Source organism: Helianthus annuus, chromosome 11 (assembly GCF_002127325.2).
Source record: "Helianthus annuus cultivar XRQ/B chromosome 11, HanXRQr2.0-SUNRISE, whole genome shotgun sequence".
Classification (NCBI taxonomy): domain Eukaryota; kingdom Viridiplantae; phylum Streptophyta; class Magnoliopsida; order Asterales; family Asteraceae; genus Helianthus; species Helianthus annuus.
This window is the reverse complement of record NC_035443.2, coordinates 21200022-21272110: the sequence shown is the minus strand read 5'-3', so window position 1 is coordinate 21272110 and position 72089 is coordinate 21200022. Positions and strand designations below refer to the sequence as shown.

At 37.2% G+C, this 72089-nt stretch overlaps 3 protein-coding genes and 1 long non-coding RNA gene across 4 annotated transcripts; all 4 read right to left on the bottom strand.

Moving 5' to 3' along the window:
* Positions 1 to 41255: 41255 nt before the first annotated feature.
* LOC110922672 lies at positions 41256 to 47177 on the bottom strand. The gene is made up of 3 exons (XM_022166918.2): positions 46046 to 47177; positions 41748 to 41801; positions 41256 to 41444 (listed from the first exon to the last, which is right to left on the bottom strand). Exons 1-3 carry the CDS (start codon positions 47175 to 47177, stop codon positions 41428 to 41430), a joined length of 1203 nt encoding a protein of 400 aa, XP_022022610.2. The 3' UTR covers positions 41256 to 41427.
* Positions 47178 to 47970: 793 nt separating this feature from the next.
* Positions 47971 to 49147, bottom strand: LOC118479226. The gene is made up of 3 exons (XR_002583361.1): positions 49059 to 49147; positions 48463 to 48516; positions 47971 to 48159 (listed from the first exon to the last, which is right to left on the bottom strand). It is a non-coding gene; the product is annotated as an uncharacterized LOC118479226 (long non-coding RNA).
* A 561-nt stretch (positions 49148 to 49708) lies between these two features.
* Positions 49709 to 57886, bottom strand: LOC110921768 (epidermis-specific secreted glycoprotein EP1). The gene is made up of 2 exons (XM_022166117.2): positions 56416 to 57886; positions 49709 to 49734 (listed from the first exon to the last, which is right to left on the bottom strand). The coding sequence occupies exon 1, from the start codon at positions 57861 to 57863 to the stop codon at positions 56511 to 56513; it is 1353 nt and encodes a 450-aa protein (XP_022021809.1). The 5' UTR covers positions 57864 to 57886; the 3' UTR covers positions 49709 to 49734; positions 56416 to 56510.
* Positions 57887 to 66530: 8644 nt separating this feature from the next.
* Positions 66531 to 67649, bottom strand: LOC110924787. The gene is made up of 2 exons (XM_022168780.2): positions 67157 to 67649; positions 66531 to 66865 (listed from the first exon to the last, which is right to left on the bottom strand). Exons 1-2 carry the CDS (start codon positions 67632 to 67634, stop codon positions 66531 to 66533), a joined length of 813 nt encoding a protein of 270 aa, XP_022024472.1. The 5' UTR covers positions 67635 to 67649.
* Between the last annotated feature and the right edge of the window lie 4440 nt (positions 67650 to 72089).

Below are 72089 nucleotides of genomic sequence, written 5' to 3'. Positions count from 1 at the left end.
TTTATAAGTATTAAAATGACCAAAATGCCCCTGCGGGACTTAAAATGGTTTTAAATACTTTTTGGGCATATATGTTGACATCCTACTTATGTATCGACATATTTTAAGCATAATAACATATGGAACTTTTATATGATTCATTTGGTTACCCGTTACGCATTTACGCGTTTGGATCAGTTTATGTAACTAGTTTACGTATGTTTGCCGAAACGGGTTTAACCTTATCATTTTTGTCTCAAAATCCGGAATGTATTTAGTTTACCCATATTATACAAGTATCCAAACTTGTTGGGTCTAAATAACATTCTATTCCGGTCATCGCTTAATCTAACGTGTCGTACCGCTTTAGATACTTCAAGCTAGCCGGTCTAAGTCTATGACTAAATAAAGACCATTAGCATTCTGAATTGGTTATATATTACCATCACTCCAGACTAGAGCCACCCGGTAAAAGCTACCTGCATTTAGCTAGATTGGATAAGACTGAGTTATTTTGCTGTGAATCAAGTATTAGCTCAGGTAAATACTTTTAACTTATTTTCCCTATACGGGCTTGGGATACGGTATATTAATACCGCTTGGTCGGGTATGGGATTATTTTGTCGGATTGTGATTTAATAAATCCGCATAACCCGTTTTAATCTGTTTTGTTTGATAACATAAGCATTGGGGGTTAATACGACCGTGTCCTGGATATCCTCGGCTCATTTCATTTGAAAATGGCCACGACCTATGCACGGGGTGTAGGCATACACCCGACAGATGCAAATGCTAAATAACCCACATGTTGGGGATAACTCCTTTGTAGGTTTTAAAGTGGTGAGTCTATTAATCATGTCCGGCTTCTATACCGGCCCCATATGTATGACAAACATGTAAAACTGTATACAGGATCTTAATAAAGATTGTCCCAAGTTGTAAAAGGTTTTGTGCCTTGTGCACTTAAATCAATTTTATAAACTCTTTTCAAATGAATCAGTTAAATTGTATTTACCAGTGAAAACTGACGTATTTTCAAAAGGCTAAGTGGCAGGTACTACTCGTAATAGGCTGGGAGTTGCTCGGTGTCGAAAAAGAGGATTTTGCAAATCCTTAAAGATGCCATAAAGTCTGCTAAGCTTCATTTTATACATTCTGTAATGATCCTCCTGTGGATTTGATATTACAAACTCGTCTTTAATAAATACTTTGATATTTTCAGACATTGAGTTGTAATAATATTTTTATTCCTAGACTTCCGCTGTGCTATTCTGTGTATGTTTGACTATGATGATATCAACTACGTCACGATACCCCACCGGGCCCACCGGTGATACGTGGAATATTGGGGTGTGACAGATTAGTTGAGATATTTGCAAAAAGAAGCTCAATTAATCATGTATTAGTAGACTTTTGTTGGGATTGAACCCTATCAGAGGAACAGATAATTAAAGCCAAAACTGGATCAGAGCAGTGGATTCTGAATAAGCAGATGCTGATATACAAATCTCTCCCCTTGAAAGTGATTACAACTACTGATGACCTCCTATCTGCTGATCTTGCTAAACTACTGACCCATAACTGCTGCTCAACTAAAGATTTGATGGAAGACTAAAGTCCTGCTGATTCAATCTACTGCCTTGAGTCAAGCACTGCTGATCCGGACAAGTGCTGCTGGGTTCACAGCAGTAGAAGGTTGCAGCAGCTGTTCTAAAGTCTGTTTTGTAATAGAATGTATTAGCAGTAGTTAACATAAGTAGTGTCTGTATAGATCAGAGGTTAGAGTTTGTTAGGAGGTTAGATGTCACTTTCATGGTGACGTCAGCAAAGATACTCAGTAGTTTGCAAGTGCCTATAAATAGTTCAGTACTTGGTACTGTTCTATTAGCTCTTTGCATCATTCGTCTTCTTTGCACGAACAAACTACTGAGCTCTGGCTGAGGGGGAGTTTGCATTCTTACATCAATCATTGTAATCGTAGTTGAAATAAATTCAATCTTTCGGTTCTTTGTGTAAAGATGTTTGATAAAAGTATTACTCTCGTTTGATTGTATGCAAAGTTTGTTTTCATTATAATTTCCGCTGCACACTCATCCATCTTCATCTTATTTTCAAACATAAAATACAATCAAAATCAAACTCAGATCCAACAATTGGTATCAGAGCCTGGACAGTCAAATTTGATTTAACAATCATTTTGACGTAAATAGTTCAGCTCAAAACAGTTGATACTGATCGTTTGTTCGTCGTTGAAAAAACAGAGTAAGGATTAATCACCATTAAAGTTGATTTCTCAGTACCTGTAAAACAACAAGAATGACGTCACAATCTCAAGACGATAAAAACAACATTGGTTCTCTTTTTAAACCACCTATGCTAAAAAGAAATGAGTACAACATCTGGCAGAGGAGGATGGGTCACATCCTTGCTCAACAAAGCACAGGTTGTTGGAAGTCTGTCATCTTTGGTCCTCATGTTTCTACAGTGCCAAGCGCTGAAGATGCTACAAAACAAGTTCCAAAACCTGTTGAAAATTATACTGAAACGGATTATCAAAAATTTGAACTAGATGCTAAAGCGTTTAGTATCATAGCATCAGCGCTGCCCAACGAAATATATGCTGGATTGTTACATTGTGACAATGCCAAAGAGTTGTGGGACGCGCTTAAGGAACAGTTTGGAGGTACCGAAGAAGTCATAGAAAACAATAGGGAAATCCTGAACCAACAGTATGAAACATTTTGTCATGTTAAAGGTGAATCACTGGCGCAACAATTTGAGCGTTTCAGTTGTCTCATCAGTGAACTGAGGCTTGTTAAAACCACTTTTACAAACTCAACTCAAAACAGCAGGTTCCTTAGGTCACTGCCAGAAAAATGGGACACAATAGCTTTTGTCACCCGAAATTCACCTGAGTTCAAGGATCTGACCTTGACCCAACTCCATGGTCGACTCCTGACCTACGAAAGGGAGTTGAACCAGAAAAGGAAGTTACAAGAGTCAGGGAAAACCGTTGATGATTATTCATTCGGTAACACTGCTCTTCTGGGTCAAGAAGAATCTGGTGGTAGTAGTAAGGATCAGGGTTATGATCACTTCATTGACATAACTGCTGGTGCAAACTTTAACAACCCTGATCCTCACTCTACAGGTTATGCATTCACTGCAAATGCAAACCAGATGTCAGACAATTTAAGCTTTGAACTCAATGATCTACAACATTTTGACCCCACTGATCTAGAGGAAATGGACATCCTGCACCAACTGGCCTTACTAAGTGTTAGGACTAGCAAGTTTTATAAAAGAACAGGGCGAAAATTCCCAGGGTTGCATGGGAATCTAAGGGTTGGGTTGGATAAATCGAAAATCAAGTGTTATAAGTGTAACAGGTTAGGACATTTTGCTAGAGAGTGTAGGACTCAAACAACTGGTCCCATAATCACTCACCCTAGTTCAAATCCTAGACCTCAAAGTCAAAACACTGTGCACTATGCCCAATATGCCCCAGCAGCACATGTGAACACTGCTCACTATGCTGTTGCTCCTGTGCCAGTGCATTATGTCCAAACAGCTGCTCCACAGAGTCAATATGTTCAAACCCCTGCTCCCCAGGCACAAGTGCAACCTGCACCACAAACCACTGCTCCAGTAGCAAAACAACCAGATCAACAAAGTTTCTTTACTCAAGAATTTGTTGACTGGAGCAGTATGCCTGAAGACCTCAGTGATGAAAATTTTGCACTCTATGCTTCTAATGTTTCTTCTCATGATGAATTTTGTTTAATGGCATTAGAGTCAATACAGGAGGGGGTTGAATCTGAAGAGGAACAGCTGGCCTCTGAAACAGTGGATGAGGTGATTGAAGAAGTGGTCACTGCTGTGGCAAATGAAGTACTGTTGGAAGAAAGTTCAGGCACTCTGATTGAACCACTGACAGATCCATGGTCCGAAGAAGAAAAGACAGGTGAGGTAGAAGAGAGAGCTGAAGATGAGGAAAATCCTAAATGTGATTGTGCAATGATGGCTGCTGCAAAGGTATCACCTCAAGTTCTTGAAAAACTGTGTTCTGACAATTGCATTATTGCTTTTGCTAACATCAAAGAGGTGAATGAAAACCTTCGTTATAAAATCTTATCTGATGAAGTCATATTTGAAAGGTCTCTAAAAGAACTTAAAAACAAATTGGCTGAAAAAGAGAAAGAAATTTGCAGCATGAAAGAAGAGCAAAGCATAACCAAAACCCAACTCCAAACCTTGATAGAAAAATACCAAGGTTGCAAAAAGGAGTTAGAGTCCACCCAGATCACATGTGAGAGATGGGTGGAATCATGCAAAGGGTATGAGGTTATGCTTGAGAAACAGATAAAAAGCAATGTGAAATTTGGGGTTGGTTATAGAAAACATGATGATGAAAACACTGCTTTTGAAAAATCTGTTTCAACCACTGATGTAACTACTGAGTTCATCCCCACAAACAAGAATGGCCAAGAAGTGAAAATCACTGACAAACTTGGTAACAAAATCACACTTGACAGACCAATGGGTCCCTCTGCTTTTGAGGAGATTGAAAATCATCAATTTAAACCAAAATGGTCTGATGAGTGTGATATTCTCGAAAACTTCAAGCCAATGGACTTTACATCAACTGATGGTGTTAAAGCTCCAAAAGCTAAAGTCATTCCTCTTAAGGACATTCCAGCAGTGGTTAAAACCTCTGCTGCAAAGGAGTCTGAAAAGAGGAAGAAGAAAGAAAAAATTGATAACTTGTTTTGTGAATTCTGTGAGAAAAGGAACCATCTAACAAAAGATTGTTTCCACTTAAAAGCTTATGATATAAACAAAACAAGTGTCATAGTTTCAGCTGAAAGCTGCATTGTGTGTGGTAAAACAAACCACAAAACTCAAGCATGTGTGTGTCTCAAAAACTTTGATATCAAAAAGAATGAGTACCTTGCTAAAACATCCTTGAGTCCATCAGCATCACCATCGGTCAAATTCACAAAGAAACAACCAATGTTTGTGCCAGTTCAAACAGCTGTCACAAAACAGCTGAACCAAACATCTGTCAAAAGGGGTGTTCAGGTTACTGATGCACCTCCTGCAAATCAGTTCAGAAAAGGCAAGGAAAAACAATCTTACCAAAGGATTCCACACGTTTATGAGGTCTACAAAAAGCCCTCTAAACCCAGAGTGAATAGGCATCCTTTTGGATATCAGCAGGTGATTGGGCAAGACCCTCAACAGTGGTTAGCAAGAAACAGTACTAAAACTGTCCAAACCCCTGACTTAACCACTGCTCATCACACTGCATCCATACCAGACACTGCTGAATCCCCATCCAAAGCCCTGTTGGCTTTGGAGTCCTTAATGAACTAATCCTTTTACTTCATGTGCAGGGAGCTTCTGCATGCTTTGATAGTCTGTGGTATGTAGATAGTGGAGGCTCCAGGCACATGACAGGATGTAAAGCCCTCCTCAAAGACTTTAAAATCCATGGAAGGGGTGATATATCCTTTGGAAATAATAGTAAAGGGAAAGTTCTGGGGTCTGGAACAGTGCAATCTGGTAATGTAAAATTTGAAAATGTCAATCTAATAGACAATCTGAAATTCAACCTTCTGAGTGTATCTCAAATGAGTGACAAAGGGTTTGGGTCATTCTTCACAAAAGATTGTTGTAGGATTGTTGGACCAGAAATGGTCAAAAAGATTGAAGCAATAATAAAAAATGGTCAAACTAAACTTGTTGCTCAAAGAAGTGGCAATGTTTATGTTGTTGACATGTCAAAAGAGTGTCCCAGAGCTGATGCCTGTCTGTTCTCAGCTGCCTCTAACAAAGAGACAGAACTTTGGCACAGAAGATTGGGGCACACAAATCTTAAGACAATAATAGAAATTTCAAAAAATGGGTTGGTGAGAGGCCTACCACAAAAATTGTTTTCATGTCCTGAACATTGCATTTCCTGCTTAAAAGGAAAACAGCATAAAAGTTCTTACAAATCCATTGAAGAGTCCAAAACAACCCAGTGTTTGCAAATGCTACACATGGATTTGTTTGGCCCAGTTCAAGTCATGAGCCTCAAAAAGAAAAGATATTGTTTAGTTATAGTTGATGACTTTTCTAGGTTTACATGGACTTTCTTTTTGCACTCTAAAGATGAAACTGCAGGCATTTTGCAAGACTTTGTGACACAGATTGAAAAGCAATTTGACCTTCCAGTGAAAAGCTTTAGGAGTGACAATGGCACAGAATTTAAAAATAAGGAGTTGGATGCCTTATGTGTGAAGAAAGGGATTGTAAGGCAGTACAGCATCCCTAGAACACCAGAGCGTTGAAAGAAAGAACAGAACCTTGATTGAGGCTGCCAGAACTATGCTTGCAGATTCAGGTTTGCCATTAACTTTCTGGGCAGAGGCAGTAAACACTGCTTGCTATGTCCAGAACAGAGTTTTAATAAACCCCAGGCACAAAAAGACTGCCTATGAAATTCTGTATAAAATCAAACCACTGATCTCATATTTCAAAGTGTTTGGCTGCCCATGCTTTATTTTGAACTTAAAAGATTCCATTTCAAAATTTGCAGCCAAAATTGATTGTGGTTATTTTCTGGGATACTCAACCACTGCCAAGGCCTACAAAGTGTTCAATGCACGGACCAAGGTAGTGGAGGAGACTTTAGATGTAAAGTTCAATGAACTTTCATCAATGAAAATCCCAGCAAATCCTGCTGATCTGTTTGATCTTGAAAAAATCACCTTTGAAAATACTGCTATCAAGACTAACAGTGCAGGTCCATCAGAGGATACATCACCAGACTATGGGTATGAAATCATCATCCCTTAAAGGTCTGCCACAAAGGGAAAAGCACCAGTTGTTCAAAACAGCTGCCAAAGCTCAACCACTGCTACCTCAACAGTTGTTGACCAAAGTAGCCCATCTACCACTGCTTCCACATCCTCAAACACTGCTGACAAAAGTCCTCAAACAGTGGATAAAAGTCAGCAGTGGTCCACTCCATTACCACCCATTCCACCACCTTTTGAAGCCACTGCTGGGTCATCAAAGTCACCAGCAGTGGTTAGCTCAGATGATACACATTTGCAGCCTTCACCAACAAATGCCATTATACCATACTATGGAGATTTAATCTTCTTGAGATCTCATCCACCTGATCAAATCATTGGCAACATCAATGAAGGGGTACTCACAAGAAGCCAAACCCAAAACATTTGTCTTTTTGCTGGTTTTCTATCACTCCATCAGCCAGTCAAGTACCAAGAGGCACTAAAAGACAACAGCTGGGTAGAAGCCATGCAAGAGGAGCTCCAACAGTTTAAAAGACAACAAGTATGGGAGCTTGTACCACTGCCAAAAGAGGTTAGTCCCATTGGCACAAAGTGGGTCTTCAAGAACAAAACAGATGAAAGGGGCATTGTTGTCAAGAACAAAGCCAGGCTTGTGGTTCAAGGTTACAGACAGGAAGAGGGGATTGATTATGATGAAACATTTGCCCCTGTTGCAAGATTGGAAGCTATCAGACTGTTCCTGGCCTTTGCTGTCAACCACAACATGAAGGTGTTTCAGATGGATATCAAAAGTGCTTTCCTCTATGGTACATTGCAAGAAGAGGTGTATGTATGTCAACCTCCAGGCTTTGAGGATCCATTTTATCCTGATCATGTCTACAGGCTAAACAAAGCCTTGTATGGCCTGAAACAAGCACCAAGAGCCTGGTATGAAACTCTTTCCAACTTTCTACTCTCAAATGGTTTCAAAAGAGGTACCATTGATAAAACACTGTTTCTTAAATGGAGAGGGAAAGATTTAATGATTGTCCAAATTTATGTGGATGACATTATTTTTGGAAGCACATGTACCAAAATGTGTGAAGAGTTTAGAGAACTCATGACAGCTGAGTTTGAAATGTGTGCAATGGGTGAGCTGCAATGCTTTCTTGGTCTCCAAGTACAGCAATTGCAAAATGGAACCTTCATTCATCAAAGCAAATATGCTAAAGAACTTTTAACCAAATTTGATATGAATGATTGTAAACCATGCAGCACACCCATGGCCACAAATAAGCTGGTCATGTCTGATGAAAAGGATGAACTGATTGACCAAACACTTTATAGAAGCATGATTGGGTCCTTATTGTACCTAACTGCATCTAGACCAGACATCATGTTTGCAACATGTGTCTGTGCAAGAAGTCAATCAGCTCCCAGAAAATCAAATCTCATTGCTGTAAAAAGGATTCTCAGATACATAAAAGGTGCTCCCACACTTGGTATCTGGTATCCAGCTAATGGGAATATCAAGCTTTCAGGTTTTTTAGACAGTGACTTTGCTGGATGTCACACCACAAGAAAGTCCACTTCAGGAGGGTGCCAGTTTCTAGGTGATTGCTTAGTCTCTTGGCAAAGCAAAAAGCAAGCAGCAGTTTCAACATCGACTGCTGAGGCTGAATACATTGCTGCTGCAAGCTGTACAGCCCAACTCCTGTGGCTTCAAAATCAGTTGCTGGATTTTGGTATCACTGCCTTAAAGACACCACTCATGTTGGATAGCCAGGCAGCAGAAAATATCATCAAAAATCCAGTTTCCCATTCTACCACGAAACACATCGACATCAGACATCACTTTGTGAGGGATTGCTATGAAAAAGGTTTGATTTCTCTGCATCATGTCCCAACTAAAGACCAGCTGGCAGATGTGCTCACAAAAGCACTTGATACAGCCACTTTTGAAAGCTTGGTCTCTAGGATTGGGATGCTAAACATGGAATAACAAGCAACAGCTTGTTTTTCTATGAATAAAAGCAACAAAATGTTTTCAGAAAATCAAAAATCCATTCTTAAAAATAGCTAAAAATGAAAATTTCATTAAAATCCTTAAAAGTCTGCCATAACCACTGATCGTTCAAAAGTCTGCTCTACTTCGAAAAACCTGCCCACTGCTGAAAGGCAACCTCTGTTCTCTCATTTCTTGATAACCTCTGTTGTTCAAAAGCAGTGTCTTATCCACTGATATGCTATCCACTGATAGTGAAAATCCTCCACTGCCCCCTTTTCCACTGCTTCCATCAGTTGCTTTAACCAAAAGTACTGTCCTTCATTTTCACCAGTGGTTGTCACGTGGGTAGTACATAGCAGTCAGACCTTTTGTAACGGCTGCCACGTCAGCATTCATTCTCTTTCCTATAAAATTTCCCACTCACCATCAAAACAGGGTTTTACTGTCGAATTGAATTCTTAAAAATTCTTTTCTCAAAGCAGTTTTTTTTTCTCATCTCTCACAAATTCCTTCGATCGTTCGTTTCAAAAATGACAAAATCGAAGTCATCTGCAAAACCCACATCAAAATCATCGAAAACAGCCTCTCAAAAGGCAACCTCGACTGAAATTCCATTCAAAAAATCTCACAATCTCCTGGGTCTTCTCACAAAACCAGGAACCACAGATGTTTTCGATTCCACTATTACCATCATGGCAAAGTCAAAGTACAAAACTTTGCTCACCGCCGATGCACCAATCTATTTGGCGACCCAAAGGGAGTTTTGGAAAAATGCAACCCTTTAAAAACAACGAGACATTGCAACCACCATTCACTCTTCTATAAAGGGTAAAACTGTCCAAATCTCGCCACAATCCATCTCCGAAGTCTTTCAACTCGATGATCAGGCAGGTAAAACTTCCTTCACTAAAAACGAGTTGCACATTGACTTCATTGAAAGAGGGTATGAAGCCACAATGATGAAGAAACTAACCTTAGAAAAAGGTTATTTTCCTTCTGCACCCAGATTCCTATTTCATACCCTCCTACTGTGTGTTTCAAACAAAACCACTTCTTTAAATGAGATCCCTATAAAGATTCAAAATCTGGGTATGCAATTCTTCAAGAAGAAAATTATAACTATTCTCGGGAAATCTTTAAAGATTTGGTTAGTAATGTTGAAACCAAATCATTCTTACTGTTTCCAAGGTTTTTAAGTTACTATATTGAAAAGAAATTCAGTAAGGATGATTTAGCTTTAATAAACCAAGGTGAAACTGTAATAAACTGCCTAACATCTGAAACTTTTTCACGAATGTTAGCACCTTGCAAAACACAAGCAGGGGTACCTGAGCAGAATTTAGCAGCTACCACTGCTCCTCAGGTATCTGTTGCTGAGCCTACTTCTCTAGGTGATCAAAGCAGCAGACTAACTGTTTTGAAACCCACACCTACAAAACCCAAAAAGCTTTACAAAAAGAAAAATCAAAAACCCCCCAAACCAATCAAAACGGCAATCTGGAGGATGAGATACCAGAGTTAATGCCTGTGACAACACAAATGTCACAAGAAACCACTGCTGCTTCTTCCTCACAGCAGTTGGTACAAATATCTCAATCCATAACCATAACTCCTCCTGCTTCTTCACAAAAAGAACAGGTTGCACACAAAGGGCCACCACATTATGATGCTCTGGATACACTCGTTTCCATCATCCACAGCTCAATGCCCGGAGCAAATCCACTTTCTACACCCACCATCACATCCTCAATTCCACCAAAAACACAACTGCTGTTGGATGCAATTGATTTGAACCAGGCATTACTCAGTCCTTCTCAATCACCTGTCAATGAGAATATACCTCAACAAATGACTGAGCCTGTTGTATCATTCTTTGCTAACCCACCAACACAACCTGAGGAGGTTACAGCCATTGAGTTACAAGTAACTCTTTGTGGTAATCCAAGTGAAGCAGCCACTACAACTGTTGAACCCACTGGTTTACAGTTGGACAGTGGTTACATCAATAAGACTTCCTTGGAGGCAATTCCTTTTATAGCACCTCTGCTAACCACCAGTGGATTTATTTATCCTACTGGCAACATCAAAAGGTTGTCAAGTGTTGAAGGAAGAAGACCCCAGTACCAAGAAAAAGGGGCATCAGTGGTTAATGTTTGGAGTAAACTCCCTACTTCAACCACTGATAAAACCACTGTTAGTGGGAAATCAGATGATCCCATTAAATTGGGTGATGATTTAAAGTACCAGAAATTGACGGCTCGTGTTGAAAAACTTGATAACTCTGTTGCAGAGCTCAAAGATATGCTCCAACAGTTGTTACAGGTACAAAAGGTACAATCCACTGTTGTTCCACCTCAAGCACCTACTCTCCAACAGGCACCTGCTACAAATGAGCTCTGGAATCTTTTTCAACCTTTTCTCCATCATCAAGCACAAGTAGCAGATCAGCAACATGAAAAACATGTTCAAGAGCTGAGAAATGCTATGGAGTCTAGGTTCAAAGACACTCAGGCTGATCTAAAGGCTCTCAAAACTCAGATCCTGCACAACTCTGGCACTGCTCCTCCACCAGTATTCTTCATTGATCAACTCCCCGAAGATAATGCCAAAAAGGGGGAGAAAATTCAGGAGTGGAGAAGGAAAGGAATAACAGATGGTCTCTACCTTGCACCAGAAAATTCAAATATGACCAAAAAGATTCCTTTGCCAGATGGGAGTAAGAAAATTGATGTGACCACAAATGCACTTGCAGAAGCACTTGTATGTGTGAAAAGGGATAGAGAGGCCAAAAACAAAGCCAGGGTGGATTATCCGGATCAGGGTACTTCAGGGTCAAGAGATGATGAAAATCTTATTGATGAAAAGAAGAAGCTTACTAGAAAAGTAAGGCTACCCAAATCTATTCCGGTCAGACGTTCAAAGTCTGCTCAAAAACCACCACCTAAAACAACTGTTGTAACTCCTGTTGTATCAGCTGCTGCTGGTGCTTCAGTAGTTTCAACATCTGCTCCCACTTCAACACACACCATCTCACCACACACCACATCCACTGCTTTACCACCATCACCACCAAAATCAAAATCACCTCCTGTCAAAAGGCAGAAGACAGCAGTTGTTATAACTTCTGCTGTAAAGACAACAGTGGTTGGAACACCAGTTGTTTCAACAGCTGTTAGTCTATCACAAACCATTGCCACTACAACCACCTTTCCATCCAAAACATCATCAGTCCCTCCTCAAATAAAGAGGAGAAGGCTAATTCCTAAAGATGATGTCACTGCACCATCCCAAACATCTTCAAAACCTTTAGCTCTTGTCAATATACCAAAACCAGTTCCACTTTCTTTAGTTCCAATGCACAAACCCTTACCTCCTGCAGGTGTTCAATTTCCTCTTGAACTAGAAGCTGTTAGAGAAGAAATAAAATCTTTCTACACTGAGGATGACCCTGCCAAAAGGAGTTTACCTTCAATCAAAGGATATCCCTGGCCCAAAAATATTGAAGAATATTTGAAGATAAAGGCCAAGCAAGCAGAGGATATCTCGAAAAGAAACACACAAGGGAAATCTGACAAAGAAGTATCAAGATACTACCAATATCTGCTCACACAAGTCAGTTCCCTAGAACGTTTTGCAAAGAATGTCAGTCAACAAATTTCAGAAAGAGCAGCTGAAACTTTGAAGAAAGACTACATTGAAAGCATTATGTTTTACAAAAAATACAAAGGAGAGAGACACATGTACAAAGAGTGGACTATTCCTGAACTTGAAGTTGAAGCTGCAAGAATTCAAGACATGATAAAAAGGAAAGTCACTCACACTCCTCCTGATTGGGCAAAGTTCAGAAAGAATGTACATGATAAGCAAATTGTGACAACTCGTACTTCGAACTTATCTTATGTAACGTTATATGCTTACGTGAATTATATTATTTATATGAATGCATGATATATTATATGAATGCTATGTGTTATATGCGTATGTGAATGTTACACGAACCGAACCGCACAACATATATCAAACGCACAAGGCCATTGGGCCGTATTGTTTGTACTCGGACCATAGGGCAACCGAGTGGGCTCGGCCCACTCCCCTTATACGCAAACAAACACTCCTTAGGGACTTGTTTTCTCATTTTTGCAAAACATAACACACACACAAGTCACAAAACCCTAGTCGCTACTTCTCTCTCCCTCTCGTTTCTCTTGGAACCCGACGGCAACAACCCTTTGGCGAATTCGGATCACTCTCTCTCTCCTTGTTTGATCTAACCGGTTAGTGATTACCGAATTATGTTTGTTTATTAGTTTTGGTTGACATGATGTTATGAATAATTGAATGGTTCTTGATGTGGTAACAATCATATGATTCGGGTTGCATGTTGTTAATTTGGAACCGTAGATGTTAATCGGATTTGATGTAGATATGTTTCTCTGCTATGTTCTTATGATTTGGTTGGTTAACTTATTGTTGTTCTAGTTAATCGGATCATGTTACTATTGCATAGGTATTAGTATTGTTGATTATTGCTTGTTCATGTTTAAACCGGTTAGGGTTCATATGAAAGGCATGATAAATTTCCTGTTTGATCGATAATATGTTAGAAGAATGATTGGAAACTTGTTAATTGATTGTTATGATAAGTTTGGAAACTTGGATAAGTGTAACCGATCTGCATGAAATCAGGAAAATTGTTACAAATTGCTAGTCTCGACACGGTTGCGAGTCCCGTTGCGACTCGAGACCGGACCATGACAAGCCGAGACCGAGGTTGCGAGTCCCGTTGCGACTCGAGACCGGACCATGACAAACCGAGACTGCCCCTGTTGCGACTCGAGATCTCATTCGTTGCGACTCGAGATCTCGACACCAGCCCAACTCGAGACCGCTTGGTCTCGACTCGAGACTGTGAGCACGGGCACCTTATTGGACTGTTTAAATCTTATTGGGCCGATGTGTTATTGGGTTGCTATGTTATTTGGGCCGGGAACTATTGAATTTCATCGGGTGAACCGCACAAGGATGTTGGGCTTGTGCGAGTCCAAATCTTGCATACGTTGTTAACTGTTAAAGTGTATTTGACTGATTACGTGTTGCCATGATAAATACGTGTTAACTTATGTGATACATACGTGCATTACTTGAAGTCAAAACCTGACTTGTATGGTAACCCTGTTAGGACGAGGTTGACCACTTTAGTTCAAGAACCTTTTGTGTATCTGCCGAGCAAACCAATGTGAGTTCACACAGCCAAGGCATGGGATTCCCGGGTTGGGAATTGGGTTGGAATGTTGACATGGAATGATTACTCGTACTTACGCAATCACTAGACTATAGACCATCGTCCACGGGATAGGCAGGACACTTACGTAAAACCTGCGTAAACTAGTATCTACCATTGTCTCCCGGGTCGGGAGGACACTTACGTAAATCCTGCGTAACCTAATACCCACTACTGTCTTCCGGGTCGGAAGGACACTTACGTAAATCCTACGTAAACCCCACGCGTACTACTGTCCTCGGGGAAGGGCACTCACGTAAATCCTACGTGACCTTGTACGTATTCCTGTTCTCGGATTAAGAAGAACACATGGTTGCAACTAGTCTAGTAAGTACCATAATGGGAAGCCCCCGTTAGCAAAGATAAACGTGGGAATCCCCCCCCCCCACTAGTAATATATATATAAGCATGGGAAACCCCCACCATTAGTACATACATGCATGGGAAACCCCCACCATTAGTACATACATGCATGGGAAGCCCCCAACTAGATGAACATACTCATTACTATTACGAACTTATTTTCTGTGAACTCGCTCAACTAGTTGTTGATTATCTGCTGCATGCCTTGCAGGACCTTAGGTACACTATGGAGCTTGCACAGGGAGGAGCAGGTCGTTGTGGGATACGGATCGTGAACGATATTTGAACTTATAACTTATTATGGGTTTTCATTATTATGCTTCCGCTACTTAAACAAAGTTTGGTTTGAACATCAATCGTATTGATTTAGGTTTTTGAACTACTTTAACTATTATATGCTTGTTCAATATGATTGGTGGCTTGATCCTGGTCATGTCACGCCTCCAAGCGGTGGTACTCCGCGTGTGGGATTTTGGGGGTGTGACACAAATAGAACTGAAGAGAATGAAAGAAGAACTGGTTGTTGCTGATTTTGGTACAAAAAGACAAATTGCTAGATGGAAAGAAGATGTGGTCAGGTCAACCTACAAAAGGTTGGAGGAATTAAGAAAAAAGATCCAAAAATTCCTCAAAAACCTGACTATCCTGAAGCAGCGGTTTCAAAAGGACCATCAAAGCTGCACATCAGGAGAGCCACTGCTCCAGCTGGTAATGCCATCTACAAAAGAAGGAAACAAAGCCAGTTAGGTGCTGAAATTGTTCAAGAAATTCTTACTGGAAATGCTGTTGTAAAAGAAGGCTTGTTAAGAACGTTAAAAGAAGAACTTGAACAGGAAAACTCTGCTACCACTGCTCAGCCAGTGATGAACAGGCCAGCCTCACCAAATACTTCTGCTAATAAACATCTCCCAAGAAACCCACCAGGCTCAAAAATACAAAAGTGGGAAACTGACAAACAGACCTGCGTATTGACTTTGCTCAGGTCTGGTGGAGAAGTGGAGAAAATATCAAGGGAACAAGCTCTTGGCCTGAGTCTTGAAGATTTGCAGGATCTCCTTGATCTTCCACTTAGCAGGGATGATGAAGATACAGATGCCCTTGACTTTGAGTTACAATTTAAAGGTCAGATAAGGGAGCTGTTAATGAGGCAATAAAATATCCACAAATAATGAAGGGTTTTGGCATTATCTGTTCCAGGGGGAGATTGTTGGGATTGAACCCTATCAGAGGAACAGATAATTAAAGCCAAAACTGGATCAGAGCAGTGGATTCTGAATAAGCAGATGCTGATATACAAATCTCTCCCCTTGAAAGTGATTACAACTACTGATGACCTCCTATCTGCTGATCTTGCTAAACTACTGACCCATAACTGCTGCTCAACTAAAGATCTGATGGAAGACTAAAGTCCTGTTGATTCAATCTACTGCCTTGAGTCAAGCACTGCTGATCCGGACAAGTGCTGCTGGGTTCACAGCAGTAGAAGGTTGCAACAGCTGTTCTAAAGTCTGTTTTGTAATAGAATGTATTAGCAGTAGTTAACACAAGCAGTGTCTGTATAGATCAGAGGTTAGAGTTTGTTAGGAGGTTAGATGTCACTTTCATGGTGACGTCAGCAAAGATGCTCAGTAGTTTGCAAGTGCCTATAAATAGTTCAGTACTTGGTACTGTTCTATTAGCTCTTTGCATCATTCGTCTTCTTTGCACGAACAAACTACTGAGCTCTGGCTGAGGGGGAGTTTGCATTCTTACATCAATCATTGTAATCGTAGTCGAAATAAATTCAATCTTTCGGTTCTTTGTGTAAAGATGTTTGATAAAAGTATTACTCTCGTTTGATTGTATGCAAAGTTTGTTTTCATTATAATTTCCGCTGCACACTCATCCATCTTCATCTTATTGTCAAACATAAAATACAATCAAAATCAAACTTAGATCCAACAACTTTGAACTTGTTTTACTAGTTTAACTTGTTTAAAATGTTTGCACCATGATACTAGAAATGGTTAGTGGTTTAATAAAGGGTAATTAATGTTAATCAAGAAAGCTTTCCCCCACGTAAGGACCTTAACAGGTTAAATGGTGTTGTTATGAATTCTTGACATAAATTGTTAGCCTAGTTAGTAGTTTAGGCCAAAATTGCTTGCTTGGTGAATTTATGTTCAAGATTTGTAAAATGAACTCGGTTGTTATTTAATTTAGTTTATGCTTGTCTCGGTGGTTACATTGTGTTTATCGGTGTCACTTTCCTTGATTAAGTGAAGTTAGAAAACTCCTAACGGATGACTAACTTTTCTTTAGGGGATTTTCATAGACATTTGTCAATTGGGCGTTAAAGAACAATTTTAGGTGGTTAAAGTGTGTTTATCGTTTTTGCTTTCCAAAGAATTGCCATGTTAGGATTCCCGAAAGGGATACTAATTGTCTTGAAAAAATGGAAAATTGACCAAGTGTTTTAAGTGACAAAATCGACTTAGTTCACATACTTTGGTTGTGCATAATGCAAGGCTATATATTTATTTTCTTATTTGGAGTCTATTATGTTTATGAAAGTTTATGTTTTAGTCTTATTTTTAGCTTAAACAAATCACCCACTTATCTTTCTACCGGTAATTTAATGACAAAGGTTTAGTATCATTCCTCCGCCCACATCCTTGGATCGACACTTGGTTCTTACCGATACTTTACTACATGTATGACGGGTTACACTTGCCCTTTCGTGTGTGTTTTATTGTTGAAGTATAAATCGTTTTTATAAATTTAAAACCGAATCGTGTGTAAAATTCGTTGGAAAAACATGTATATACACGCACACGTCAAGTTTTTAGCGCCGTTGTCGGGGATGTGTCGAGCTTTAGGAAAGACCCGAGTCAATATCTTATCGGTGTACATACTTGTGAATATTCGTAAATATTTTCTAGATTATTTATTTATTTGTTTGATTGTTAGTATTTCTTGTTTTTAGTTGATTTGATTCATTCGTTTCCAAGCTTATTTAAACACTTGTAAATTTTTTATTTCATTTATTTGTTCGAATTCGAACTAATTCTTCGTTCATTTCTTGAGTTTTCGGAACCAAAAAAATTATTTTTGTAATAACCGGTTCAAGTATTTTCATTTTCATTTGTTTTCGATTTTTATAAAATTTTGGGCCTACCTCTGAATTTTAGAAAAAAAACAAAAAAAAAATAGAATAATAATTTTTATTTTGGCCACTATTTCAAAAAAAAAAGTTCTATCTTTTAGTAGTGTATTTATCGGGTGTTCATTTTGGCTACTATTTCAAACACCCTCGGATATGTGTTTTATTTCCAGACATTGTCTTTTATTTTCTCAGTTTATGTATCGATACTTATTACTATTATCTAGTATATGTTTGTGTTGCGACCATATATTGCCTCGTGTTGTGTTTTGCGTGGTGACGTCTATGCAGGTATTTGAAGCACATTTTGGGCAGAAGAGAAAAAGCCAAACTGGCAGTGGAGCATCATACCATCTTCATTCATCTTTAGGGGAGTGTTATTCTCCTTTTTCTCGATATTTTTGGGTTTCGCATTGGGGATGTAACACCCCAAAATCCAAATTTTATATATTCGAAATATGTCCTTACGCGTTATATTATGAAATAAATAACTAGACTATTTAACCTAGTTAAGTGCATGGTAAAAACTATTAAAAGAGAAGAGTGGTCCCAAATATGTGTTAGAAGTAAACTCGAGGGGTTAAAGTGGATAAGATGAAAGTTGATTTACCAATCAAAAGAAATCAACACACAAATAAACACACACATCGTGTGTGTTCGAGAAGGAGCCAGGAGCTCCATGAGAGCTCCATAAACCCTAATCATGAAGATCATCAAATCGAAAGGCAAGATGAAGCCTAAATCCACAACCAAGCATGGATTAATGATCACCAAAACGAGGGGATCATAAGGTATGTTTCAAAACTAAGATTGGTGATCATGTAGGAAGTGGGTTATGTTACAATCCGTGAGTTAATATGAAATTGATCATGTATAAGGGTTAGAATCATCATATAGAACATGTGTTATGCATGATTTTGATTAATTTGATGTTTGGGGTGAAACCCACTTGTAGTGGTGAGGAAGATGAAGTGAGTGAATCATCCATGTTCAATATTTATGTAATTCTTGATGTATTATGTTGAATATGATGAACTCTTGCAAGTTAGGTTGAATATGGTATGATGTTAGTTTGATGTTTGGTTGTGTTGGTGGTTGAAAGTAAGAACTTGGAAAATTATGCATGAATTGGTTGTAAATTGTGCATTAAATGGTGTACGCACACCAAGTGTTTGATGAAATGTCTAGGAGAGATTACTAGATGAGATCGCATGCAAGTAATGGATGAAAATGTATAATATGAGGATATCATGTATTTTGTGGTAATTCATAAGATAGACAGTTGACTTTCTGAAAGTCAACTGTGCATAAATAATGTAATAAGGCTTTTGTCACAAGTGTTATGTTAGAGAAATCATTAAGTACATGCTATATCAATATGTGTATTTGTGACGACATGAAGAATTATGTGGAATGAAAAGATGCGACTTCTAGCTTATACTTTGTGTTGTTGGAATTTGACGAGTAAAGTTTAATGTAGGATATGAATGTGAAATGAATGCAATATTAGAATGTGCATTTATACTAATGAAGTGGTAACCATGATGACATGAAAGTATAGGATCATGTCAAGATGGGGGAAAGCATGGAAGGCTAACGGAAAGGATATGAGGAAGCATGTACGAAACGGGCAATCGAGGTAAGTGATTTCCGAAATCACTTCTTATTTATAAATGAAGTTTGGTATGTTGTATATAGGGAAACCAAGTAAGAATTTACGGGTAAGGGTAAGTACCAAGGTAAGTTCATATGAACTTTGTCTATCCTTAATGTAAATTAAGATGATAGTTTCATCGTGTTAATGGAATGTGCATTATGTTGTCGAATGTTCATTGTGTTAATGGAATGTGCATTATGTTGCTGAATGTTCAACGTGTTAAGGGAATGTGCATTTTGTTGATGAATGTTCATTGTGTTAATGGAATGTTCATTATGTTGCTGAATGTTCATCGTGTTAATAGAATGTTCATTATGTTGCTGAATGTTCATCGTGTTAATAGAATGTTCATTATGTTGCTGAATGTTCACCGTGTTAATAGAATGTTCATTATGTTGCTGAATGTTCATCGTGTTTATAGAATGTTCATTAGGTTGCCAAATGTTCATCGTGTTAATAGAATGTTCATTATGTTGTTGAATGTTCATCGTGTTAATAGAATGTTCATTATGTTGCTGAATGTTCACCGTGTTAATGGAATGTTCATTATGTTGCTGAATGTTCATCGTGTTAATAGAATGTTCATTATGTTGCTGAATGTTCATCGTGTTAATAGAATGTTCATTATCTTGCTGAATGTTCATCGTGTTAATAGAATGTTCATTATGTTGCTGAATATTCACCGTGTTAATGGAATGTTCATTATGTTGCTGAATGTTCATCATGTTACTGGAATGTTCATCATGTTACTGAAATGTTCATCATGTTACTGAAATGTTCATCATGTTAATGGAATGTTCATCATGTTTGTTGGAAGTTAGTCGGTTATATTTTTTTTTTGTAATTGCATTGATTTGTGTTGATATGTTTATAGATAAGGCTCAACTTACAATAAGTGAATGTGACATGTATGTAAGTACGTATGTGAAGACGTAATCATGTATGTATGTAAGTAGATGCGTATGTAAGCAAGTAAAGGTATGTATGTATGTACGTAGTTATGTATGTATTGTATACGTGGTTTCAATACATTTAAGTATTGACCTTATTAACAGTGTGCCTCGAGAATGAAATGTAATGTAGGTACATTATTAAAGTTTCGCCAAGGATTAGACACCCGGATGGAATGATTAAATCTAGAAAGATAACGGGATGAAAAGTATATGTGGATAGAACATAACGAGACTACATGATTGAGAATCTTGTTTGTATATAATGTATGCTAATGTTGCGAATGTATGTGGTGGGTGCAGGTTGTACGAGTCACAGATTATCATCTCGAGAAGTAGCGATCAAAGACCAAGTCACAAGATAGATTGTACGGGAATGCTTGAGTATGTAATTTGATAAACATAAGTTATGCTTTTATTTTATTAAATGAGTACGAAGGATGCATATATTGTAAAAGAGTTATTATAAAATGAACTTTCAAATAAGTCAAAACGTTTATAATGAAAGAAATTTTATGGTACGTATTTCCGCTGCGTCTTTTACTTAAAGCGTGTTAAGGTCTTACAAGTTGGTATCAGAGCCCTGGTTTGAGGGAAATCAAGTACGAGAAGATAAATACTTGAACTCAAACTGTGTGCTCTTGTGATAAGGAACCCGTACAATCCATGACTCGATCAAGATCTAAAGGTAAGCAATACTGCTTGGAAAGGATGATCCGTGAATGTGGTCTAGAACCGGCATCAAGGCAAGTGATAAGACAAATGGACCCCAGGTACGTAAATTTAACGTGTGGGCGTATGAAGTGGTATGATTAAGCGAGTGAAAGAAAATTTTAAATGAAATATAATAGTGATATGGCAATGACATTTTGAAAATGATACACGTGCCGAAACTTAATTCTTCGGACATAAGGTGGCGACTACACGAAGACACGAAACTAGTATGTGGATTGTGTACCTGGCCAGTACATAAGAAACATATGACGTTCATGAGACCGTGATAATGGTTACAGGTATGTCCGTAGAATCAGATAGTAGGTGGACGTGAGGGTGAAGAGAAACGTAAGACTTTCAGGAATGAAAGTATGAATGATATGTTAAAATCCGCGAGACGGATTCGAAGCATGAAAGTAATTAAGTATGAATAACCTGTTTGAATCCGCGAGACGGATTCAAGGAATGAAAGGCATGAATGGAATGTTTGAATCCGTAAAACGGATTCAAGGAAATGATATGTCTGAATCCGCGAGACGGATTCAACACATGTAAGGAACGAAAAATGTGAATGATATGTTTGAATCCGTGAGATGGATTCAAATCATAGAAGGAAGAAAAGGTATGAATGGTACGTTTGGAACCGCTGGATGGATTCAAAACTTAGAAGTAATGAAAGGTATGGATGTTACGTTTGAATCCGCGGGACGGATTTAAAAATATAAAAAGGATGAAACTCGCCCACATCAGAATGTGCCGATAGTTTAACCTTGGTTGCGTCAAACGAGTCATATGAGTAAATATAGAGTAACTTAATGAAAGAATGATCATAATTGGCATGCAAACCTAAATTTTAAAATGAAAGGAAGAAGTTTCGAACAAGTTATGCGTTAAATGTGTTAGAAATCAACTCTTAGGAGTCATAATAAATGACGGGCTATGACCCGAACAATAATTTAAGTATGAATGAGAAGGGTGAGTTTTGTTAAGAATACCGAAATGATGTAATGAATGTCCTTGCAGGTAAACATGAAGCGAAAGACGTACGAATGTGTACCTCTTTACATCTACGGTAAGTAAGAAATGTCGGTTTGACCTTGAAAAGTCAAACTGCAAAGGTCGACAAAATAAGTAACCAAAATAAAAGAATTGCATGTAAGGAATGAAGTGTGGAAAATGTTATAGCATGTACGTAGGAAATTGTAAAAGAATTATAGGTGAGTAATCACCTAGTATAATGAATGTTTGAATGAAAAGTGCTAACTGCTAATTTTGTAGATGTCAATGGTAGAACTCTCAATGTGATGAAACCAAACGAATTGGTGAACGAATGTGCACGAGTAAAAGCTCAGTACAAGGATGAATGAAAGCTGGCCTGGTACGGTTAGTACACGCGAAGGAGTGGATCGATCTGGTTTACGGATCGCAGAAGCACGAAATGAAATCAAAGTAAGTATAAAGTTTTAACTTATACCAGATAGATATGGATTAGTAAATTTAAAAGCAACCTACGGGATGAATAATGGAATAGGTATGGTATGGTATGGAATGTATGACTTTTAATAGTTGATGTAAGAAGAGAACTATGTCATTAAGAAGTAAATCTCAAAAGTTGTGAGTGAAAGTTCTGAGTACTGATTGAACTCTCGTATGATTAACTTGCACGACACGCTTAGTTGTGTAGGTTAAGTAATACAACATGAAGTGAAAGCAATAGTAATGTGAAATGAACGAAATGATTTAAAAGTAATGTAATGTTATGCAAGGTACAAGTAACCGTAGAAAACATAGAATGAGGTTAACGTTGGAGTTAAGCACGTAGGTGGGATTATGTAATAGTAGTTTTGTTATGGTAACAAACCAAAAGTTAAATGTTATACAGTGCATGTAGAGAAGGTAATTTTTTAGATGAGATAAAGATATTAGATCCGTTAAGAACGGGTCATACGAATGTATGTCTGATTACAAGTTGAAGGAGGATGTGTATTGGCCCGTTGTTGACAGGTCAAGGAAATGAAAATGATATGTGAAAGTATGATAAGGAAATTATTGATTTATTAGGAAGAAGTCAATTATTTGAATAATTTATGAATCAAGAATGAATAGTCACCCATTTTTATGGTGTACCAGTTAGAGTTAAGCATATATGAGTATGTATAAATTACAAAGTAAGATCGTATAGTCGATGAAAACGATATGAATATCGAAATAAACATAAAGTAATGTTAGTAAGGGGAAGTTGGAATTTCTTCCAGCAAACAAAATGATGAATGAACCGCTAGCTATGAAGTGCGTTAGCAGCAAGCACTATTTGGTGAAAGTGACATTAATAAGAACTCTGGGACGGGTTCTTGAAAAATGGGGGATAGTCATCGAGAGGGGCTAGCGGTTGTGTCAAGGGGACATAGAGAAGAGATAATTAGTGTTAAATGAAGGTAAGAAAGGTTTCGGGGACGAAACCTCATTTAAGGTGGGTAGACTTGTAACACCCCAAAATCCAAATTTTATATATTTGAAATATGTCCTTACGCGTTATATTATGAAATAAATAACTAGACTATTTAACCTAGTTAAGTGCATGGTAAAAACTATTAAAAGAGAAGAGTGGTTAAAGTAGATAAGATGAAAGTTGATTTACTAATTAAAAGAAATCAACACACAAATAAACACACACATCGTGTGTGTTCGAGAAGGAGCCAGGAGCTCCATGAGAGCTCCACAAACCCTAATCATGAAGATCATCAAATCGAAAGGCAAGATGAAGCCTAAATCCATAACCAAGCATGGATTAATGATCACCAACACGAGGGGATCATAAGGTATGTTTCAAAACTAAGATTGGTGATCATGTAGGAAGTGGGTTATGTTATAATCCGTGAGTTAATATGAAATTGATCATGTATAAGGGTTAGAATCATCATATAGAACATGTGTTATGCATGATTTTGATTAATTTGATGTTTGGGGGTGAAACCCACTTGTAGTGGTGAGGAAGATGAAGTGAGTGAATCATCCATGTTCAATATTTATGTAATTCTTGATGTATTATGTTGAATATGATGAACTCTTGCAAGTGAGGTTGAATATGGTATGAAGTTAGTTTGATGTTTGGTTGTGTTAGTGGTTGAAAGTAAGAACTTGGAAGATTATGCATGAATTGGTTGTAAATTGTGCATTAAATGGTGTACGCACACCAAGTGTTTGATGAAATGTCTAGGAGAGATTACTAGATGAGATCGCATGCAAGTAATGGATGAAAATGTATAATATGAGGATATCATGTATTTTGTGGTAATTGAACATAAGAAATGTATTTCCGATGGAATACATCTATGATTTTTGGTTAATTATATGATTTGGTAAATAGTATGCATTAGAAGTTGTACTCAATGCTTGGGTAATATGATGTACATTATGTGTTGATTTACTTATGCTTAGATGAAATCAAATGTGATTTGGTGTTATGTGTGTAGAAAGTGCGTATATTAGAAATATTAGTAAGGAGTAAGGTTGGGAAGCTATGTGTATTAACTACGCTTGGACTATGTTGTTAATTGTAAAAATCATGATATTACTAGTATGGAATAAATTGATTATGTTTTGTGTGCATACAACTAGATGATCATGTAGATATATATGTATTGATATGAGAGTATGAAATGTATATGATGTCTGTAGTATAATCGACTATAATGATATGGATGTATGAGATTAGATTGATAATTCATAAGATAGACAGTTGACTTTCTGAAAGTCAACTGTGCATAAATAATGTAATAAGGCTTTTGTTCCAAGTGTTATGTTAGAGAAATCATTAAGTACATGCTATATCAATATGTGTATTTGTGACGACATGAAGAATTATGTGGAATGAAAAGATGCGACTTCTAGCTTATACTTTGTGTTGTTGGAATTTGACGAGTAAAGTTTAATGTAGGATATGAATGTGAAATGAATGCAATGAATGTGCATTTATACAAATGAAGTGGTAACCATGATGACATGAAAGTATAGGATCACGTCAAGATGGGGGAAAGCATGGAAGGCTAACGGAAAGGATATTAGGAAGCATGTACGAAACGGGCACTCGAGGTAAGTGATTTTCGAAATCACTTCTTATTTATAAATGAAGTTTGGTATGTTGTATATAGGGAAACCAAGTAAGAATTTACGGGTAAGGGTAAGTACCAAGGTAAGTTCATATGAACTTCGTCTATCCTTAATGTAAATTAAGATGATAGTTTCATCGTGTTAATGGAATGTGCATTATGTTGCTGAATGTTCATTGTGTTAATGGAATGTGCATTATGTTGCTGAATGTTCATCGTGTTAAGGGAATGTGCATTTTGTTGATGAATGTTCATTGTGTTAATGGAATGTTCATTGTGTTAATGGAATGTTCATTATGTTGCTGAATGTTCATCATGTTAATAGAATGTTCATTATGTTGCTGAATGTTCATTGTGTTAATAGAATGTTCATTATGTTGCTGAATGTTCACCGTGTTAATAGAATGTTCATTATGTTGCTGAATGTTCATCGTGTTAACAGAATGTTCATTAGGTTGCTAAATGTTCATCGTGTTAATAGAATGTTCATTATGTTGCTGAATGTTCATCGTATTAATAGAATGTTCATTATGTTGCTGAATGTACACCGTGTTAATGGAATGTTCATTATGTTGCTAAATGTTCATCGTGTTAATAGAATGTTCATTATGTTGTTGAATGTTCATCGTGTTAATAGAATGTTCATTATCTTGCTGAATGTTCATCGTGTTAATAGAATGTTCATTATGTTGCTGAATGTTCACCGTGTTGATGGAATGTTCATTATGTTGCTGAATGTTCATCATGTTACTGGAATGTTCATCATGTTACTGAAATGTTCATCATGTTACTGAAATGTTCATCATGTTACTGAAATGTTCATCATGTTACTGAAATGTTCATCATGTTTGTTGGAAGTTAGTTGGTTATGTTTTTTTTTTTGTAATTGCATTGATTTGTGTTGATATGTTTATAGATAAGGCTCAACTTACAATAAGTTAATGTGACATGTATGTAAGTACGTATGTGAAGACGTAATCATGTATGTATGTAAGTAGATGCGTATGTATGCAAGTAAAGGTATGTATGTATGTACGTAGTTATGTATGTATTGTATACGTGGTTTCAATACATTTAAGTATTGACCTTATTAAAAGTGTGCCTCGAGAATGAAACGTAATGCAGGTACATTATTGAAGTTTCGCCAAGGATTAGACACCCGGATGGAATGATTAAATCTAGAAAGATAACGGGATGAAAAGTATATGTAGATAGAACATAACGAGACTACATGATTGAGAATCTTGTTTGTATATAATGTATGCTAATGTTGCGAATGTATGTGGTGGGTGCAGGTTGTACGAGTCACAGATTATCATCACGAGGAGTAGCGATCAAAGACCGAGTCACAAGATAGATTGTACGGGAATGCTTGAGTGTGTAATTTGATAAACATAAGTTATGCTTTTATTTTATTAAATGAGTACGAAGGATGCATATATTGTAAAAGAGTTATTTTAAAATGAACTTTCAAATAAGTCAAAATGTTTATAATGAAAGAAATTTTATGGTACGTATTTCCGCTGGTCTTTCAGTTAAAGCGTGTTAAGGTCTTACAGGGGACAATGCGAAATTCAAGTGTGGGGAGGGGGTTTAACATTGTGACTTTGTTTTTCCTAAAAAATGCCAAAAAAAAAAAGATTGTGTGTATTTTTATTAAATAAACCGGTTAGTTGTTGTTTTAGAAAGCATCGGAAACGATAAAGAACCAACAAGCCTAATAAATTTCGAAAAAGATAACTAAAAAACGTGACAAACAAAGAACGACTTGCATGTTAATTTTTGCACTTTTACCCATTCCTTCCGTTATGTGAGCATGTTTGAGCCTTAGATTCTTCATAAGTTTGTTCATTTCGGAGTAGGAGGGAGCCGGATGTCTCATGTAATTTAGAACTTGTCACTAGCATACTTTTCGAGACCATAAACATGTGAGATTGTGTAAAAATAATAGAGGCACTTAGAAAACCTTTTGTTATTCGCCTTGGTCTTTTGTTTGTTTTTCCCCAAACCCTACATCACACTAGGATTAACCATGTTGAGCTTTTCCTCGTGTTTTTCTTTCTTTTACCCAACCAATTAACCCACTTAGCCAAATTTAGCCTTTTTACTTTTAACCCTTCGTGTTAAAACTCGGTTAAAGTTACCGTTTAACTAGCGTTCCTTGTAATTAGTTATTTGTTGTACATAAGCATTAGAGTTTGAAAAAAAAAACAAAAGACAAATAATAATAATAATAATAATAATAATAATAATAATAATAATAATAATAAAAAGAAAAAAATATAAAAAAAATCAAAAAATTAGAAAATAAAATACCCTAAAATAGGGTGAAGACAACAAGATTCGAGCAATTTTAAGTGCTAAAATTGTAAAATTTTGTCGATTAGCTCGATAACACAAAAGTTGTCTTTTTAAGGCGTTAGTTATGTATAGTTTAGTTGTTTTACGCTTGTTAAACATAATTACCGAGTTTTAACCATTTAGTCACTTAAAAATTTCCATTCCACACCCTTCACCCTACACTATCGTTACAACCCGTGAAGACCTCCTGATTTACACTTTTTCACATGTTAGTTTGTGGAGATGAGGTCTTGTAACAAGCTTATGATATTACACGTTTCATTGCCTAGGCATCGAGTGTTTACACATACATTTTTTATGTTAGGACCGGTTTGACTCCGAAAGGATTGCGTATGACACGTTCGACGTGCGGAATCCGTGAACGTGAACGACCGAAACACACGAGACGTACTCAATCTGTGATTCTATAGAAACGTATGAAAATGTACAAGCAACACGAATCACCTTTTGCCTTTCTCTCTCTACTTTCTCTCTCTAGCTTCTCTCTCTAACCTCTAACCTTCAAAGCTCCAAATGGCAAAAGTTCCAAATGAGAACCCTAATGGTTCTATTTATAGGCCAAGGGGCTTAATGAGGAAACTCAATAATTACAGAAATGTCACCTTGCCTTTTCTCTATATTTTACAATATAAAGCATATAATTCTTCTGTTTCTGCTACGAACGGAAATGACGGAGGCGATAGACATTACTACACTAACAGACTCCCCCCTGGATATTGCCGCAGTCAATCCGTAAAAGCTCGTAGCGACTTTTCTTTCTCTCTCTCTTGAGTCTTCTTGAAGCTTTAACATGTATTCAGCAACATAGACTCCCTCTTGCTTGAACAGAATCCCAGTGGATCTGTCTTCAGCTTCAGCTCCCCCTTTCGGTAAACTCTTCAGGCTCTCCCTTTCGTCAAGCTTCCGTGCTTTTGGGATCGACACCTGGCTTTCCAGTTACAAGCTCTTCCAGGAACGATACCTGGCTCCTTACACGCTTCTGTTTGCGTTGAGCACGTCTTCAGACTCCCCCTTAGACTCGGCTGTTGGGATCGTAGTCTGGAATAACATCTGCAACACTCATACGTTTATTAGTGACAATGTTTTGAAATTGTCCAGAAATCGTATTCTGGCCCTTTTAAACTTTCTAACTCAAAATCCTGACTTAAGATATAATAATATGAATATATCCAGGATTATCTTGACTCTCTCCCCCTATCAAAAAGCTTCATAGATTTGGCAGTTTCAGTGAACAAAATCGAAAACTGGCTCTATTCAACTGATTTTAACAATTTTAGCATCCAAATCCTTCACGGTTGATCATCCAAGTCCAAATTAATGACCTTGGAGATATCACAAACTCTTTTTTGACTTTAAATTTTAAACCTCAAGTTTCAAATTAATGAACTTGTTTTATTTTCAGAACCACAATCAGCGAACTCAGATTTTGAAACTCAGCATTCAGACATCGGTTGTCGAAAATAAAGCAGAAATCAAAATCTTTTTGTATTTTTCTGAAAAATAAAGCAGTAAAGAAATATGTACAAACATATTTACAGATAATATTTTTGTTTGAGTATGCGTCAGAGGATCATATCAGTTTTTGACAAGTCACAAGTACCGTTGAGCTTAGTTACACATTAAGAATTAAACAATTCACTTAGATTGTCGATATACTGATCCACTTAAATTTTCACACAAATTTCAACTGATTCAGGATACGAATTAGGTGTTTTAAGAACTTAAACTCATTCATGTGTCCCGCCTCTTGAATATACTCCCGTATCCAGAATCCCAATATTCAGTCTTACAGGTTAGTATACTACAATGATATCTGTACATAAATTAGGTATGCGAGGGCCAAGGGATCTCAGGTCGATACTTCCGTATGCGCAGAGAGATATCAGCTTCGACTTTATGGTATGTCCCCTTTAGAGGATCTTTTAGATACAACAGCAGCGACTATCAATTTTATTGTTTCATCTGCATGCTGAGGGTTTATGCTATGTTTCAAGCATTGGCAGAAAGTATTATCCAAGGATTAGGTCAGAACTTCCATTCAGCAGAAGTCCCGGAATAATACCCCAGACATCATTGAGCATAAAGACCTAGTATATCAGAATACGAGACCTTTCAAACAAGATTTCAGGGGTTACCTATATATCCAAGTAGTGTTCCCCACGAAATAAGTAAAATTCAAACTTGCTTAGGTTTATATCCCGAAAAAGTTTACTAAATGTATAAAAACCTATCGGCATATCATCAGTGAGACTGTTTAATGCTATTTAATCATTACATTTCTTTAGCATACTGTAACTGTCTACTGATGTACTATCATTTCCTCTTTTTACACAAAAACTCAATTTTTGAATTTTATCATGTTTTTGGCTTTTTCAAATTTTCTAATGTTTTTGGATTTTCTGACAAATTCTATATCTTACTCCCCCTAAAATTCAAAACCATTTAAAGAAAATTTGATAACCGATATAGATAGCTTTGTCTCGCCATCCATTTTCTGCTTCTCATGCTCTAATTGATAGTATCATGTTGTCAAATTTTGTACCCCCATGATTTACAACACATTGATTTTTACAGTTTGAAAACCGTTTTTCAATCTTGTGAAATTAATCATGTTTGTTCCGTCGTGAGGGTTTCGGCATATTCAATCAGAACTTCCCCTGATAACAAACTATTTTCCCATTATGATTTCAAAACACTTAAGTTTGTTTTAATCAAAATGGTTTTTCCGGAAAATAAGTTTTGTTTGATTCACACACGGGGTTTATTCATCACCTTGTTCTTTCATCAACTAGTACGAAAGTTAAATCAAGTACAACTTAATGTCCTTGATAAAACATTTCTCAATAAAGATGTCGATTCCTACTCCTCAATTACAAACCTGGGAGTTCCGGCAAATTCAAATAACATTTTTTTTTAATTTAAAAAACAACATATTTTTTATTTTTCAAATTTTGACAAAATGAAAACATATTTTTGGTTTTTAAATTTTTCAAATTTTTGGATTTTTTGAGAATATTGTTTATTTATATACAGAAAACAAACAAACTCCCTGTTTAACAGTCGCAGGGATTAGCAGCATCTTCTTCTCGTGCCAGGCTGCTTCGATTTTCCCTTGATTGACATTTAGTTTTCTTCAGAAGCACCTGCACATTCAAAGTATTCAATTACTTGAACAATTTAGCCAGGTCTGTTGAACCTTAGGCATTTCAACACAATATGCATCATTCAGCTTCGGAAAATCTTTGTCATTTTGTACAAAGACTTTGTCAATTTTAACTTCAAACTTTTCATCTTTTACCGAAGCAATTTGTTTCTTAACACTCCATGTTTAACCTTTTGGAGTACCTCGTTTGTAAAAATGTGACTCTTTTTGAACATTTTGATTTTGAACAACAACTTTTGGTTTCCAAAACTGGTTTGGTTTTATTGCATCAACAGTTGTTTTCCAACTTTGTGTTGTTCTAAGTCTGGGTGTCACAGGTTTCAATGTTTGTTGTGAGTCAGCCTTTGACGTTTTCGGCTTCCAAGTTTGCCTTGATTCAAACTTGGTTGACTTTTGATTCACAACTTCAGATTTCTGTTTTTGAACATAAACAGACTTCTTTTTCGTCTCAACACCAACAGGTTTCAGATTCGGACACTTTCGAGCAAGATGTCCAATTTGATCACATTTGAAACATGTTCTCTTGGACACATCTTTGACCTGTGATTGTTGCCTTTTCTTTTGATCTAAGAACTCGTCATTAGACTGTCGTCTAAATTTTAGTTCTTTCTCTTCTTCTGACGTTGTTCCATGAACAAAATTCATTTTTGCTTGAAAATTTGGAGTTTCATTTTTATTCCAATTTTGTTTCTTCTTATAACCCAACCCAGCCTTCATGTTTTTCTTCTTGTAACCAGGTTTGTTATAAAAAGTTTTGTGACCTTTTCCAGCAAATTTCGGAATTTCAGACTTTTCAATTTGAACCATCTTGAAAACTTTATCAACCTTTTCTGAAATCACATTCTGAATCGGGAATACAACATCTAAGAATAATTTGTCTGATCCAATCATGGTATAAACCAATCCCTTTGAATCATCATTCAAATTTTTCTCGGATTTTGTGTTCTTCAGATATCCATCATGAAGATTTCCTTCATCTTCATCCTGTGATTCAGATTTACCTGTATCAACCGACTCTTCGTTCAACACACTTTCAACAACTTTACCTACCACCTCTGAATCATGAGAATCATCAGATTTGGAATAGGTTATGTCAATGTTATCTGGCAATTGATCTACCATGTTGAAAGCTTTTTCGACCTTTTCCTCATCATAAAATGCAAACTTTTCCGGTGGTGGAACTTGATGAAACTCTGAGCCAATGCCTTTCTTGTTCTGCTCAGACTCACCATCACCCGGTTTTATATTGAAAATTCGTTCAAGCACATATGACGACACGTGGTAACTTTTTAACTTGTTGTTTTCCTGTTCTAAATCAACAATCTGTTGCTTTAGCTTAGCAACATCCTCAATATAGGAATTAACATCTTGTTTTATAGCATACATTCGTTTAAGCTCTTTAGTTGTTTCACATAAGTGATTCATTCTTGATTGAGCATATTTCATTTCGTCTTTCACCTTTTCATATGACTCTTTTATAATGTGATATGATAATTTCATTGAGTCATATTTTTTCTTCAATTCTTGAACCACATTTTCTTTTTGTGAACATTCATTTGTCATTTTCAAAACGTTTTCCTTCAAAACTTCATTTTCTTTTTCCAATTTGTTACTTTTTCTGACAGCTTTTCATCATTTTCTTTAAAAACTTTTTCTTTTCCTAGCATTTCTTTGCATTTTTCTTTAAAAATGTTTTCAATTTTTGTGAACTCAAGATCTCTTGTTCTGAATTGCTCATCTTTTTCAGTACAAGCTCTGCATGGTTCCATGCATTTCTTGCACTGAACAATCAGTTTCAAGTTTTCAGAATCAGAATTTACCTCAGTGATTGGCACTTCGGTGTCTTCAGCTGCTTTTGTCTGTATCTGACCATCATCACAAGTTTCCAAATCCACATTCTTTTCTTCTTCTTCTTCTTCTTCTTCTGCTTTCTTCACATCTTCTTCAATCTGCTGTTCTTCAGTAACAGCTTTCTCAAATGTTTCATTCACAACAATCTTTTTCACAACTTCTTCTTCTATCTTCACTACCTTATCTTCAACAGCTTCAGTTTTAACTTCTTCTGCAACCTTCTTCAGGTTGTTCACCATCTCTTCAACATTTTTCTTCATTCTTTCCTCATCTCTTTTTCTCAAACATGACAGCATAGCATATCTGATATCTTTTTCATACTGTTTAACATATGCATCATCTTTCATCACCCTTCTGTAGTATTCAGCTCTCAACGGGACAACAAGAAGAACATCATCAAAAATTACGTCTTTCTTTGGAACAACCGGTTCTCCTTCTCTGTTGTAGTAACATTCTCTCTTCTTATCCCATCTTCTGTTGCTGACAGCACTTTCATATTCTTCCTACATTTCATCCATTTTGTTGTAGACTACATTTCTTTCTCTGTAAGTCTTCTCACTCAAGATCTCTTCTCGAGTTTTCTCCTTGATCTCAACTTTTTCTTCATGGATTTCAGCAGTGTCTTTGTCTTTGTTTTCATCTTGAATCTCAGCAATGAAAACAAACTTTCTTTTCTCTATAATAGCTCTGCCATGAGCTGTTTTTTGAACATTTTCCAAATGATCTTCTTCTGGACAAATTTCGCTCCAGTCAAACCCTTCATCATCATGAATGACAAAACGGGCTCTTGATTTCTCCTTGGGTTTATCTTCGATTAATTTCGACTCTTCTCTGCTTCGGTGGTAGATCGCCTTTCAGTAATAGTCATCGTTGAAAGGACGTTCATTTACTTCAGCAACTTCTGCATTTTTACACTCTCTTTTGAAATGACCATTTTGCTTGCATCTGAAGCAGGTCACTTTTGACTTGTCGAATCTGAGCTTCGTTGATGGACCACCAAGAGATTGTTTCCCAGTAATTTCCATGTATCTTTGAGCTCTTCGAATGCAGCTTGCCAAACACCAACGAATATCGATAAGCTCCATTTCCTCTGGATCAATCTGGTCGTAGTCTTCTTTTGTCAGTTCCGAATTACCGATTTTTCCAGCTACAAGACCTTCATATGATTCCAGAACGGATGCAAGAAAGCTCATTTGCTGCTTTGCTGCATTGATGCTCATCGAAGGAGATTCCTTAGTTTAAGAGCAATGTTGCACAAAATCTCCTCTCCATCTTCAGAACTAGTTTGTGAGGATGAATGATATCCAGAATGATGACTTGTGGACGTTGTTTGTGGTTCTTTCATCTTCTCACCACTGAATGCTGTCTTTGGTGAACCAACGCCTTTATCAGAAGGTACACTGCCTTTGTAGTACAAGCCAACATTCTGTTGATGTGAAGAACCAATCATCTTGCTTTGCTTTTGAAGCTCCAAGTCATGACTTTCAATCTTTTCAAACAAAGAATCAAGAGAAATTTCATCGTATGAAGCATCATTTTTTATGATAAAAACAAACGTTTGCCACTGATCAACTCGTGGTAACGCTTCAATTACTTTATCTATAAGTTCCTCTCTTGTTTTGTCAATTTTAAAACGTTCAAGCTCGATTTTAAGGTGACAGAATCTCTCTATCATTTGCCTCACCGATTCTCCTTTTAAGCCATCAAAAAGATCAAATTCTTTTTTAAGTAAAGCGATTTTGTTCTTTTTTATCTGTTTGCCACCCTCAACTTTAACACGTAAAGCTTCCCAAACCGATTTGGATGACCCACTATGATTAAGTAATGCAAATATATCATTCCTAATTGCTGACTGTATCAATGCAATCATCCTTTGTTCGGCGGCAAATTCTGCTTTGTCATCTCTGGAGAATCTTTTGAACGGTAGTTCTTTTTGGCTTTTCGTATCCATGCTCTAGACAGAACCAACTTTCATGCGCATACTCTTTCGCCCGGTTGATGAACCGTTCTTTCCACCAAGTGTAGTCTTCAATACTTTCGAGAGTTGGTGGCTTTGAGTGCGTTCCGTAAAAGTTATCATGCTTGATGTTCTCATTGATCGCCTTTGTGATGGTTTTTGGTGTAACATTTGCAATTTCGGACGATTCAGATGTGAACGCGTTGAAAAACGTGTTATAGAATTCCTCAGCCATGGTTTGAACTTCTTGAATTACCTTGAATCACCTGAATCAATCACGTAAACAAATGATTAGTTTAAAAATATCAAGCAACTTGTACGCACGGGAGTTTGAACAATTGATAGTGATTTGTGCAGTTCGATCGAATACACCAGCCGATTGAGTGAACTACTCGATTGAAGACACTTCCCAGCCGATCGAGTGAACTACTCGATTGAAGACACTTCCCAGCCGATCGAGTGAATTGGTCGAACCAAAACAGTGCTAGCCGATCGAACGAAATGTCCTGCTAGCCGATCGAGCGAGATGTCCTGCTAGCCGATCGAGCGAAATGTCTTGCTAGCCGATCGAGCGAGATGTCCTACTGGCCGAATGAAGACACTACACAAACAATCACTACACGACAAAACTACACTTAAAAAATTTGAAACGGTTGGCACTAAAAGAACAAGACTTAACCGATCGTTTGGCCAATTGAATTTTCACACGCCAGACAAAACTAAACAATTTCAGAATTAATTGATACCAATCTAATTGCTGACAAAATTAATGTATATCATACTATCATTGAACCGCAAATATAGTGGGACGGTGCACATTTATAAAGCATATGAAACACTTAGCACATGGGTCGTCAATTAAATGGGCGGCAATACATGATTGGGCTACAATTACATTATAACAAAACTATGATTGGCCTTTCAAATTTTCTCATGCATCTAATATGTTGTGGCCGACAACTGTTCCTACATGCACATTTAATAGTTGATGTCAGTTCACATGTGCAATTTATTTGACCGATGACATTGATTAAAGCTGATTAATGTTTCTAATTTCTGAATGTGTAGAGTTAAGTGATAAAACAGGATGATGTGCTATATAGTTATTTGATGTCCGATCGGTTATAGCTGAAAAGTTAACTGATGCACTAAAACAAACAAGTTTGCTGGCCTGTCGGCTGAATGCTAGCCGATCGAGGCAGCTAGCCGATCGAGGCAGCTAGTCAATTGAGGCAATGTGCTGTTCGATTGTATGAATGAGGCGGTGAATCAAACGGTGATGCTAGCCGATTGGATATGTGTGACGGTGGATCGAACAGGAATACTGGCCGATCGGCCGGGCTAGCCGATCGAGTGGTTGGTTCGATCGAACTTGCTAGCCGATTCAAGACAATGCTAAACTTTCTGTTCGATCGGCTACACCAGCCGATTCAAGTGTCACCTAAGAATGCTATTCGATCGGCTATGCCAGCCGATCAAGAGACAATGCTGTTTTAAGTCAAAGTACAAAGCAATTATGATGATAACAGACTTTTCAATCAATCTTATTGGCTGTTTACACTTAGTTGGGCGGCACTTATGAATTTGTCATTTATTATTAACCTCACATGCATAATGAATATAGTGGTCGACACACATTTAAGTCATTCAATTCAGACATGCAACTTATGGATTGTTGATTGGGCCGCTAATAGAAAGGGCAGACATTTTCAGATTTATGCAATTGTTATTGTGCCGCACAACTTTAACAGATCATCACGTGCAATGTGTTGTTAGTATCAATGATAGCAGGTTTCAGAGAATATCTTGACAAAAAAATGATGCGTGTTGCTGGCCTATTGGATGGAAATGCCGGTTGATCGAATAAGAATCCTAGCCGATCAGCTAGAGTCAACAAGTCAACCCTTTTAATTAAAAACAGTGATGCAATGAATCGACTAGGGATGCTGGCCGATCGGCCGGGCTAGCCGATCGGCTGGGCCAGCCGATCGGTTGGCATCTTCAACTTAACAACAACAACAACCATTATTTCAGCCTTTTCGAACAGAAAATCTAAGATTTCTCCCAAACGGCTTGGAATTTTGACCTGAAAATTTGTAGGCTTGTAGATCAGATAGTTTCGCACAACATATCAAAATTTCAGCAATTTTTAACTGTGAAAAGTTGTTTAATTTTGCGATTTTCAGATAAAAACGTGAAGAAGATGAAGAGTGAAGAAATTTTGACAAATCTGAGTAAAATCGACTCTGAATCTGATGAATTTCTGTGCGAATTCGTGCGTTTGATCCGTGCAATCGAGCTTCTGCTCTGATACCACTTGTTAGGACCGGTTTGACTCCGAAACGATTGCGTATGACACGTTCGACGTGCGGAATCCGTGAACGTGAATGACCGAAACACACGAGACGTACTCAATCTGTGATTCTATAGAAACTTATGAAAATGTACAAGCAACACGAATCACCTTTTGCCTTTCTCTCTCTACTTTCTCTCTCTAGCTTCTCTCTCTAACCTCTAACCTTCAAAGCTCCAAATGGCAAAAGTTCCAAATGAGAACCCTAATGGTTCTATTTATAGGCCAAGGGGCTTAATGAGGAAACTCATTAATTACAGAAATGTCACCTTGCCTTTTCTCTATATTTTACAATATAAAGCATATAATTCTTCTGTTTCTGCTACGAACGGAAATGACGGAGGCGATAGACATTACTGCACTAACATTTTATGTATGTTTCACAAATATAGCCGAGTGTGTGTGAACACTGTGAGACGTGTGAAAATTTGCATGCTAAGTCAATCAGAAGTGAATCACGGCTTTTTGGTTATCTCTACATATATTTGCGTGCGCTTGTTTGGTTTGAGTCCATTGATGTTGCCTTTCGAAAAACCGGCTAACCGTATTTATGTGTATTAGTATGTAGTTTGTAAATTAATTATTCCCGTTAGAAACTATCTTTTATTCTATTTTAATTTTAGTTTGCTTGAGTACAAGCAAAGTTCAAGTGTGGGGAGGTTTGATATTCGCTAAAATACACATACTTTAATCCCCCATTTTACCCCCCATTTTACGCGTTTTCGGCCATAAAAACAAAGATTAGACACTTAATCGTGTACGTTTCTGTTTACAGGCCTTAAATAGCATGCCGAACAAGAAGATGAAGAAAACAAGAATTTTTCGAGCGAATCGACAAAGATACGAAGATTCTGTTGAGTTCAGCACTGTTGGCACGGCAGTGCCAATTTTGGCACGGCAGTGCCATCATTGGCACGACAGTGCCATCCCAAAGACCAGGCCTATCTCTCGGACATGCACGGCAGTGCTACCGTTGGCACGGCAGTGCCAATCTTGAAAACCTGCCCAGATCTCCTGACGTCACAAGATCTCATGAACAGTGCACGGCCGTCGTGCCGTGCCGATTGAAAAAGTTATAAAAAACAGCAGAGGGCATTCTGGTCGAAACTCTGGACTTTTGGGAGCTCATCAGGCGATTTTATAGGCTCCAGAGGCATCTGCTTTCACCCGGATTCAAGCCACATTGTGCCGATTAGCTCCGTTATCATCCAGATTCTCAATCTAGCGCTTGTTTATCGTTTGATTTCTTGAATCTTTCCATGATTTTGTTGTAATTCAAGCATTTTGGGTTGATGATTATGTATTATTGTAAGCCTAAGGGCAAAAACACTAGTATTCCTTGCTTAACAACAACCATTAGTATGTTAATTATGTTTGTAATGACATTTGAAGCATTTTCTATGTTAATCCTTGATGATTAGTTTGCAACCTTGTTTATTGATATTGAATTCTTGATTATAGTTAATTATCTTGGATGATTAGTATGTGGTTAGTTGAGATATTTGCAAAAAAGAAGCTTAATTAATCATATATTAGTAGACTTTGAACTTGTTTAACTAGTTTCACTTGTTTAAAATGTTTGCACCATGATACTAGAAATGGTTAGTGGTTTAATAAGGGGTAATTAATGTTAATCAAGAAAGCTTTCCCTCACGTAAGGACCTTAACGGGTTAAATGGTGTTGTTATGAATTCTTGACATAAATTGTTAGCCTAGTTAGTAGTTTAGGCCAAAATTGCTTGCTTGGTGAATTTATGTTCAAGATTTGTAAAATGAACTCGGTTGTGATTTAATCTAGTTTATGCTTGTCTCGGTAACTCGGCAAAATAGCCTCGTAACTTCGGGAGAATTATTACCACACGCTCATTCTATATTTTCTCCTTGGTTGGAATCGTCTTGCGCCATATGTACTTAGATTGTTACATTGTGTTTATCGGTGTCACTTTCCTTGATTAAGTGAAGTTAGAAAAATCCTAACGGATGACTAACTTTTCTTTAGAGGATTTTCATAGACATTTGTCAATTGGGCGTTAAAGAACAATTTTAGGTGGTTAAATTGTGTTTATCATTTTAGCTTTCCAAAGAATTGTCATGTTAGGATTCCCGAAAGGGATACTAATTGTCTTGAAAAAATGGAAAATTGACCAAGTGTTTTAAGTGACAAAACCGACTTAGTTCACATACTTTGGTTGTACATAAAGCAAGGCTATATATTTATTTTCTTATTTGGAGTCTATTATGTTTATGAAAGTTTATGTTTTAGTCTTATTTTTAGTTTAAACAAATCACCCACTTATCTTTCTACTGGTAATTTAATGAAAAAGGTTTAGTATCATTCTTCCGCCCACATCCTTGGATCGACACTTGGTTCTTACCGATACTTTAGTACATGTATGACGGGGTACACTTGCCCTTTCGTGTGTGTTTTATTGTCGAAGTATAAATCATTTTTATAAATTTAAAACCGAATCGTGTGTAAAATTCATTGTAAAAACATGTATATACACGCACACGTCACTTCACATTAATCTAGACATATCAAGTGTGTTGCAATGTGAGTAATATCTAAACGAGTATAGACTTAAACTTACATACGGCTTCTAATTAATGAAGCGTAAGGAAAAAATCTCATTTATCCTATTATCCTCTAAAGGAGAGCAATATTGTTTGTTACATATGTAAGGACCCATTTAAGGTTAAACTTATGGAACGAAACTAATGTCCCATTGGGTCTATCTCGGTATGTTATGATATCTATTATGTAAGAAATCTCTCTAAGATCTATTATATCAAAGTTTGTGTTAACAATGATTAGACTTATGTAACATATACTTGTCAAAAGAATGTCATCTATATAGAGACACATTTGTTTTAGTTGCTCCCACTCACCTTGAGGTAGGTACATTAATCCACTTGGTTCTTGATGAAAAAACTAGATTAAGATTTCATCACATTTTGATGTTTGCATTAACCCATACATGGATTTTATTGACTTATAGACAAACTGTTCTTTAACCTTAAGTTTAGAACTTTCAGGTTGTTTTATGAACATGTAAACATGTCAGCAAGTTGTTAGGGAAAATTGTTTTAATGTTCATCTAATATAGCTCAGAACTATTATAACCTACTAGAACAGTGATGATTCTCAAAGAAATCTTTTGTAAGATTGGTAAGAAAGATTCTTTGATAATTTATCTCTTCGTGAGTATAACCTTTGACAATCAATCATGTTTCTTCGTGTCTTAATGTTTATATTAGTATTTGGTTTGGTTATGGACACTCTTAGGTAATTCAATCAAATCCCAAACGTTATATGAACACATTAAATCAGTTTTACTATAAAACAGTTTTATTCCATATAGAAGATTGATTGACACTGATGGCTTACTTTGAATAGATAGGATCAGTAAACTTTTTCAAAATCCATTTCAACTTCAGTTAGGGAGGTTATGTAATCATCAAAGTTAGTAGGTTTTTGAACCTAGATGACCTCCCGAGTTGATTATTGGCTTTTTTGGAAGTTTCAGATTTATGGATTAGCTCTTGGTTATGTTTCTATCATTTTCAGGATTCTAAGTTTGTAAGAGTTGGTGCAGTATGGTGTACAAGAGATGTAATCGAAGTTAAATTCGGAGTTAAATTTAATGACTCTCTTCCCCCGCCTCTTGTATTCCTTGCAAGTCATGATAAAGACTTTTACTTCTCCCACTGACCTTAGAAGTCTTAAGGAACTCAGCATGCTTAGGGTCAATATTTAACGACCAATAGATTCTAATAGAAAAACAAGTTAATGACGTTAGTCGTTGTAGTTTCACTTGTTGAGGATTATGTTAGTTTAGGTAAGAAATCTTTTGTGTGCCCATAATTAAGCAAAAATGAAATTTTTGTAAAAGTAACATTAGATTTTAAGGAGACAAGTTTTCATAGAAGAATGTCGAGATGGAGCAATGTCTTATACAAGAGGTGTAAATTGAAGTAATATGAAGTTTTCACTCTCCCCACCTCTTGCAACTATTGCAAGTTATTATTAAGACACTTAATGCTCTCACTGATCTTTGATATCTCTAGAAATGCTACAAGAGAAATTTCAATGAGGTACATGACGTGGGAACCTATCATATATATGTTAGACTTTATTTGATTTCCTTAACGCCCAAATGTCATAAGAATTTTAGGGACATATTTAATAGAAATCTTATTAAGTATATATATGAATAGATTTCTTTAAGACCGCAGGTCATATGAAACAAATTTAGATACAAGTTGATAGTCTTTAATTGATAAATGAATTATGTCTGAATATTACATTTGGAATAAGTTCTACGAATGTCAATGAATAACTTATGGTGGACCCATACTTATTCCTTAAACCAAGTCATATATTAGGGCTTTTAACATGTAACGTCCATAATTTTTCCTTTAAATTTAATAATTGACATCATACTTTTCTAACAAAATTTGGGCATGACCCGTTGGTAAACGGGCGATACCCTGTTTTTCATAAACAAACTTCATTCAACTATACACAAACATTCAAAGTCATGACATACACAACAAAAGATGACCTATTCCTTAGTTTCGAAAACCATTAAGTATGTACGCGCCTACGACAACTTTTCAAAAGTCAACCATGACCAACTAGTTTAAGTACAAAACATAAACATAAGTAACTAGGTAATTTGATATCGACTTTATACAAAATGCGGAGCGCTTGACGGGCTTGAGGTGTGTTCGATTCCGGGCAAGCTTGATAACTAGACATGGGATTTACCTACATGATCACAACATCAAAACATATTAGAACAAGAGTTCCTTCTTTACTCAAGAAATTACCTTACGGACTTGAAATAAACGAGACATTACAAAACTTATGCTAAGCTACTTTCTTTCATACTTCCACGGTAGTGAGTTCCAACGGAACTCCATACCAATCTTTCTAGTCTTACAATTTCATCATTCGACCCATTCAAGAGAAAGGGTCCATTCATATAACATAACCATGCTTGATACCATTTAGTACAAATATGGATAAACACATATCTAAAGTAAAACCCAAATTGTACAAGTAGCGTACCTCGGTCGTGATCACCTTGATGCTTCACTTGATTTGATCCTTCTTCCTTGACGCCTACACATAACCGTTCATCCTTTAATCTATGTTTCATACTCGATTACATACATCAATTGATAGATATTATACACAATTTGGCTCATACTTCTTAAACACATTCAATCACCTAAAGTTTATAACATACAAGACTAACATCTTTATTTTGGCATTTTATCAAACACTTGGTGTGCACAACATGAATAAAGCATAGGGTACAAGTCTTTCATGCATGATTCTACTAATTCATTCTTAGATCATTAAATCAACCAAATTTCCCCCAATAATCAACCCAAATCAGTTTCTAATCATTGTTAATCTTACCATTAACAACTCTTACACTTACTATTGCAATATTTAGCATATGATTTCATTCTATGTTCTTCATCCCCACCCTAGTTTAAGTGGGTTTTTGCTAAAAATCACCCAACTATCTAAATTCAAGCATAATTCTTGTTCTATTGTATTTCCCTAACCCTTAAATACACAAATTTCTGCATATTATTATCTTTGGGTCAAAACCCTCATTCTCTAACTCATCAATTTCAGAATTTCGACTTACCTCTTTGCAAAACAAGCTTAGATTACTTGAGAATCGAGTTCATGCAGGTTATTAGGCCTTGATTTCCCTTTCAATCTTGCAAATTTGTAGAACTTAGGGTTTTTTTCTCTTGGTTCCCCCTTTTGATCGATCCCCACAACACACCAGGAGTGTGTTTTTTTTTTTGTTTTTCCATTTTTCTTTTAATTGTTTTAATTTAAAACTTTCATTCTTTTAACAAGTTTAGCCCCTTAACTTTCTTAGTTTTTGCTTATTTATCATTAACTTCCTTTTAACAAGTTACTAACATACTAGGTTAAATATAACATGACTAGGCTTTCAAGTAATATAAATAAGTGACATATTTGGGGTGTTACAAGTCTACCCCCCTTACAAAAGGTTTCGTCCCCGAAACCTTAATACATACCAAATAGTGTCGGGTAGAGCTTCCTCATTTCATCCTCTAACTCCCATGTGAGATCCGATCCCTTCCGATGTTGCCATTGCACCAAGACTTGCTTTATAGTTTTGTTCCGCAGGCGTGTTACCTTAGAATCCTTGATAGCTACCGGCTTCTCGATATAATTCAATCTTTCGTCCAACTAAATGTCGTCAAGGGGCACATATGCCGTCTCATCCGTTAAACACTTTCTCAATTGTGACACATGGAACGTGTCATGTATTCCATCCAAAATTGGCGGTAACTCCAACCGATATGCTACCTCCCCAACCCGGGCTAAAATCTTGAAGGGTCCTATGTAACGGGGACCTAACTTTCCTCGCTTACGGAAACGGATTATACCTTTCCATGGGGAAACCTTTAATAACACATAATCTCCCACTTGAAATTCGATGGGTCGCCTCCTTTGATCTGCATAGGCCTTTTGTCGATCTTGAGCCGCTTTCAAACGAGCTCGCACGAGATCGATCTTCTCGTTAGTTTTAGCCACCACCTCGTTGGGTGCAATTTCTCTCTGTCCCACCTCTCCCCAACAAATTGGAGTTCTACACTTTCTCCCATACAACAATTCATACGGTGCCATTCGAATGCCGCTGTGATAGCTGTTGTTGTATGAAAATTCCACCAACGGCAAGTGGTCATCCCAGCTTCCCCCGAAGTCTACTACGCATGCTCGCAGCATGTCGATAAGTGTTTGAATGGTCCGCTCGGACTGACCATCCGTTTGGGGGTGGTAGGCGGTGCTGAAATGTAATTTTGTACCCATACTTTCATGAAAACCTTGCCAATATCGAGATGTGAATCGGGTATCTCGATCCGACACAATAGATACAGGAACTCCGTGTCGTGATATTATCTCATTAACATAGATCTCCGCCATCTTTTCGGAGGAGAAAGCTTCCCGAATGGGTAAGAAGTGCGCGCTCTTGGTGAGGCGGTCAACAATCACCCATATAGCATCGTGACCTTTCCTTGTCTTAGGAAGCTTGGTCACTAGGTCCATCGTCAACTCTTCCCATTTCCATACTGGAATCTCTAACGGTTGCAACTTCCCATATGGTTTCTGATGTTCTGCCTTTACCTGCAGACATGTCAAACATTTGGCAACATACTTGACAATGTCACGCTTCATGCCGGGCCACCAATAACTTTTCTTCAAGTCTAAATACATTTTTGTAGCTCTAGGATGTACCGAGAATCGGGATTTGTGAGCTTCCTCAAGTAATGCCCCCTTTGCTTCGCTAAACCGGGGTATCCAGATACGACCATACATGGTTCTAATCCCATCGGATCTTTCTTCGAATTTACCCACAAATCCCTTTGTTCTTTCCCTTTTTGAATCCATTCCGCTTAGTGACTTGATTTGGGCTTCTTTAACCATTTCGAGAAATCGTGGTGTAATTACCATCTTCATGGACTTAACTTGAATTGGAGGCGGGTAATCCTTTCGGCTCAGGGCATCGGCCACTACGTTAGCTTTACCCGGATGATAAAGGATCTCACAATCATAGTCTTTAAGAAGTTCTAACCACCTTCGCTGCCTCATATTCAATTCCCTTTGCTCGAAAAAATATTTAAGGCTTTTGTGGTCGGAATATATAACGCTTTTCGTACCGTAAAGATAGTGCCTCCATATCTTCAAAGCAAATACTACTGCAGCTAACTCCAAATCATGGGTTGGGTAATTACTTTCGTGTGTCTTCAATTGCCTAGAAGCATAGGCAATGACTCTACCCCTTTGCATCAAAACACATCCCAACCCTTGGTGTGACGCATCCGTAAACACCACTAAGTCTTCCGTTCCATCTGGTAAGGTTAGTACCGGGGAACTTGACAGCTTTTCTTTCAAGGTTTGAAACGCCCTTTCTTGATCTGCACCCCACGAAAACTTCTCATCCTTCTTGGTTAACTTGGTCAATGGCAAAGCCAATTTAGAAAAATCTTGGATAAACCTCCTATAATAGCCTGCTAAACCCAAAAAGCTTCTTACCTCACTTGGGTTCTTGGGAGGTATCCACTTCATAACGGCTTCCACCTTTGACGGGTCTACTAAAATACCATCCGCATTAATAACATGACCGAGAAATTGTACCTCTCTAAGCCAAAAAGCACACTTGGAGAATTTCGCGTACAATTTCTCCTTACGAAGCACTTCAAGAACCTCGCGCAAATGGCATGCATGATCGGCTTTACTTCGGGAATAAACCAAGATGTCATCGATAAAAACTATAACGAATCTGTCTAACATAGGCCGACAAACTCGATTCATAAGATCCATGAACGCGGCAGGCGCGTTCGTTAATCCAAAGGACATTACTAAGAATTCGTAATGCCCATATCGCGTTCTAAAAGCCGTTTTCGCCACATCCTCATCTCGTACTCGTAACTGATGGTACCCGGACCGCAAGTCTATTTTTGAAAACCAACTTGCCCCTTGTAACTGATCGAAGAGATCATCGATTCGGGGCAATGGGTATCGGTTCTTCACAGTCAGCTTATTCAACTCGCGGTAATCGATGCACATGCGCATCGAACCATCTTTCTTTTTGACAAAAAGTACAGGCGCTCCCCATGGCGAGACACTTGGGCGTATAAATCCCTTGTCGAGCAATTCTTGTAATTGTACCATTAGCTCCCGCATTTCTGTTGGGGCCAGCCTATAAGGGGCCTTGGCTACGGGTTTGGCATCAGGGTACAATTCGATCTTGAAATCCACTTCGCGTTCCGGTGGAAGCCCCGGTAAATCTTCCGGAAAAACATCAAGAAACTCATTCACAACTTCAACCTCTTCTATCTTAGGGATATTCTGCTTAGTATCCACCACGTAAGTTAGAAATGCCTTGCTTCCATTTCGTACGTACTTGTATGCTTGGACTATAGAACAAAGCTTCGAATTGATATTCCTTTCCCCTTGTATGCTTACTCGTTTTCCTTCCGATGTTAACACATGAATTACCTTCTTCTCACATTGAATTTCGGCCTGATGTTTAGCTAGCCAATCCATGCCAACTATAACCTTAAATTCCCCCAATATCATGGGAATAAGGTCGATAGCAAACTTCTCGTCTTCAATGATTATTTCACAATCTCTACAAACTTCGTGCAACAAGTAACTCTTACTATCGGCTATTTCTACTTCTAATGGTACACGCAGTCTTTCGATTCTAAAGGAGGGGTGTGACACTAATTCACTTGATACAAACGATCTACTGGCACCGGTATCAAATAACACATACGTAGGCATCGAGTTCAATGATAATATACCTGATACAACATTCGGGTGGTCCTTCGCTTCCTCGGTTGTGATCTGAAACATCCTCCCCTTAGCTCTTGGGGCTTCCTCCTTTCTTGCCTCCTTATCAGTTTTCTGTTGAAGCTTGGGACACTCAGCCTTAATATGACCCGGTTGGAAGCAGTTGTAACACGTTCTTGAAGGATTAGGGCACCTATAGTATGGGTGTCCCTCTTGACCACAGTTGTAACAACCCTTTTTCCCTTTCAAACATTCCCCCGTGTGTAACTTTCCGCACGTTTTGCATTTTGGAATACTACCCTTCGCCTTATCCTTCTTGCCTTGATCTTGAAATTTTGGTTTCTTTGAAGGGCTCGAGCTAGAAACATTTTCAGACGCTCTCTTTTCGCCCCTTTCCGCCTGTCTTCTCATTTCAATCTCCCTATCTCGGGCCAGTTCAATGAGCTCATTCAAAGTTTCACATTTAGCGGGAATTATGAACTCCCGATATTCAGCCTTCAACATACCATAATAACGGTTTATCTTCATTCTCTCCGTTCCTGCTATCTCATTACAGAACTTCAGCTTGTCAAGGAAAACGTTGGTGATTTCATCAATGGTTTCATCCTTCTGACGAAGATGTAAGAAATCTTCTTGGATCTTGTCGATGGCAGATTGTGGACAGTGATGCTTCAGAAAAGGTTCCTTGAACTCCTGCCATGTCAAGACTTGAACTTTTTCTTCCCCAAGCTCTTTACTATAAACATCCCACCAATCCTTAGCTCGGAGTTGTAGCAAACCGGTGGCGAACATCACTTGATCCTCCTTTTCACAATGACTCCTTACGAACACCGCTTCCGTACTTGCAACCCACCTTTGGCATACTATGGGATCAATTTCTCCTTTAAATGGTAACGGGTTGCACGCCATAAATTCCTTGTATGTGCACTTGCGAGTTCCTTTCCTCTCTTGCATTGCATTAATCATTCCCTTTAACTCGTCTATCTTACTCGTCATCATCGATTCTACTACTTCTAGCACATGACTTTCCACTTCTTGGGCTAAGTGAGGAGTACTTGCTTGCATTGCCCTTCCAATCTCTTCCGAGATCATAGTTTTCAGTTGTTCTTGTCGTGTCATTTCATCCTCATTCGAATCCGTCATCTACACATAAACATCTTTCTTATTCCAAACATTCAATCATTCTTTCAGTCATATAATCATTCTATTAGTACATAACTTCCTTGAAAGTTAACATTCATGCATACTAATATCCTTTCGAGTCTTATTATAGCGTTTGCAATTCTTCACATATGATAGAAAACATTAAGCAAAACATCACAATTGAAAAAGGCTGAAAACAGGTACCACCGTAAATTACGGTGTCACCGTAATTTACGGTGGCAATATTTCCTTTACGGTGTAAAGCTACTGCCTTACGGCAGTGGAATTTCCTCCCAGTGTCTACCGTAAATTACGGTGTCACCGTAATTTACGGTGACGCCCAGCATGCTTTGATGAGTTTCTTATTTATGCAGCCATCTGTTCATCCCATTTTAACCCGTACCAATCCGTTTCGTCCCAGACCCTTACACATCATCCCATGATGATCTTTCCTAACGTTCCCTAACTAACTCATTCATAAAACGAAATAATCTTTAAAGTACTTACTTGCTTCGCGCCGCGGGTCGAACACACTCTTCACATGAGCTTCGGTTTGAGTTCAAGTGTTTGATGCTTGAATCCCTCAAACCTAGGCTCTGATACCAACTTGTAACGTCCATAATTTTTCCTTTAAATTTAATAATTGACATCATACTTTTCTAACAAAATTTGGGCATGACCCGTTGGTAAACGGGCGATACCCTGTTTTTCATAAACAAACTTCATTCAACTATACACAAACATTCAAAGTCATGACATACACAACAAAAGATGACCTATTCCTTAGTTTCGAAAACCATTAAGTATGTACGCGCCTACGACAACTTTTCAAAAGTCAACCATGACCAACTAGTTTAAGTACAAAACATAAACATAAGTAACTAGGTAATTTGATATCGACTTTATACAAAATGCGGAGCGCTTGACGGGCTTGAGGTGTGTTCGATTCCGGGCAAGCTTGATAACTAGACATGGGATTTACCTACATGATCACAACATCAAAACATATTAGAACAAGAGTTCCTTCTTTACTCAAGAAATTACCTTACGGACTTGAAATAAACGAGACATTACAAAACTTATGCTAAGCTACTTTCTTTCATACTTCCACGGTAGTGAGTTCCAACGGAACTCCATACCAATCTTTCTAGTCTTACAATTTCATCATTCGACCCATTCAAGAGAAAGGGTCCATTCATATAACATAACCATGCTTGATACCATTTAGTACAAATATGGATAAACACATATCTAAAGTAAAACCCAAATTGTACAAGTAGCGTACCTCGGTCGTGATCACCTTGATGCTTCACTTGATTTGATCCTTCTTCCTTGACGCCTACACATAACCGTTCATCCTTTAATCTATGTTTCATACTCGATTACATACATCAATTGATAGATATTATACACAATTTGGCTCATACTTCTTAAACACATTCAATTCACCTAAAGTTTATAACATACAAGACTAACATCTTTATTTTGGCATTTTATCAAACACTTGGTGTGCACAACATGAATAAAGCATAGGGTACAAGTCTTTCATGCATGATTCTACTAATTCATTCTTAGATCATTAAGTCAACCAAATTTCCCCCAATAATCAACCCAAATCAGTTTCTAATCATTGTTAATCTTACCATTAACAACTCTTACACTTACTATTGCAATATTTAGCATATGATTTCATTCTATGTTCTTCATCCCCACCCTAGTTTAAGTGGGTTTTTGCTAAAAATCACCCAACTATCTAAATTCAAGCATAATTCTTGTTCTATTGTATTTCCCTAACCCTTAAATACACAAATTTCTGCATATTATTATCTTTGGGTCAAAACCCTCATTCTCTAACTCATCAATTTCAGAATTTCGACTTACCTCTTTGCAAAACAAGCTTAGATTACTTGAGAATCGAGTTCATGCAGGTTATTAGGCCTTGATTTCCCTTTCAATCTTGCAAATTTGTAGAACTTAGGGTTTTTTTCTCTTGGTTCCCCCTTTTGATCGATCCCCACAACACACCAGGAGTGTGTTTTTTTTTTTTTGTTTTTCCATTTTTCTTTTAATTGTTTTAATTTAAAACTTTCATTCTTTTAACAAGTTTAGCCCCTTAACTTTCTTAGTTTTTGCTTATTTATCATTAACTTCCTTTTAACAAGTTACTAACATACTAGGTTAAATATAACATGACTAGGCTTTCAAGTAATATAAATAAGTGACATATTTGGGGTGTTACATTAAGGTAAGTGTGACTTTATGTTGGCTATGTAAACCTCTCAACTGACATAATATAGCTTTAGTATTGATACTAAATTCTAATTAATTTCCAGAATATGTAAGGTATCATAAAGCGTGTAACTAGAAGACAACTTTTCATGGTTCTTATAGCCTTAACATTTAGTTTTGTCACTCACTCTCATGTTAGCGCCCGTGGAGGGTGGTGTTCCATGCCCGCACATAGTCTAATAGTCATTCAATTCTAAATGTATTTTTTTTAAGCAGAAGATATATATAACAACCAAACCAACTAATAAAGCTGGAGCATATTATTAATGTAGGAGACCGTTCACAAAATAAATAAAATAACAATTTTCTATTAATAACCAGTCTGATTACAATACATAAAGAGGAACAGAACTAAACAGAAAGAAATGACAATACAAGAAATTGAATTAAAGTAAGAACAGGTTACAAAGAAAAATATGGAATAAAACGAAAAAACGAATGGTGACTGAGGCACGTGAAGATCACGCTTCCCTTAAAACAGATTTCGGGTCACCCAGGTGAACCCGTCTGTTTCCCAGGGTACAACAGCCTAAGCAGATTGTACTGCCGGGATTAGCCTAGCACCTGAAAAAATACCTGAAACAAGAGTTCTCAGGGATTCGAAGTTAGGAAATTCTCTGTGTGTGCTATGAACCATACGAATGTGTAATTTTCAGTGTGTCTTAGACAAAGCACACAACTTGTATATATTCCTGTTTAGAATTCTAACTGAAATGTTATATTGAATACAAAATTCAATAACGAATTCAATGACAATGATGGTCATATTGAATACTGAATTCAATAAAAATTAAGTCTCATATTCAATGAGAACTTAATTCACCTTAACCAGTAGGAATCTAAACAGTTACCAGACCCCTTGCTCAAGCCACACGAACCAAGACGCATCTAAAAAATAGTAAAGGCGGCTCCAAGCGGCGATGCGAGCGTGCGAAGTGCAAAGTGCGCCATCAAAGCGCCACATTGCGCCCATCGCCCTCGTCCCGGTCCCGGTCCCGTGCCCGGGCGCGGGCGCGGGTCGGGTCGGGTGCTTCGCACCCTCCTTGCTACCACTGGGTGTGAGTTGTCATACAAGAATACATTCGTGTAGAGAATTCTAATTATAAATCCATAAAAGATTTATCTCTCCACCCATGTGGGACAAGCTCAATTTCCCACATGTTTATGGTTCCAACACACAAACTTAATGCACAAGATCTCTCATTCATCTTGGCTTAATTATTAAATAATCATTATATTATCTCATAATATAATATTATTTATAAAAATCCCAACAATCCCCCACATGAATGGAGATCGTCCCATATACTCAAGTGTCATGATAAAATTTCAGCGGTTAAGTAATGCAGGATAGGTAGGTTTCCCTTTGAACCCTCCTTTGTGACATATACTTAGTCTCCTAGCGGTTAGCAGACGCGATGTCCTTGAACCAACCCCTTTTTACGTAGACGTTATTACACATCACACATTACTCTTCCTGGTCTGGCTAACCCCTCATAGTTGTGTCCGTTATGGTCATGGAACACTATCCTGGTTCTGCGAGAGCTCTAGGAATTGTGCCCCCAATTCCATTCGAAGCGACCCCACTTCTCTCTAACATAGGTGATTTACAAATCATTAAAAGCCATATGCTTAACCTTTCTTGATATCACTGAATTTAAGTAGGAATGGACTAGGAAGTTTGTAACTCCCTTTGTATGTTGAGGTGCTCCCCCACAGTGACCTCAGTTCGTACAGTTAGGTGGTCCTATTGAACCTAGATCATGGGATCTCCAATCTTCTAGGATATGTTTTCCGTTGTACAAACTTACTCCAAGGGCTTTAAACCATTCCCATCGACGACTTATGTACTACCTCTCTGCTTAAGCCTTTTGTAAGCGGATCCGCAATGTTATCCTTTGACCTCACATAGTCAATCGTGATAACTCCAGTTGAGAGTAGTTGTCGTATCATGTTATGCCGACATCGCATGTGCCTTGATCTGCCATTATACATTGCACTTTGAGCTCTACCAATAGCTGATTGGCAATCACAATGTATGCAAATAGCAGTCAAAGGCTTAGGCCATCTTGGAACATATTCCAAGAATTGACGCAACCATTCTGCCTCTTCTCCAGCTTTATCTAACGCGATAAACTCAGATTCCATCGTGGATCTAGCTATAAGAGTTTGTTTGGACGACTTCCAAGATATAGCCGCTCCTCCAAGGGTAAACACATAACCACTTGTAGATCTAGAATCTTTTGTATCAGATATCCAGTTGGCATCACTGAATCCTTCCACAACAGCTGGATTTTGGCCATAATGCAGTCCATAATTTCTCGTGTATTTCAAATACCTTAAAAATCTTGTCATACCCTTCCAGTGATCTGAACTAGGATTACTAGTATATCTACTTAGCCTACTCACAGCATATGCTAAGTCTGGTCGAGTACATGACATGAGATACATAATACTGCCAATGATCCTTGAGTATTCCAATTGAGCAACACTCTCGCCTCTATTTTTTGACAAATGTTGAGAGGTATCAATTGGAGTTTGAGCTACACTCGTGTCCCCAGGATTGAACTTCTCAAGAATCTTATCCACATAATGAGATTGACTTAGCACCAAACCAGTTTGGGTTCTAATGATCTTTACTCCAAGAATCACATCAGCTACACCCATATCTTTCATGTCAAATCTCGCTTTCAACATGTCTTTAGTAGATCTGATCATCTTATCATCACTCCCAATGATAAGCATATCATCTACATAAAGGCATAAGATCACATAACCCTTAGAAGTGTCTTTCACATAGACACATTTATCGTATTCATTTATTTTGAAACCATTGTTAAGCATAACTTGGTCAAATTTTTGATGCCATTGTTTTGGAGCTTGCTTCAAGCCATATAATGACTTGATGAGTTTACACACTTTGCCATCTTGGCCAGGAACAGAAAAACCCTCTAGTTGCTCCATGTAAATCTCTTCCTCTAATTCCCCATTGAGAAATGCAGTTTTTACATCCATTTGATGTATTTCCAAATTTCTCAAAGCTGCAATTGCAAGCACAAATCTAATTGAGGTTATTCTGGTCACAGGCGAGTATCTGTCAAAATAGTCAAGACCTTCCTTTTGTCTAAACCCTTTGATCACAAGCCTTGCCTTGTACTTGTCGACACAGCCATCAGCTTTCATCTTTTTCTTGAATATCCATCGATATCCAAGTGGCTTGCACCCTAGTGGAAGATCTACTAGCTCCCAAGTATGATTCTGCAAGATAGAATCAATTTCACTCTTGATGGCTTCTTTCCATTGAGGTCCATCTGAAGAGGTAACTGCTTCTCGATAGGTTTGAGGCTCACTCTCAACTATGAATGTAAGAAAGTCAGGCCCAAAGGATTTCTCAGTCCTCTGCCTTTTACTTCTTCTTGGCTCACCCTCTTCAACCTCTAATTTTTCTTGAGTTTCATCTCGAACAGTCTCATCAACCATTGTTGATGAACTTGCATGATTGGTTGTTGAAGAACTCGCATGAGTTTGTACTAACATTGGAAACTCTTCTTCAAAGTAAGTCACATTTCCTGGCCTTGTCTCTATATTAGAGTCCTTGTGCACATCAGGATTCTTGGATTCATATACAAGAAAACGATGTGAGCTACCGTTTTTGGCATATCCAATGAAAATACAATCAACAGTTTTTGGCCCTACTCTAAGTGCCTTAGGGGGTGTAACAATCACCTTGGCCAGGCACCCCCACACTTTCAAGTATTTATAGGATGATTTCTGTCCCCACCACAACTCATGAGGTGTTATGTCCTTATTCTTGAAAGGTATTTTATTTAACAAAAAATTAGCCGACAAAATGGCCTCCCCCCACATGTCCTGGCTCATCCCAGAACTTATCAACATAGCATTCATCATTTCTTTTGGTGTACGATTCTTTCGCTCCGCGATGCCATTTGATTGGGGTGTATAAGGAGGGGTACACTCGTATATTATGCCACTTTTTGCACATAATTCCCCAAATGGTGAAACATATTCACCTCCTCTATCACTTCTCACACGTTTTATTTTCTTGTTGAGTTGATTCTCAACTTCAGCTTTATACAAGATAAACTTGTCAATTGCTTCATCCTTACTCTTAAGTAAGTAAACATAACAATATCTTGTATTGTCATCAATAAAGGTAATAAAATATTTATTACCACCTCTGGTAGGAATTGATTTTAAGTCACACACATCAGTGTGAATCAGATCAAGGGGTTCAGTTATTCTTTCAACTGATTTGAAGGATGATCTTGTTTGTTTGGCTTCAACACATGTTTTACATTTTGTTTTAGAGTCAATGGCAAAAGTTGGTATGTAATCTAATTTAATTAAACGAAGCATCGAATTAAAATTTACATGACCAAGACGTCCATGCCAAACATTAGGAGACTCAACCAAGTAAGCAGAAGTACTAGCACTTTTATTCATGTTTTTCTTAACAGCCATTACATTAAGTTTAAACATGCCATTCTAGGCATAGCCCTTTCCAACAAACATACCACGCTTAGTTAAAACAAAATTATCACTTTCAAAAACCAAACGAAAACCATGCTTGTTAAGCATCCAACCCGACACAAGACTCTTGCGCAGGTCTGGAACATAAAGCACATTCTTCAAAGTGAGCTCTTTCCCAGAAGTCCACTTCAAGATCACATCACCTTCTCCCTTGATATCAGCTGTAGCAGCATTACCCATGTCCAACTTTTCTCCCACCACCTCTTTAAATGTATTAAAGAGGGTCTTATCTGGGCACACATGGCGGGTTGCCCCAGTATCAACCCACCACCCTTTTGGCTCGTTACCCACCAAATTTACCTCCTCCGCCATGGCAGTGAGGTCTGAAATCATGGCCACTAATGGCATACCATCATCATCAACCATAAGAGCCGTGTCACGTTTAGGCTCTTTACATTGGTCAGCACGGTGACCAGTTTGTCCACAGTTGTAACACTTCCCTTTAAAGGGACCAGCCTTCTTCTTCACACCACCTTTCTTTGGCCCAAGGTCAACCCCTTTGTTCTTCCGTTTTCCATTGAACTTGTGGCCTTTGTTACCCTTGTGACCCCTTGAGGATTGACCATGTTCCACAAGGTTCGCTTTTGCAGATGCTTCAACTTGACCTCCTTTGTGTGATATTCTGGTGTCCTCTTCAATACGAAGATGAACCACAAGGTCTTTGATAGTCATTTCCTTTCGCTTATGCTTAAGGTAATTCTTGAAGTCCACCCAACTAGGAGGCAATTTTTCAACAATTGCTGCCACTTGGAATGTTTCACTCAGATTCATCCCTTCTGACAGAATATCACTAAGAATAATCTGCAGTTCTTGGACTTGACTCATCACAGTTTTTGAATCAATCATTTTATAGTCCAAAAACCTAGCCACAACATACTTTTTAGTACTCGCATCCTCAGTCTTGTATTTCCGTTCCAATGACTCCCATAACTCTTTGGCAGTTGGAACCTTGAGATACACGTTATACAGGGCGTCTGATAGGCCATTCAACACATAGTTGCGGCATAGGTACTCAGAGTGTTTCCAAGCATCAACAGCACTCACAGATTGGACATCAGATGTCCCTTCTGTGAGAACAGGAGGAGACTCTGTCAAAAACCTCGCAAGGTTTAGAGTGGTCAGATAGAACAACATCTTTTGTTGCCATCTCTTAAAGTTCAAACCAGTAAACTTCTCTGGTTTTTCAGCATGGTTAGCAACTGCTTGAGCCGCTTGGGTACCAACCAATGGTCCCATGGTAGTGGATGTGGATCCAACGGTGGTTGATGTGGTTGCTGCAACAGTAGCCATTTCTGAAACAAGAATAAAAATTCAATCAGTTTATAGCTGAAACAGATTGGTTTACAGAAAACCAATACAAACTACAAAAGTTTGCTAATGAACAAAACAAACTGATTATAATTTTTTTTTAAACCAAAACAGTGAACGGGTTTCAAAAAATCTGTTTTAAGCTTGTAGGAGACCGTTCACAAAATAAATAAAATAACAATTTTCTTTTAATAACCAGTCTGATTACAATACACAAAGAGAAACAGAACTAAACAGAAAGAAATTACAATACAAGAAATTGAATTAAAGTAAGAACAGGTTACAAAGAAAAATATGGAATAAAACGAAAAAACCAATGGTGACTGAGGCACGTGAAGATCACGCTTCCCTTAAAACAAATTTCGGGCCACCCAGGTGAACCCGTCTGTTTCCCAGGGTACAACAGCCTAAGCAGATTGTACTGCCGGGATTAGCCTAGCACCTGAAAAAATACCAGAAACAAGAGTTCTCAGGGATTCGAAGTTAGGAAATTCTCTGTGTGTGCTATGAACCATACGAATGTGTAATTTTCAGTGTGTCTTAGACAAAGCACACAACTTGTATATATTCCTGTTTTGAATTCTAACTGAAATGTTATATTGAATACAAAATTCAATAACGAATTCAATGACAATGATGGTCATATTGAATACTGAATTCAATAAAAATTAAGTCTCATATTCAATGAGAACTTAATTCACCTTAACCAGTAGGAATCTAAACAGTCACCAGACCACTTGCTCAAGCCACACGAACCAAAGTGCGCCATTAAAGTGCCACATTGCGCCAATTGCCCTCGTCCCGGTCCCGGGACCCGGGCCCAGGCGCGGGTCGGGTGCTTCGCACACTCCTGGCTACCACTGGGTGTGAGTTGTCATACAAGAATACATTCGTGTAGAGAATTCTAATTATAAATCCACAAAAGATTTATCTCTCCACCTATGTAGGACAAGCTCAATTTCCCACATGTTTATGGTTTCAACACACAAACTTAATGCACAAGATCTCTCATTCATCTTGGCTTAATTATTAAATAATCATTATATTATCTCATAATATAATATTATTTATAAAAATCCCAACAATTTATACAACACAAACACACATTGGAAGGTTAGAAACATAATAGTCGCTTTTCTGCTCATCTTAACCTTCTTTATTTCTAGTTTATACAACATCCCGGATCTAGGTAACGGGTGTTTTGATGTACGCCAAACTAGTCGAGTTCCCAACCCTCGTCAATGTTTTCAACTCGTAAGCAATCCAACACCTCGAATTATCCGTGTGATAAAAGTAACCCATACAGTTGCAATCCTTGGTGCAATTGCTCTCGCAATCGCTCTGCTTCACGGGCTCAGTCCCAGCCGTATACTTAACGGTGAAATGATTAACGCCTTTGAGCTGGTAATATTTAAAACCACTCGCGTTACATCCCGGTGACTTGGTGTTGCAATCTTTGCTCCACGCAAACACCCCGTTTGGCGTCGGGCACCCCACACACTGGCTGTCCTCACAAAGCCCAAAGTTGCCACACCGATTTGGTAACTGACACTCGTCTTCAAAGATCATCCCACCCTCATCCTCGCGCCTATCAAACAAAGTGTACAACAAGGTCCACACCGCGTTTCCCCTCACATTTGCACGGTAAGTGTAGAGTCTTAGGTTCCCGTCGATGCCCAATCGGAGATATGATAACGAGCTATTGTACTGAACTTGACCCAAATCTAAAGTAGGAAATTCAAAAGACTGGCCATTTTGAAGATTACACCTGAGTGCGTTAAAGTTGTTCTCTTCGTACTCGGTTTCTTGAATTACCAACGTTGCATTTACAATAGTCACATTTTCTCTATTTAATTCGGGGAACGTGGATGACCAGTAGCGCATGTTATTCTTGTAATACAAAGCCAATCTTTTAGGCTCGATTACGAAGCTATAATCCCCTTCAACGTTGTTGGTAACCGACGCCCTGCTCACGAGCTTGTATGGACCTCCTCTCACCCGAAGACTTTGGCCGATCAAGAGAGTGTCCGTGGGGTAATCAAAGCTTTGCCAGACGAAGTTACCCCTTGAGTCACGAAGCACGACGTTACCATCGGGTAGTATAGCGAAACCGACAACACCCTTATTGGCAGTGTTGGTTTGCCACACAATCTGCCCATCTGCTTCCGCGAGTATAAGGTTTCCATCAGAGCCTAATGAGAAAGTGGCGTTTTCGCGGACTGGTTTACCGCGATTGGCTTCCCAGACCCATCGCATGACCGATTGCGAACGTATTGTCCCCATGCGGAGACCGAGAGTATACGCGTTTGGGGTGGTGTTGTAGAAACATAGTTGGAAAGGGAAGGTAAAGGGCGGAAGTGGACGGTAAGTTGGTGCGTATTCGGAAACAAAGTCTAAGTAGTCGTTACCGAAACTTAAATCGCCTTGGTTGACATAACGGAAGGTTTCGTTGGCCGGAACAACGGCCTCGGAGATCAAGAATGCTCCGAAGAGGAAGCAAATGAAGATAGATGATAGAGAGGAAGAATAAGCAGCCATGGCTACTGGGGACAAGTGTTTGGTGCATTGTATAAGTGATTATGTTATACCTATTTATACAAAATTATATTTTATGATTAAGATACTTTTCAAATAAGACGGTGCCAAAATTGAAAGGACCACGTCATGACGTGCACACTTTGGCAACAAATTCATGTCGAGAAGTGGCCAATTAATCAATCATGGTAAATAGGTATTTTAAAGTGATATAAATAGTCAAATAACTATAAAATTTTGAGAAAATCAGGATAACAAGTGTTATATACATCCCTATGCTTATTTTCATAATAACTTCACATGTATAACTTAAGTATCAACTAGAATTACAACCCGCCGTAATGCGGCGGGGATTCTTTAGTTATAACTAAATCGATTTAGGATGCGAACGTTATGTTGAACCTGTCAAACGGGAAAAAAATAGACGATGTAAAAACGTTCACCCACACATGCACGTTGCGTCGTGTTAACTCGCAAAATTTATAACGAAACGTAAAAGCGTTAAACCAAAGACGCACGTTGCGATGTGTTAAGTCACAAAATTTAGAACGAAGCATAAAGCGAAAAATTTGCAGAAAATGAAAACTATAAAGGACCAAAGTTGAAAGTAAAAGAAGTTGTGAGGATGGATTGCAAAAGATAAAAAGTTTTGTGTTAAAAGTAAAAAAAACAAATAGTTTTGGGTTAAAAGTAATTTATGAAATAGTTTTGAGTGAATAATAAAAAAATCAAGTTTTTTTTTTTTTTTTTTGTAAAACCCCCAAAGCGAAGGTTACAACAACCATATGTATAACCTTTTTTCTTTGAAAAACCCCAAAGCGGAGCTTGACCAAAAGTTCCGCATGGGCGGAAAGTGGTTAAATCGCAAAAGATGGAAGCATTTGAATTAGAAATGAAAAATCAAATTAATCAAAGGGGTTAAATTGTATAAGATGGAAACTTTTGAATTAGAAATGATAAATCAAATTAATTAAAAGGGTTAAATTACCAAATATTAAAACTTTAAACTCAAATTGTCAAAGATTAAAACTTTAGGGTTAAAAAGGAAATAAAGATTAAAACTTTAAACTTAACTTGCCAAAGATTGAAACTTTAGGGTTAAAAATGAAAATTCCAAATTTTTTTGAAAACCTCCCAAAGCCAATCCTACAACTATAATATGCATAAAATAGTTGCTTATTAATAAGGTTTTAATATCTAGTCCTCTATCTTCGAGAATATGATATACTTCACATGGCACCATGCGCGAGCTTTTATTGTTGTGTGATAACATCCTACGCATACCAACTCAGGGCCGTCTATCAGGGGGTGCAGGAGGTGCTTACGATCAGGGCCCAAATCAATATAGGGCCCGAAAATTTTTTAAAATTTATATATATATATATATATATATATATATATATATATATATATAGAGAGAGAGAGAGAGAGAGGAAGGTTAACGTACATTACGGCTTAACGTACATCATGTACGACAGGTAATTACGCACGTTCATTTTAAAATCACGCACGTTATAACTCAAAATCCAAAATCACGCATGTTGAAACACAATAATCATGCATATTGAAAACATTAATCACGCATATTATATAACAAATCACGCACGTTGTTGTACGTGAAGTACGTTAAGCCGTAATGTACGATATACTTTTTACATATATATATATATTATATATATATAGGACAAAGATCTGTTAGGAACCACCCTTTATTGCGGGAACCAATGTGAACACAACCAAAAATGGCTAAAAATAGCTAAAAAACACACAATTTTTTTTTAATATTTTTTATGTTAAAATCGCTACATTTAGTAGCAAAAAAAAAATCTTTTTTAGATTTTTTTATTTTTTTAGATTTTTTTATGTTTTTTGGGAGTTTAGTTTTTAGCATTTTAGCTTGGGGGGGGGGGGGGTAGGTTTTTTGGGGAGTGGGGGGGTTTAGGTTTTTTTTTTGGGGGGGGGGGTGGGGGTTGGGTTTTTTTTAGGTTTTTTTAGCTATTTTAGGTTGTGTTCACATTGGTTCTCGCGGTTTTCGCAATAAAGGTGGTTCTCGCATGAAACTAACCCTACATATATATATATATATGTATGTATATATATATATATGGGGTCAGGATAATTTCAAGAACCATAAATATTTACAGAACTCGCGGAACTCCTAATAAACAATCTTTTTATTATGTTTAGGATAATTTTATCATTTATTATGTGTATTTTTACGATTACATACATGTTAAGAGTAATTTTATCATTTTTATATGTAATTTTATAATTACACATATGTAAACTAGTTTTTTTACATATATGTAATTAGTTATGACACATATATATAATTTTGGCAATTAAACATATGTAAACTATTTTTAACATTTATGTAATCAAAGAAATACATATAATAAATGATAAAAAGATCCTAAATATAAAAACTTATATATAAAATGATTGTTTATTAAGAGTTCTGAAAGTTCTGTAATTATTTAGAGTTCTGAAATGAACTCAACCCTATATATATATATATATATATATATATATATATATATATATATATATATATATATATATATATATATATATATATATATATATATATATATATAAGGGAAGGTTCTATGCTGAACACTAAATTTTGTGAGAACAAAATGAATCACTCATTTTTTTAATACTAAAACCCTAAAAAGTAAATGAAAATGTTATAAATGTAAGATTTATTGTTTCTCACACTAGAATTTAAAACAAAATATGAAAAGATCTTCACTTTTTAAATAACATACACACATGTAGGTTATGTGTAAGCTAAATTACCTACATGTACTAGACTATGTGTGTGGAAAATATATGATTTTTTATGTATATATATATATATATATATATGAATGTAAAAAACATAAAATTTAAGAAATATGAACCTAAAATCTCAAAATTTAGTGACTTATATATATATATATATATATATATATATATATAGAGTGGGGATCCTACGAAAAGTGTGTTTTTCCTAAAAAGTGTAAAAAGTCATAAAACACAATAATTTTAGGCATAAAACACACCTAAAACTCACAAATAATAGAATGAATATTACTAAAACACCATATACAAACTCTAATAGTCCATAAAAACTTCAAACACACCATCGTAGAACTATGAATATAAAACACACAATGCTAAACAACATAAAACACAATAATATTTGTCATTCCACAAAATCAGAGGCTTAACATCTAAAACACAACATAAAACCCACATACATGATGTTTTAGTAATCTTCATTATATTATTTGTGGGTTTTTGGTGTGTTTTATGTTTGACATTATGGTGTTTTATGACTTTTTACACTTTTTAGGAAATTTGGACTTTCTGGCCAACTCCTATCCTATATATATATATATATATATATATATATATATATATATATATATAGGGGAAGGTTCATTGGGGAACACTAAAAAAGTGGGGAACAGCGGGGAACCGACTCAAACAAACTCCAATTGGACACATTTCAGCGATGTTGGAACCGACTAGTCGAACCCTAACTAAGATCTTTTAACCCTAAACCCTAAATCCTAACTTCTAAACTCTAAACCCTAAAGCTAAAAAATAAGGCTAAAACCTAAGCTAAACCGTAAAATCTAAACTATAAACCCTAAAAGCTAAACCCTAAAGGCTAAACCTAAAGCTAAACCCTAAAGCTAAACCCTAAACCCTAAAAGTAAACCATAAATCCTAAAGCTAAACCCTAAGGCTAAACCCTAAAGCTAAACCCTAAAAGCCAAACCCTAATATATTTAGGGTTTAGGGGTTATGATTTAGGGTCAAGAGATCTTAGTTTGGGTTCGATGAGCCGGTTCCAACGCCGCTGGAATGAGTCCAATCGGAGTTCGTTTGAGTCGGTTCCTCACTATTCCCCACTTTTTTAGTTTTCCCCAATGAACCCCACACTATATATATATATATATATATATATGGTGGGGTTCTAGAATGAACACTGGTGTATTTTTGAACTGAGTGAACAAATCCTGGCCATTGATTTGCACTTGTGTATTGATAATCAAGGGCTAGGATTAGTTCACACATTTCACTATCAAGAGGGTTGTTCACAAATGAACCTGACCTTATATATATACACACACACACTTAAAAAAATTCTGGATGTTTGTATAAATAAGGGTCTGCTAAAAGACCCAAAGTTTTTTAAATAAGGGGCTATTTAAAAGTTTTAAAAAATGGCCCAATTAACAAGCCAAAGTGACTAGTCTAAACAAAAATAAGGGCCTGCTAGATCAGGGAAAGGAAACAAAATGTCGCACTGTCGCAGACAGTATAGTATATCGCACAGGGAATTGGGACGAGGGAAACTGGAAACAAAACGTCGATTATCATTCGATTAGATCAGGTAATTTCACAATTTCGCAATAATTTAGACTTTCAGTGATTCAGTCGCAGCACGGTAGCAGTGAGGAGATTTGCGAATAGGGCCCAAATTTGTTTTATCTATTTCATAACAATTATCGTAGTATTATGGGTTTTTAGTATTTATATATTTGATTGAATGATTTATGAGTTTATATAATATGAACATTTGCGAATATGGCCCAAATTTTTTATCTCGAACAGGGCCAAAATTTTTTTTGTGATTTTCGTAGACGTCCCTATACCAACTATACAATGTCTAATCTACTTGAGCCTTGTGTCGCACAGATTAATAATTTCAAACACCTACCATGCCGACAGTTGAGGATAAAATTGAAGTAGTATCCAAATGACAGACTGCCCTTTGAAACCATTATAGAGCTTTACAATGGTTATAAACTGTAATAATCATGTTATGTTATTCACCGTCTTAACCTAGCATATGTTATAGTTTGTATAGCTGTTGGTTATGAACGTTAAAATTCTGATTATTAATTCGCTATGGTTTACTAACAACTATCATCTTTTAAAAGGTTGTCATGATTTCTAATGTATTAGCATATATATTTTTCTTGTCGGATATAGGTTATGAAGTTTTTTATGTTGGATATCCCATATCTTTATCGTTTTAATTAGTTAAGATTTTGTTATATATAAACTTTAAAAAGCTAGATTAAAGCCTGACCAACTCAAAATCGACACGCACGTAATTTGTTATGGGGCATGCATGATTGAAGTAGGACAAAAGTAACATCAATTTCCACCGATAGATTTTGATATGTCACTACCAAATCAGTTATATAGGGTCACACTATAGTGACATCAACTATGATTTTTTGTTATTAATAGGTAACTTATTCATTCATTCATTCTCTCAAACTTTCACTTACATTTGTACTTTTCAGTATTCAATTTTTTAATATTAGTACTTATTCTCACATTAGAGATTTGTCACAGAAAAAACCATCTTCCTATGCAGGTTACAGGAAAAACCCTCAACCAAGACTCATAATTCTAACCCAACTAGGAATTCAAGCAAAACAATTAAATAACTAAGCCAAATTTATCTCTATAAGACTATCTTCAACGCTACGGGTGCCCTTAAGCATCCTTAGCTGTCACATCATCTGTCACATCATATTCTTACAAATCCTTAAAAACCTTTATTTCATCTCCAACCCTACAAATATTCTTACTCTATTCCCACCTCGTCACCTACTCACTACACACAATTCCTAAATAAAAGTTTTTACTTTTTTAGTATGGGTCCACCTTATCACCAAAATACAAACATGGATCCATAATTAAGAGTTTCAAATGGCACCATTGCTCCAATAGTAAGGGCATGTAAAGGCTTCTAAGACCGTGGGGTATGGTGGGGCTTGGGTTGGGGGCATGAGTTGACACGTGGAGTTCGAGCCCCCCACCGGTGAGTGACGTGTCCGTGGGGTATCGCGGGGCTTGGGTTGGGGCGTGGCTTGGCAGTTTATTTAAAAAAAATACAAAAAATTAAAAAAAATACATACAACATTAAAAAAAACCTAAAATTTTATTAATTACAAAATAAAAAAACCTAAAAACGATTACAAAATAAAAAAAAACTAAAAATTACAAAAAAAAACCTAAAAACGATTACAAAACAAAAAAAAAACCCTAGAGCGTTAGGCAAATTTCAAAAAGCGCGAGCTTGTCGAACGGCTTTCGCTCCTTGCCCCGAAACTTAATGTTCGCCACCGCCACCCGGTCCTCGTGGCTTAACTAACCGCTCGGAACGGCTTCGTAGTAGGTTCGTAGTAGGCCTTGAAACGATCAAGCTTGGGCCGTAGCTCGCGCCATTTATGTTGGCACGCGTTTAAGTTGTGCCGGTCGTGTCCGACGTTATGTCGGTAGCTTGCGAAGGCTTCCGGCCAATATCGTGTTTGGCCGGGTTGTCGCCCCTTCATAGCGTCAAGGGCGTAGCTTAAGAGGGGTCGGGAGGGGCGTCCGACCCCCCGGACTTTTCGCTCAATAGTGTTATATATGTAGTTTTCGTGTAGAAATTTTTGGGTATACACGTTTTCGACCCTCGGTTCAATAGAAATTTTTGGGTATATACGTTTTCGACCCCCCCGTTTTCATGGTCAAGCTTCGCCACTCCATAGCGTCAACGACGCTTGTGACGAGAGCTAGCTCTTCTTCGTGGGTCCAAGAGGCCATCTTCTTCGGGTTGGGGTAGCGGGTTCGTGGGATCAAGTGGGTTTTGGTTGGGGTAGCGGTGGACAACGATTGTTTGGGTTGGGGTAGCCGGTGGGTTTGGGGTTATATATATAGGGGATGTTGACTGTTGGGGGTTGGGGTCACCGCTTGGCTTGGCCAAACGGTTACAATTTAAAATTCAAACACCCCGCCATGACATGGCTAACAAAGCGAATAGGAGGCCGCCACATCGGATCGCTAGCCCGCCCCACGCATGGCTTCAAACCAAAGCCTCAAGGGCCACGCCTCAACCCAAGCCCACCCAGGATGATGACTTAGACGTTTTCCCCTAACCTACGCCCTAACACAAGCCTCATACCCACAGTATAAGGATAAAGATGTTAAGAATACATTGAAGATAGTCTAAAAACTCCAATGGTGGATTGACACAAATCCAAAACTCAAACAAACTAATTTAATAAACATAGTGATTATACTAGACTTTTAGACTATGACAAGATTAGCACATCGTTCTTACACCGAAACGTCTTCTCATATCACATCACATGTAGAAATTAATTTAAAAACCGAGTTCAACTGTTTCATGTCACCTTTGCTTGGTGGACGGTTATCATTTGAAAGTATATATTTACCAGGGGTAAATTTGTCATAAACTAAAAAAGTATTCTTGTTGTTTTTGTAAGATCTTGTATCTTCACTTCAATCTGGTGTTTCTGTTCTTCATATCGGCTATAAAATTTTCAAATGCTACAACTTTTAATATCTTCTTTGAAATTCAAGCTTGTTTACCTGTTTTTTAATTGTTTCGGTTTGGTAGATATGATATTAAAAATATTAAGATAGGTATATATGAAATCTGAACAGTTTTAAGTTAAAAGAAAATAAAACCATTCAATTTTTTCAACCACCAGTTTGCCGCATATGGGCACCGCAGATCAAGACTTTCACTAACGTTTGTATATTTAGGTGATGTAAGACGTGATAATATTTGCGCCACTACCTAAGCTTAAATATTGCGGTTTAAAACAATTTACAAATTATATTTTCAGATAAGGTGACAGCAATGTATATTGCCGGTCTTTCCAGACAATCCGAGTTATTACTCATGCATAGGAGGAGGAGCGAGCACATGTTGATTGATCCAGTTATCAACATGGCACCACCAAAATGGTAAACTGTCACAACTACATTAACTTTTGTGATATCCAAAGTACATAGTTTCATTTTCGAGATATTCATTTTCATTACTATATAAAAATTAATTTCAACAACTGCCACATTTTTATATTTTTGTCATTCAAGATAAGTTGATAACATACATACATTAGGCTAGAGGGTATGGTGATATCCTATCTTTGGAGGACCATCCGCCACCTAGGCGCCACGTCATAGTTCTCCCAAAAATGCTGCATCACCTTAAACTAGAGGGTATGGGAGGATGGTTCTAGTCATAGTCCTCCCCACCATTTATATATATATTTTTTTAATCTTCTATATTTTTTTAATCTTCTATTTTTTTAACATTTAAAAAATAAACTAACAAAATATTTTCATTAATATTAAAACAACATTATATAAACTTAAAAAAAAACAAACATAGACTTAAATAATAATATGCTTCTTCATGATGTCGTTTTGAAGTTTTTTCAACATCGAACGTTTCGGCTCGGGATACTGATCGACATCCATGGTTATCATTTCCCATTACTTGAGCCGAATTTTTTCATCCGAAATTCTGATTTTCTCATTCGACAATCGGACCTTCTCGCGTAACTTTTCTTCCGCTACACGAGTTTTTTCTTCGACGGCCCGCTCCTTCGCCTTCGTCTTTTGGGCCGAGACTTCGTTGTACATTTTTAAGTTTTCCATAAACTCTTCCATCTCCGGGTCCAACTTTTCCTTTTCTTTCCCCTTGGCCCGCTCCTTCTTTGATTTGTCTCGGTCCGGTGGACGCTCCGCTTCATGTACGGCGTACTCCTCTTCGTCAAAGTCGGCTTCATCATTGAAGTTTATATAACACCTCGCGTCATATCCACCGGCGCTAGAACTACTCGTTTCCGATATTTTTTAGCGTTTCGCCATCTCCACCTCGTTAGGAATCGGCGACCATTTCGGTTCCTTTTTCATAATTTCCCACGCGCGAACGTGAGCAAAGTTGGTATTAGCATTGTTCGACTTATAGTTGTCCAACGCTTTTTTGAAAATATCGTCGTCGCTCATGCCGCTACGACGCCCACTTGTATATATTTTATTATATTCCTCGCAAAACCTATTGACGGCCGAGTTCAATTTCCGCCACTTTGACGACACCGAGTCAATATCACGATACGGGCCTTGGTCCATAAGTTCGAGGAACTTCGCCAAAACCTTGGACCAAAACCCGTCACCCGTTTGGTTATTACCTATAATAAAACAAACAAAATATATTAAAGTTAAACAAATTAAAAAATATAAACTGTTAAAAAAATAAAAGTTATAAACTGTTGACTTATAAACTTATAAAAAAATAAACAAACTTTAAAAATACGATTTAAATAAAAAAATAAAAAATAATCAAACTGTTGACCATCAAATTTAAATAAAAAAAATAAACAAACTTTAAAAATTTATAAACTGTTAAAAAAAATTTAGAAAAATATACTTAAAAAAAGTATAAACCTTAAAAAAAAGATAAACCTTAAAAAAATACGAACCTTTTGTCTTGTTGTTAGACGTGGCTATGAAAGCCTTGGCTAAGGCTTCTTCTTCGATTGGCGTCCACTTAGTCGACTTCGGTTTGGACGATTGATCACCAACCACTTGCTTGCCTTTGTTTCGTTTTCCTTTTCCTTTAGTCGGTTGGGTTTCGGGAACAACCTCCACATCGTCGTCGGGTTCGGGTTGTTGAAAGGGTTGCATCGGGATTGGTTGGGGTTGAACGGGTGGTGTCGGATTCGGTGGGAAATTATAAGCACCCCGCAACATCATTTGTTGAATGGCTTGATTTTGAGAGAATTGAGCGAATTGGTTTGGCGAGTGTTGGAATGATGCAAACGCATTTGATGAATATTGCGAGAATTGGTTCGGTTCTACCGTCGGATAATATGCCGGAACCGAGAAAACATTAGGTTGGGTCGGGTTGTTGGGATTGTTCGGGTTGTTCGGATTGTTCGGGTTGTTGAAGGGTTCCATTTTCTATAGAGTATGATGTTTATAAAAGTGGAAAGAAGATTTATAAAAAATAATTGAGAGAGATGAAATTTTGGGTTAGATTTGTGAATGGAGGTGAAAATGGAAATGAAATATATATATATTTGAAAATATGACCGTTTGTTTTTTTTTTTTTTTTGAAAAAAGGAAATTTATTTTTTTTTAAACGGTAACTTTTCATTATAGGGCCCACAAATCGATCCGTGGCCAACGTCCGGATACCGACGAAAGGAACCGGGGAGGGGGGGGGGGGCGCAGTTGACGGCATCGCAGACAGGGGACGGGAGAGGGGAACTTGCCATACCATGTAGCCTAACATGTACATTTATTATAGTAGCGAGATTTAAATTTTACTTATTAAATTGCTGATTTATTGATGCATTACTAAAACACGTAGACGTGCATTTATATATAGACATTACACTTGTTGCTATTCATTGGACTCTCCAACCCATGAATGTGGACATAAATTTTTTTTGAACGGCCAACAAACTCAATCCCGAGTACTTTCGGGGCACCCACTGGACAAACGGAGTACTCTGAGAGTAACCCGAGTCCACCACCAATTCCGGGACATAAATTAATTTTCTTTTTGAAAATTGACATAAATTAAATATAACATCATTAAAGAAGTTTAATAAATTTAAAGAAAAATAGCACAAATATACCACAAACATTTACCATCTTTAAAAAGGTTTGATGAATTTAAAGAGAAAGACACAGGTATAAAAAAGATTGGTACTTAGGCTCAGTGGCGGAGCTTGACCAAAAATTTCGAAGGTGCATAAAGTGATAGGACCCAATTTTTTTTTCCTATCGTTATGTTTCGGGTCGGGTCTGCTATCGATCCGGGTCAGGTCAAATAATAATAGTTCCAAATAAAACAAAAAATTTTCATTCATTCAAAGGATCCGTTCTAACACATAAAAACTTGCAATTAAGTTTATTGTGTGGTGGGTAATCTAGGGTTAAGCAAATAAGAGTTAAAATATATTTACAAAACTTCTCATCACTTGTATACAAAGTGGTAATAAACTTTACTTTAACTTATATATTGTATAAATATTTAGGATATATAAAGTGGTAATGAAGTTTACTTTAATTTATATATTGTATACATAATTAGGAAAAATAATTGAGGAGAGGCGATTCTATATAATTTTTAAAATTTCCGGACAAAAAATCGGAACTTATACACTTCTACCCGAAACATTGGGGTGGGCGGGTGCACCCCCGGGCACCAAGTAACCTCCGCCACTGCTTAGGCTATGGGGTATAGGGCTTGGGTTGGGGGAAAACGCCCAAGTCACCACCTCGGGTGGGCTTGAGTTGGGGCGTGGCCCTTGGGGCTTTGCTTTCAAGCCGGGCGTGGGCGGTATGGCCATGCTAGCTGGCTGCCTCCCATTCGCTCATCCGTCACGTCATAGCGGAGTATTCAAATTTTGAATTTAAAATTCAAACGGTTTGGGGGAAAAGCAAACCGCCACCCGGGTCTCCCAACAACCCCTCTATATATTGTAACCCCCAACTCACTGATCCCCCCATCCCACGAACCCAACCCCACCGACTACCCACCACTGGTCCGCCCATCCACGAACCCAACCCCACCGACTAACCCACTGGTCCCCCCATCCCACGAACCCGCTATGGCATCCTGGACCCATGAAGAAGAAATGGCTCTCGTGACAAGCGTCGTTGACGCTATGAAGAGATGGCCAACGGACCAAACAAAATATTGGGTGAAAGCATTCGCAGCCTACAGACATAACGTCGGTAACGACCGCCACAACCTCAACGCATGCCAACATAAATGGCGCGAGCTACGGCCCAAGCTCGAGCGTTTCAAGGCTTACTACGAAGCCGTTCCGGGCGGCGAGTTGAGCCACGAGGACCGGGTGGCGGTGGCGAACATAGAGTTTCGAGTCAAGGAGCGAAAGGCGTTCAACAAGATCGACCTTTTTGAAATTTATTTAACGCTCTAGGTTTGTTATTTTGTAATTTTTAGAAATTATGTAATTTTTAGGATTATGTAATTTTTAAAATTTCAATGAAGTTGTAGGTTTTTTTTTATAAATGTTGTGTGATTTTTTATAAATTTTTTGTATTTTTTTTTAATATTCTGCCACCGGTGCACCCAACCCAAGCCCAACCCACGCCCCACCATACCCCGCGGACACGTAAACCAGGCGATGGGGGGCTCCCATTCCACGTGTCAACAAATGCCCCAACACAAGCCCAACCCAAACCTCACCATACCCCATGGTGTTAAGAGTGCTTGTTTAAAGAGTTCAGCATCTCAGAGAATTCACAATAGTTTCTAAAAACACTTCACATCAGAACTATCAAATATACACCTATTTTTACAATTTAAAATTGCTACAATAGCTTTTTATATACAAAAACCTACTATTTTTACAATTTAAAAATAGTTTTCATCATATTTCCTCCTATTGCTTAAGACCTGTAACCGACTAGACCCGAACTCATCAAGATTAAACCCAAGAGGTGCTTCCTTCTCGTCTATAGTCCCTATGCGGAGACCTAGAGTGTAGGTGTTTGGGGTGGTGTTGTAGAAATAGAACTGGAAATAAGGATAGTGGAAGTGGACGAAGTGTTGGTGCATTTTCGGTTAATTCAATGGTTCCGAATTTGCCTTCATTGACGTATTAGGAAGCAGAAGAAGATGAATGAAAGAGAATCATGATAAACAGCAATGTCGACTAGTGACCTATTTTAGATGCATGGATAATGGTTTATGCCTAATTATGCGAATACAAAAATACAAGTCTTACTTAAATATTCATTCGACAAAGATTTTAAATATAACTGTTTGATCATTATAAATCATGGCTTTTAAATAAAGGGCTAATTAGTTAAATGCCAATGAAGCAAACGTGTTATAGTCACCCACCATTAGTGCATCTTTCGTCCTATTAGTGGTCAACTAAAATAAACAGAAATTCATTAAAATATATAATAATGCGTGGATTAAACAGAAATTCATTAAAATATATAATAATGCATGGATTATCATATTGATTGTCTATGAATTTGGTCGTATTTGTCTATTTGAAGTTCATCTTTAACTACTTGATTGGCTATCATTTTTCAAAAATTCATATAATAATATACATGTATATTATTAATTTATGTAATTCTTAATCACAACTTTAATTTACGTAACTTTAATTATAATCAGCTATTTTAATAAAATATATATAAAAACAGACCAGTAGAAAAAAATAATTTAGTTTATAAATAATAAATTTAAAAGTAGGTAATAATGTAGAAATAAAAAAGGATGCTTTCACTAATAGAAATCTTCATTTTTTACTACAAAAGTTTTCCAAAAATTTTCTACAACTAAATTTTTACTACAACTTTCCTATAATTTTTGCGACAAAAAAGAGAAACAAAAAAACGTAAAACTTTTCCGAAAATTTTCAGACAAAATCGCCAACACAACATGAATTTGTAGGAAATTTGTAGCAAATTGAGTCAGTTTTCTACGGTTTTCCCACAAAAAGAAGTTAGTTATTTTATTTTAGTAAATTAAATAATTTTAATAAATAAAATGTTTATTTTGTCGAAATTTTGTAGCAAATTGAGTTAGGTTGCTACAGTTTTCTGACAAAAGAATTACTTTATTTTTTATTTCTTAATTTTAATTAATACTATAATTTAAGAAATTACAGTTTTTAGAATTCGTAAGAAGTTTGTCGAAAACAGTTTTTTAATTAATTGTTTTCTTAAATTATTATTATTAAAAATGACAAAAATAAACTATTAATAAAGTATGTTAAAAGTGGGATTTTTGACAAATTTGTCGAAAAATGGTGGGAAAGGCTTTAAAAAAAATTTGTCGGAATAGTGTGGAAAATCTTGCGATGGATGTTATTTGTCGGAAGGTTGTAGCAAATTTTGTGGTAGTTTTGTCACAATCATACTTTCCAACAAGTATTTTTCATACGAACCTGTTTTGACGCAAATATGTAGCTAAGGCCAATTTTCCATAGATTTGTAACAAATATGCTTGTCATAAATCTGGTTGTCTTCTAGTAGTGTTAGAAACTTTCTAGTATTGAGGAGAAATGGCAATTTACTGGTAGGGCTGTAAACGAACCGCATGAACACAAACAAGGCCTTGTTCAAGTTCCCTCGTTAAGGAACAAGCTTGTTCATGAACTGTTCATGAACACTTACCGAACGAGATTTCTTGTTCGTGTTTGTTTATTTATGAAACGAACATTTTTGTGAACTGTTCAAGAACACTTACAATGCGCAAATGAACTCTAAAAAATGTTCATGAATATAAATGAACACAAACGACTTTATGAACACAAATGAATACAATATTCATTTTAGAATAAAATTTGCATTTTCATCACAAACATTACAAAATATCCACAAAAATAAATAAACAGCTAGCATAATTAT

Bases quoted from the DNA above. Each gene is read 5' to 3' on its own strand.
- LOC110922672 (XM_022166918.2), bottom strand. From the start codon at position 47,177: ATGACGGATTCGAATGAGGATGAAATGACACGACAAGAACAACTGAAA. The intron at 41,802-46,045 runs GTATATTATCAT...GGTTATGTGTAG, and splicing joins CCACCCGAATGTTGTATCAG to GCGTCAAGGAAGAAGGATCA.
- LOC110921768 (XM_022166117.2), bottom strand. From the start codon at position 57,863: ATGGCTGCTTATTCTTCCTCTCTATCATCTATCTTCATTTGCTTCCTC.
- LOC110924787 (XM_022168780.2), bottom strand. From the start codon at position 67,634: ATGGAACCCTTCAACAACCCGAACAATCCGAACAACCCGAACAATCCC. The intron at 66,866-67,156 runs GTTCGTATTTTT...GTTTTATTATAG, and splicing joins GTCTAACAACAAGACAAAAG to GTAATAACCAAACGGGTGAC.